The sequence below is a fragment of the Babylonia areolata genome, chromosome 12 (assembly GCF_041734735.1).
Source record: "Babylonia areolata isolate BAREFJ2019XMU chromosome 12, ASM4173473v1, whole genome shotgun sequence".
Taxonomy (NCBI): Eukaryota; Metazoa; Mollusca; class Gastropoda; order Neogastropoda; family Buccinidae; genus Babylonia; species Babylonia areolata.
In genome coordinates, this window is record NC_134887.1 from 41,035,680 (window position 1) to 41,089,744 (window position 54,065).

General features: G+C 43.2%; 3 protein-coding genes across 7 annotated transcripts in view; all 3 read left to right on the forward strand.

The window, feature by feature from the left end:
* The window catches only part of LOC143288209 (uncharacterized), a 15,978-nt gene extending 5,955 nt beyond the window's left edge, over positions 1–10,023 (forward strand). For all 4 annotated transcript variants that reach the window (XM_076596543.1, XM_076596540.1, XM_076596541.1 and 1 more), the window contains exons 4-7: positions 2,157–2,303; positions 4,156–4,259; positions 6,880–6,985; positions 8,635–10,023. In XM_076596543.1, coding sequence (XP_076452658.1) covers positions 2,157–2,303; positions 4,156–4,259; positions 6,880–6,985; positions 8,635–8,820 — 543 coding nt within the window. In that variant the 3' untranslated portion in view covers positions 8,821–10,023. The remainder of the gene's footprint in view (positions 1–2,156; positions 2,304–4,155; positions 4,260–6,879; positions 6,986–8,634) is intronic.
* A 6,175-nt stretch (positions 10,024–16,198) lies between these two features.
* LOC143288211 (uncharacterized) lies at positions 16,199–22,918 on the forward strand. Of its 2 annotated transcripts, none has more exons than XM_076596544.1 (4): positions 16,199–16,326; positions 18,222–18,556; positions 20,682–20,889; positions 21,930–22,918. In XM_076596544.1, exons 2-4 carry the CDS (start codon positions 18,310–18,312, stop codon positions 22,774–22,776), a joined length of 1,302 nt encoding a protein of 433 aa, XP_076452659.1. In that variant the 5' UTR covers positions 16,199–16,326; positions 18,222–18,309; the 3' UTR covers positions 22,777–22,918. The 2 variants fall into 2 exon arrangements, with proteins under 2 accessions (XP_076452659.1, XP_076452660.1); XM_076596545.1 differs by lacking the exon at positions 16,199–16,326 and adding an exon at positions 16,511–16,593.
* An 18,107-nt stretch (positions 22,919–41,025) lies between these two features.
* Positions 41,026–53,091, forward strand: LOC143288624 (translation initiation factor eIF2B subunit alpha-like). The gene is made up of 8 exons (XM_076597278.1): positions 41,026–41,167; positions 43,675–43,776; positions 45,379–45,518; positions 46,200–46,316; positions 47,907–48,019; positions 49,634–49,702; positions 51,194–51,395; positions 52,846–53,091. Exons 1-8 carry the CDS (start codon positions 41,140–41,142, stop codon positions 53,008–53,010), a joined length of 936 nt encoding a protein of 311 aa, XP_076453393.1. The 5' UTR covers positions 41,026–41,139; the 3' UTR covers positions 53,011–53,091.
* The last annotated feature ends 974 nt before the right edge of the window (positions 53,092–54,065 follow it).

The window sequence follows — 54,065 nt, forward strand, 5'->3', positions numbered from 1 at the left end:
TGATTATTGCATTGTGTGACTGTGATTACTGTATGTGGGAATTACTTAAAGTTGGTATTCATGCTTTTTTGTCTTCTGTGTAATACATTGAATGACTGTGATTTTTGTACATTGTTTATGTGTTTTACACACCACAAGTTAATTTCTCTTTGGAGATAAGTAAAGCATTCTGTATTGTGTAATGTAGGAAGGTGTGGCGTGGTGTTGTCTCCTGAAGTGTAGTGTATCATGTAGTATTCTATAGTGGGGTTTGGTGTAGTGTAGTTTGGTGTAGTGTGGTTGAGTGTTGATTTCTGTAAAGTAGTGCAGTGCTGTGTAGTTCAGTGTCGTTTAGAGTAGCACAGTTCAGTTTAGTGTAGTGCAGTGCAGTGCAGTGTAGTGTAGTGTAGTGTATCGCATTGCGTTGCAGTGTGGTGTTGTGCATTGGAGCGGACTGGAGTGACATGTGATATGGTGAAGTGTGTAGTGTTTTGTAATGTTGTGTAGTCGGATACTGTTCTGTATGGCTTAGTGCAGTGTCTGACTTGATCTGGAGTGGTATGGTGTGGTGTATGAGCGTGAGTGCATTCTCAGTAAACTGTACTGTGTTGTAGTGTAGAGCAATGTGTAAACTGACTTGGGGTAGTGCGCTGTGGTGTGTGTCTGTGATGTGCACTGTGTCTGCACTTGTATGGAATGGATTGTGAGTGTGATGGTGTGATCTTTCTAAGAATAGTCTGGGTCTTATTAAACACACGCTGATATAGACTTGAATGTCTGTTCGCAAACATGTTCACTCACATACAAAAGCACACACACACACACATGCACACGCACTCACGCACACACATGCACATGCATGCATGCACACACAGCACACACACACACAGACATGCGCATTCAAACACACACACTAACTCTCTCTCTCTCTCTCTCTCTCTCTCTCTCTCTCTCTGTCTGTCTGTCTGTCTGTCTGTCTGTCTGTCTGTCTGTCTCTCTCTCTCTCTCTCTCTCTCTCTCTCTCTCTCTCTCTCTCTCTCTTCCCTTTCCTGAAGAAAATGAACTTCATTTTGTGTTATGTTGCCCTGCCTTGAATGATCTTAGGCATCAGTTAATTCCACAACAATATTATCGTCATCCATCTTTGTTTCAGCGGTCCTTGCTTATGTCATCAACAAAGGAATCCACTGTAAAACAGTTCGCTATATATCTGTATAAAGCATTCAAAATCCACAGTGTGGTTTGTGAACTGTGCTTTTTTGTGTATGCATTGCTAAATTTAATAGTTAAACGTTTTGGTTTAAATAATCTTTAATTGTTCAACAATACACATGATTACAATGCAATCAATAACAAAAGAGCATCAACAAGCTTAAAGCTTATACTGTGCTCACAACGTTGCACTTCAATTTTAACATGACGGCTGATGAACCATATTATCAATTGCATCAAATAACATTCATAAACAGTAAGTAATGAAATAATGAAATAAAACAAATAAACAAACAATACATAATGTAGTAGAATAATGCTAATATCAATATTAACATGAGATTAAATTTATTATCACCAGAGGAATCAGCCTGATAGAAGAGAAACATGAAGAAAAAAAAATTAGAAGAATGGTGGGTAGGGTGGTGGGGGAGGGGGAACAGAGAGGAGAGGAGAAATTCTGACAGATCATTGGCCAATGCATTCAACTTTGAATATTTGGTCAGTCAGATAAAGTTAAACATTTTCTGTTCCAGATCGTCCTGAAATATGTGACAGCATCATAGTTTGATGTGTGTTCACTTTATTCCCTCATGAGGGGCCACAACCTCTGTTGAATGAACATGTTTGTTCATTCGTTCATTCTTCTCTCTCTCTCTCTCTCTCTCTCTCTCTCTCTCTCTCTCTCTCTCTCAAAGACTGTCAAGGAGTTCGCTCTATATCTGTATAGGGCACTCAAAAGGAGAAGTGTATTTGTTACATCATGAAGACTTTTGAATGTATGACTTCAGCATTTCACTGTATATCCCCCTTCAAAGGGGCTGTGGCCTATATGAATAAACCATCTGAATCTCTCTCTCTCTCTCTCTCTCTCTCTCTCTCTCTCTCTCTCTCCCTCCCCCCCGCCCTCCCCCCCTCTCTCACTCACTCTAACGCCGTGTGACACACATATCTCCCCTGTTCAGAAATCCAGCCACGAAGCAGCGCTGAGCGCGGAGCGGGAGAAGCAGGCCAGGCAGCAGGAGGAGATGCAGAGGCTGCAGACACAGCTGCAGGAGGCACTGGACCAGGGGCAGGTCACCAAGGCCCGGCTGGAGGACCTGCAGAAGGAGGTGGGTGCATTCTGCATTCACTCTGTCTGTTCTCTGTCTGTGTCCCTTCGCTTAGCTCCTCCTCCTCCTCCCTTACTCCTCTTCTTCCTCTTCTTCTTCTTCCTCCTCTCCTTCTTCCTCTTCCTCTTCTTCTTCTTCTTCTTCCTCTTCTTCTTTCGTGGGCTGCAACTCCCACGTTCAGTTGTATGTGGGTGTGAGTGTGAGTGTGTGTGTATGTGTGTGGGGGGGGTGTCTCTCTCTCTCTCTCTCTCTTTCTCACTCTGTGTGTGTGTGTGTGTGTGTCTCTCTCTTTCTCTCTGTCTGTGTCCCTTCGCTTAGCTTCTCCTCCCTTCTTCTTCTTCTTTGTTCGTGGGCTGCAACTCCTACGTTCAGTCGTATGTGGGTCTGCGTGTGTGTGTGTGTGTGTGTGGGGGGGGGGGGGGTGTCTCTCTCTCTCTCTCTCTCTTTCTCACTGTGTGTGTGTGTGTGTGTGTGTGTGTGTGTTCTATGAAATGTACTTTGTTTTAATCTAAGCCTTATTTACTTCATAGCTTTTATAATCTGATTCATCACTTAAGTGTGCTTTTTCATTCATATGAACACACTGGATGTTTTCCATTGTCAGATAGCGGTTGATGTGTTTTTTTAAGGCATGTTTATAGTCAACTGGATGATGTAAGGCGCTTTGAGCAGCATTGGTGCTGGATATCATGCCATAGAAAAACTATGTATTATTATTATTATGACCGTTTTTCCTAGCCATGTAGGCAGCCATACTCCGTTTTCAGGAGTGTGCAGGCTGGGTATGTTCTTGTTTCTGTAGCCCACCAAATGCTGACATGGATCACAGGATCTTTAACGTGCGTATTTGATCTTCTGTTTGTGTATACACACCCAGTGCCCCATGATGAAATGCCCAGTGCCCCATGATGAAATGCCCTGTGCCCCATGATGAAATGCCCAGTGCCCCATGATGAAATGTCCAGTGCCCCATGATGAAATGTCCTGTGCCCCATGATGAAATGTCCTGTGCCCCATGATGAAATGCCCAGTGCCCCATGATGAAATGCCCAGTGCCCCATGATGAAATGTCCTGTGCCCCATGATGAAATGCCCAGTGCCCCATGATGAAATGCCCAGTGCCCCATGATGAAATGCCCTGTGCCCCATGATGAAATGTCCTGTGCCCCATGATGAAATGCCCAGTGCCCCATGATGAAATGTCCTGTGCCCCATGATGAAATGCCCAGTGCCCCATGATGAAATGCCCAGTGCCCCATGATGAAATGTCCTGTGCCCCATGATGAAATGCCCAGTGCCCTGTGATGAAATGCCCAGTGCCCCATGATGAAATGCCCAGTGCCCTATGATGAAATGTCCTGTGCCCCATGATGAAATGCCCAGTGCCCTGTGATGAAATGCCCAGTGCCCCATGATGAAATGCCCAGTGCCCTATGATGAAATGCCCATGCACCATGATGAAATGAAATGCCCAGTGCCGTGTGATGAAGTTCCCAAGAAATGACCCATAATTATTTGGTCATGTGTGTGTTGTGTGTTGATACTGTGCGATGATTGCAGATGAAGGACATGATGATGATTTCCGATGAAGGACATGTGCGATGATTGCAGATGAAGGACATGTGCGATGATTGCAGATGAAGGACATGAATATGATTGCAGATGAAGGACATGATGATGATTGCAGATGAAGGACATGTGCGTTGATTGCAGATGAAGGACATGATGATGATTGCAGATGAAGGACGTGCAGTGATTGCAGATGAAGGACATGTAGATGATTGCAGATGAAGGACGTGCAGTGATTGCAGATGAAGGACATGTAGATGAAGGACATGTGCGGTGATTGCAGATGAAGGACATGATGGCTGCCAAGGACAAGGAGATCGCCGACAAGGACCTGACAATCAAAAGACTCCGGGCACAACTGGAGGAGAGTCAGAAAAGCAGTTCCCTGTAAGTTTTATGCAGCATTTCCAGCTCACTAAAGCTTCTCTCCTGAGTTCTTTTGCTGTCCTTTGCAAAAACACAGAGATATGCAGTGCTGGGTTGAAGGGCTGCACTCTGTCCAACAAGCATCGACGAAATGATTACGATGTTAAGACAGAGGGACATCTGTGTTCTTTGATATGATGTGATGTGTACACAGAGAGACAGCTATGGTCTGTGTGATGTACACACAGACAGCTGTTCTATGATGTGATGTGAACACAGACATATGCTCTATGATGTGATGTATACACTGACATTATATGTTCTAGGATATGATGTGTACACTGACAGATATGTTCTATGATGTGATGTGTACACACAGAGACAGCTGTGTTCTATGATGTGATGTGTACACAGAGAGACAGCTATGTTCTATGATGTGATGTGTACACACAGAGACAGCTATGTTCTATGATGTGATGTGTACACAGAGAGACAGCTATGTTCTATGATGTGATGTGTACACAGAGAGACAGCTATGTTCTGTGATGTGATGTGTACACACAGAGACAGCTATGTTCTATGATGTGATGTGTACACACAGAGACAGCTGTGTTCTATGATGTGATGTGTACACAGAGAGACAGCTATGTTCTGTGATGTGATGTGTACACACAGAGACAGCTATGTTCTGTGATGTGATGTGTACACAGAGAGACAGCTATGTTCTATGATGTGATGTGTACACAAAGAGCTATGTTCTATGATGTGATGTGTACACAGAGAGACAGCTATGTTCTGTGATGTGATGTGTACACAGAGAGACAGCTATGTTCTATGATGTGATGTGTACACAAAGAGCTATGTTCTATGATGTGATGTGTACACACAGAGACAGCTATGTTCTGTGATGTGATGTGTACACACAGAGACAGCTATGTTCTATGATGTGATGTGTACACACAGAGACAGCTGTTTTCTATGATGTGATGTGTACACACAGAGACAGCTATGTTCTATGATGTGATGTGTACACACAGAGACAGCTGTGTTCTATGATGTGATGTGTACACACAGAGACAGCTATGTTCTATGATGTGATGTGTACACACAGAGACAGCTGTTTTCTTTGATGTGATGTGTACACACAGAGACAGCTATGTTCTATGATGTGATGTGTACACACAGAGACATCTGTTTTCTTTGAAGTGATTTGTACACACAGAGACAGCTGTGTTCTATGATGTGATGTGTACACAGAGAGACAGCTATGTTCTGTGATGTGATGTGTACACACAGAGACAGCTGTGTTCTATGATGTGATGTGTACACAGAGAGACAGCTATGTTCTATGATGTGATGTGTACACACAGAGACAGCTGTTTTCTATGATGTGATGTGTACACAGAGAGACAGCTGTGTTCTGTGATGTGATGTGTACACACAGAGACAGCTATGTTCTATGATGTGATGTGTACACACAGAGACAGCTGTTTTCTATGATGTGATGTGTACACACAGAGACAGCTGTGTTCTATGATGTGATGTGTACACACAGAGACAGCTGTTTTCTATGATGTGATGTGTACACAGAGACAGCTGTTTTCTATGATGTGATGTGTACACACAGAGACAGCTGTTTTCTATGATGTGATTTGTACACACAGAGACAGCTAAGTTCTATGATGCAATATACACCCAGAGAAAAATAGGTATGTAGTATGATGTGATGTTTACACAGACAGGTTGGTACGATGATGTGATGTGTGTACGCAGACAAATAGTTGGGGGGGGGTTTCAAATGTGATGTGTGTAAACATTCCAGGAGATACAATAATGTGGTGTGTATTGACAGACAGGTAAATACAATGATGTGATGTACACACAGACAGGTAGGTACATTGATCTGATACATGTACACACACAGGTAAATACACTGATGTACACACAAACAGGTAGGTACATTGATGTGATACATGTACACACACAGGTAAATACAATGATGTACACACAAACAGGTAGGTACATTGATGTGATACATGTACACAGACAGGTAAATACAATGATGTACACACAAACAGGTACATTGATGTGATACATGTACACAGACAGGTAAATACACTGATTTACCAGCAGACAGGTAGGTACGTTTGATGTGATACATGCACACAGACAGGTATGTACATTGATGTGATACATGTCCACAGACAGGTAAATACAATGATGTACACACAGACAGGTAGGTACATTGATGTGATACATGTACACAGACAGGTAGGTACATTGATGTGATACATGTACACAGACAGGTAAATACACTGATGTACACACAAACAGGTAGGTACATTTGATGTGATACATTTACACAGACAGGTAAATACACTGATTTACCAGCAGACAGGTAGGTACGTTTGATGTGATACATGCACACAGACAGGTAAATACACTGATGTACACACAAACAGGTAGGTACATTGATGTGATACATTTACACAGACAGGTAAATACACTGATTTACCAGCAGACAGGTAGGTATGTTTGATGTGATACATGCACACAGACAGGTATGTGCATTGATGTGATGTGATACGTGTACACAGACAGGCATGTACATTGATGTGATGTGATGTGTGTATGCACACAGGGACAGACAGAGGCAGCTGGGAGAGTTGAACCTGGAGCTGAAGAGCCTGAGACAAGAGGCTGACAGTCTGCGCAACAACCTGAAGACTCTGGCCAGCACCAAACCTGTGAGTGCACCTGCGTCAAGTCTTGTCATGTACACCTGCGTCAAGTCTTGTCATGTGCACCTGTGTCTTGTCATGTGCACCTGCGTCAGGTCTTGTCATGTGCACCTGCGTCAAGTCATGTACACCTGCATCAGGTCTTGTCATGTACACCTGTGTCAAGTCTTGTCATGTGCACCTGCGTCAGGTCTTGTCATGTGCACCTGCGTCAAGTCTTGTCATGTGCACCTGCGTCATGTCTTGTCATGTACACCTGCGTCAGGTCTTGTCATGTACACCTGCGTCAAGTCTTGTCATGTACACCTGCGTCAGGTCTTGTCATGTACACCTGTGTCAAGTCTTGTCATGTTCACCTGTGTCTTGTCATGTACACCTGCGTCAAGTCTTGTCATGTGCACCTGCGTCAGGTCTTGTCATGTTCACCTGCGTCAAGTCTTGTCATGTACACCTGTGTCAAGTCTTGTCATGTACACCTGCGTCAAGTCTTGTCATGTACACCTGTGTCAAACTTGTCATGTTCACCTGTGTCTTGTCATGTACACCTGCGTCAATTCTTGTCATGTACACCTGTGTCTTGTCATGTACACCTGTGTCAAGTCTTGTCATGTACACCTGTGTCTTGTCATGTTCACCTGTGTCAAGTCTTGTCATGTTCACCTGTGTCTTGTCATGTACACCTGTGTCAAGTCTTGTCATGTACACCTGTCTTGTCATGTACACCTGTGTCTTGTCATGTACACCTGTGTCAAGTCTTGTCATGTGCACCTGCGTCAAGTCTTGTCATGTGCACCTGCGTCAAGTCTTGTCATGTGCACCTTTCGTCAAGTCTTGTCATGTACACCTGCGTCAAGTCTTATCATGTACACCTGCGTCAAGTCTTGTCATGTGCACCTGTGTCAGGTCTTGTCATGTACACCTGTGTCAGGTCTTGTCATGTACACCTGCATCAAGTCTTGTCATGTACACCTGTGTCAGGTCTTGTCATGTACACCTGTGTCAAGTCTTGTCATGTTCACCTGTGTCAGGTCTTGTCATGTACACCTGCGTCAAGTCTTGTCATGTGCACCTGCGTCAAGTCTTGTCATGTACACCTGCGTCAAGTCTTGTCATGTTCACCTGCGTCAAGTCTTGTCATGTACACCTGTGTCAAGTCTTTCAGTACCAGCGACCATGGTGAAGTGGTTAGTGTCGCAGACTGCCAGCTGGGAAGATGCTGGTTCAGTTAACATGTATTGTACTGTATTGTACTGACCTGTCATTTCTGGGGGTGGCAGAAAGAGTGCGGCCGGTGTGCTGCATTGTAGTGTATTTTAGTGTAGTGTATTTTAGTGTAGTGTATTGTAGTGTAGTGTAGTGTAGTGTAGTCTAGTGTACTGTATTGCATTGTACTGTATTGTACTGTATTGTACTGTATTGTACTGACCTGTGATATCTGGGGGTGGCAGAAAGAGTGCGGCCGGTGTGCTGTATTGTAGTGTAGTGTAGTGTAGTGTATTGCATTGTACTGTATTGTACTGACCTGTGATATCTGGGGGTTGCAGAAAGAGTGCGGCCGGTGTGCTGTATTGCAGTGTAATGTAGTGTAGTGTATTGTATTGTATTGTACTGTATTGTACTGTATTGTACTGACCTGTGATATGTGGGGGTGGCAGAAAAAAGAGTGCGGCCGGTGTGCGGAGGCTGTTAATCGAGCGGAGAAACTGGCTGTGACCCTCAAGGAGCGGGAGGTGACCATCGGTCAGCTCAAGACGCTGTGCAGCAGGTTCGAACAGCAGCTCAGTCAGCAGGACGTGCTGATGAAACACTGGGCTGACAGCAAGGGTCACAGGCTGCAGTGACCTCAGTGTGTGTGCGCGCGCGCGCGTGTGTGTGTGTGTGTGTATGTTTGCAAGTAAAGTTTCGGTGTGTGTTGTTTTTATGTGTGTGTGGGCACATGTGTGTGCAGATTATGTGTGTGCTCATGTGTGTGTGTGTGTGTGTGTGTGTGTGTGGAGAACTGCCCAGTTACACTTAGAGTGTAATTCATTTATGCTTGAACTGTTGCACTTAAAAATCAACAGCATGTTATGACCTGTGTGTCCAACGCTTATTTTTGATTGGGCGTTCAGAGCATTTAGTTAGGCGTGTCAAGATGTCATTGCTGTGTAGATCAGATTGGGCGTTCAGAGCATTTAGTTAGGCGTGTCAAGATGTCATTGCTGTGTAGATCAGATTGGGCGTTCAGAGCATTTAGTTAGGCGTGTCAAGATGTCATTGCTGTGTAGATTAGAATAGTTTTCCTCATGCTTAAATGTCATTTGATACATGAAATTTTATCATCATGGTTGAAAATTCAGATCTGGAAAAAAAATGAAATAGCGTACTATACTAGATGATGTTCAACACCACCACCCCCTTCCTCCCCTCCCTCACGCCCTTCCCTCCACCACCACCCCCCCTCCCCTCCCCTCCCCCCAGTCACACCTTTTCTCCAATCTGCCTGAAAAAAGACAGAGGAAAAATAGAATAAAGAAGGTGAACATAATTTACTGACAGCTACATAGCTGTTGCTGATTGATGTCTTATGTCAGTGTAATCGTGAAAGTCGTTATTCATTCCGACTCGGTCATCTCTACACATGTTAAGATATTGTGTGTATGAACATGATTAATTGGGTGCATTACACTTACAACTGAAGTATTATACTTGTTTGTGTGTGGAACTTTACATTTGAGTGTGGTTTGATGGTCAGCAGCTGGTGTGTGTGTGTGTGTGTGTATGTGAGTGGTTGTGTGTGTGTGTGTGTGTGTGTGTGTTTGTGCTTGAGTGTGTGTGTGTGTGAGTGTTTGTGTGTGTGTGTGTGTTTGTGCTTGTGTGTGTGAGTGTTTGTGTGTGTGTGTGGGTGTGTTTGTGCTTGTGTGTGTGAGTGTTTGTTTGTGTGTGTGTGTGTGTTCGTGCTTGTGTGTGTGAGTGTTTGTGTGTGTTTGTGCTTGTGTGTGTGAGTGTTTGTTTGTGTGTGTGTGTTTGTGCTTGTGTGTGTGAGTGTTTGTGTGTGTGTGTGTGTGTGTTTGTGCTTGTGTGTGTGAGTGTTTGTTTGTGTGTGTGTTTGTGCTTGTGTATGTGAGTGTTTGTTTGTGTGTGTGTGTGTGTGTGTGAGAGAGAGAGAGAGAGGGAGGGAGGGAGGGAGGGAGGGAGGAAGCTAGGTAGAAGAATTATCCCTGATCCCCTCTCATTTGAAAGCAGAATCACTGGTCTGCATCTCATCTCTGTCATTTCTGTGATGATTATTTGTCAGAGGGAGATGTATTTCTTTATTCTGTATCACTGGTCTGCATCTCATCTCTGTCATTTCTGTGATGATTATTTGTCAGAGGGAGATGTATTTCTTTATTCTGTATCACTGGTCTGCATCTCATCTCTGTCATTTCTGTGATGATTATTTGTCAGAGGGAGATGTATTTCTTTATTCTGTTACTCTTTGCAACAACAACATGTGCATTTGAAATAGTGAACCATTTATGCAAAAGCCATTGTATTACATGTATTACTGATTAACCGTCCAATCTGCATTGATTCTCAAAATGTTTGTCATGCCTTGTATATTGGTATGGGCAATGTGTGTGTGTGTGTGTGTGTGTGTGTGTGTGTGTGTGTGTGTGTGTGTGTGTGTGAGGGAGAGGGTTACATAGGAAATACCTGAAATCCTTTTTTTTTTTTCCAAGTCTTTCATGGCAGTCTCCAAAATTGTGACAAAAGATTCTTTAGAATTATTTTCTTATATATAAATACTTTAATTGTGTATTGTATACATGCTCAGGTGCCTAAGTATAATTATTTTTATGTATGTGTGAGTGGTTTTCTTCCTTTTTAGTTTTGAATGGAATTTTTTTTTTTCGCTTGTCATTTCCATCTCCATCTCATTGACTACACCTGTTGTCATCAGTATTATGATGCAATTTCTTCTGCAGAAATTATGATCCAAGCCACTTGACAATAAACTTTTTCCTTTTTTTTTTATCTGGAGTTGAAGCATGTATTTGGTTATTTACCACAGAAGTTTCCTATGAGTCATTTAATATCAGCATTGTTATTATCATTGTTGAGGTTTGTGTAGCAGTATGAAATTGTTTATTCTGTTTTATTCATACAGTGGCATGGATCGACAGACTCTGAAATCAAATTATTCCCAGAGACTTTTTGGTGTTTTTTTGTTTTTTTTATGTTACTGAGACATTCCCTGTAATGACTCCGATGAACGTTTGCTTTTTCAATAACATTTTGATTTTTATTTCTGATTGATTCAGCAGCCATTGTCACTTTCTTCCTCCCTGAGGGGTTTAACCTGCTGAAAGAACACCACAATATGTGATTGCAAAGGCTGTACACAGATATAAGGGGGAAAAAAGTTTGTTTCATCTTGTCAAATAAAAAAAAGAAAAAGAAAAAAAGAAGAAGAAGAAAAAAAGACAGACTTGTTGCTTGAGTCTGCCCATCACAAGGAAAGACAAGATGCAAAACCTTCAAGACTCACTTGTGCTTCGCGCATTGACTGTGAAGGAATCATGAGGAGAAAAAAAACCCAACAACAACAGAGATTTTTTTTTTTTTAATCGTTAAAAAATGTGCTGTATTAAATATGATATATGAAATAGGCTTGTGAGAAGAAAAAAAAGAAGAAGAAAAAAATTGTGAGCGGGATCAAACCATGCATGTTCAGTTCCAAAGCAAGAAGACTAATCCCCACTGTTGCGGTACATCTGAAAAAACCTTCTGGAGAGACGAAGAAATTCTCACTGGTTGTCAACATGAGGTGATGATGATGATGATGATATTGATACACTTATAGCGCCTATCCTTGGTCAGAGACCAAGCTTTTAAGTGCTTTACAAACATGAAGTCATTTGCACAATGGGCTGCTTACCTGGGTGGAGCCAACTGACAGCTGCAATTGGGCGCTCATCATTTGTTTCCAGTGTAATTCAGTCAGGTTTCAGACACATAGTGATACATGTTTGAACATTGTTTGGGTTGTATGCTTTACTTGTTCAACTCTGTCTACCTAAAAAGGCAAGCTGTGTGTGTGTGTGTGTGTGTGTGTGTGTGTGTGTGTGTGTGTGTGCACATGTGTGTGTGTGTTGTTGTTGTTTTTATCATCATTTGGATTGTATAGTTTATGAGTTGAACACTCTGTAGCTGTGTATACTTTACAATTTTAACTCTATATACTTTACAAACCTTTTTTTTCAGGTTGAGCGCTGTGATAAGTTTTAACATTGTTTGGGTAGTATGCTTTACAAGTTCAGCTCTGTACACTTAAAATGGTGAGCCATTTTTTTGGTGTGTTTTTTTTCTATCATCAGTTGGGTTGTATGATTTACATGTTGTGCTCTTTATACTTTACAAATTGAGCTCTTTATACTTTACAAGTTGAACTCTCTACAGTTTAGCACTCTATACTTTACAAGTTGAGTTCTCTACAGTTGTGCTCTTTATACTTTACAAGTTGAACTCTCTACAGTTTAGCACTCTATACTTTACAAGTTGAGTTCTCTGTACTTTACAAATTGAGCTCCCTGTACTTTACAAGATGAGCTCTCAACAGTTTAGCTCTCTATACTATTCAAGTTGAGCTCTCTATACTTTACAAATTGAGCTATTTATACTTTACAAGATGAGCTCTCTACAGTTGAGCCCTCTATACTTTACAAGTTGAGCTCCCTATACTTTACAAATTGAGCTCTCTATACTTTACAAGTTGAGCTCTCTATATTTTACAAATTGAGCTCTCTATACTTTACAAATTGAGCTCTCTATACTTTACAAGTTGAGCTCTCTATACTTTACAAATTGAGCTCTCTATACTTTACAAGTTGAGCTCTCTATATTTTACAAATTGAGCTCTTTATACTTTACAAATTGAGCACTGTACAGTTTAGCTCTATATACACTTTACAAGTTGAGCTCTCTGTAATTTACAAGGTCAGCTTGGTGATTTTTCTGGTTGAAAAACTTGTGCTGCTGTTGTTGCTTTTTTGTGGGGTTTTTGTTGTTGTTGTTGTTGTAATTGTGGTGATGGTGTTTTTAGTAAATGATTCTTTACATGTCAATGATATTGTTCAAGTCATCATTTTTAGAAACTGACACATTTACATTGGGTTTTGATAAATAACATATTTACATGTGACTTTAAAAAGATACATTTGAATTTGAATTTATGCTGTCTGAGTCATTGTTTTCTGATGGTTGTGATTAATCAGGGTGTGAGTCACGTGTTACAGTCAGGTATTGTTGGTTAAAACACTCCCGAAAACAGAGTATGGCTGCCTACATGGCGGAGTAGAAACGGTCATACACGTAAAAGCCCACTCGTGTACATATGAGTGAACATGGGAGTTGCAGCCCACGAACGCAGAAGAAGAAAAAGAAAAAGAAGTTGGTTAAAACATACCATACAAAACAAGGTATGTTTATTTCAGGAAACCATGTGGGGGTACATTTTGTATTTTGTATTTCTTTTTATCACAGCAGATTTCTCTGTGTGAAATTCGGGCTGCTCTCCCCAGGGAGTGTGCCTTCTCTACACTACAGCGCCACCCTTTTTTTTTTTCTTTTTTTATTTTATTATTTTTTCCTGCGTGCAGTTTTGTTTGTTTTTCCTATTGAAGTGGATTTTTCTACAGAATTTTGCCAGGAACAACCCTTTTGTTGCCGTGGGTTCTTTTACGTGCGCTAAGTGCATGCTGCACACGGGACCTCGGTTAATTGTCTCGTCCAAATGACTAGCGTCCAGACCACCACTCAAGGTCTAGGCGAGCAGGAGAAAGTATCGGCAGCTGAGCCATGATTTGAACCAGCACGCTCAGATTCTCTCACTTCCTAGGCGGACGTGTTACCTCTAGGCCATCACTCCACATATATGTAACACATTACAGATAGTTCCTCCATGGTAACAGACTCTCTATATATATATCTGATCCAGCTTTCATGTAGATCGTCCATTGAACAAATACCTGTAGGTCTGATCCATATGATTTGTTCATCTATGTTTTTGACCTATGTCTGACCTAACTTTCAAGTACGTCATCCATTGAATTATATACCTGTAGGTCTAATCAGTATTTATCTATCTATGTTATTGACATATATCTGACCAAACTTCATGTAGCCAGCCATCTTGCAGTGTCTCATGTATTCTGTCTGACTACACACAAAAATTAACAGCAAATATGTGCCAGTATGAATTTTAGTCTTTTGGGTTATTTGTTCACTTGTGTATGTCTGTGTGCATGTGTTCTGCTGAAGTTCAAATCATGTTTTACCATCCACTTTAATGTTTACTTTTTTAGTAGTAGTCAGGGTTTTTTTTGATAACTGAAAGCTGATGTTTTTATAACATATACTGTTGTGACACAGATCTCCCTGATATATACAAGGGTTCTGTTTTGAACTGAAATGTTGGAAAACACAATAAAAGGTTACCAGCCAAGACATTTGGTCTTCAAATCTCCCATTGTGTATGTGCGTGCGTGCCTGTGTGCGTGCATGTGTGTGTGTGTGTGTGTGTGCGTGCCTGTGTGTGTGTGTGTGTGTGTTATGTCTGCACCCAAACATTACTGTCAGCACATTTATTGTGCTTCCTTCTTTCTGAACAGTGATATGTAGCTTTGCAAATTTTGTTTTCTATTATTTTTTATTTATTCATTTTATTTTATTTTATTTTATTTTATATATTTTTTGCTATTTTATTTATTTATTTATTTTATTATTATTATTATTACTTTTTTTTCTTTTTTTTTCCTCGAGGCCTGACGAAGCGCATTGGATTACGCTGCTCGTCAGGCATCTGCTTGGCAGATGTGGTGTAGCGTATATGGAATTGCTCGAACACAGTGACTCCTTGAGCTACTGATACTGATACTGATAATTTTTTATTATTTGGACTAAAGCATTTTTTTTTTTTTTTTTTAAACGGATGTTTGTATGCAAATAAAATTTTCCTGGCCGGGTGGGTATCTATTTTGGTTAACAGTATCTTGATTTTTATCGCTTCCCGATACTGTAATTGTGTGCTTTATTAAGAATGGAAAACTGGAAGAAAGAAACATTCTTTTCAAGGGTTACTTAAAAAAAAAATATATATATATATATAAAAAAGAATTCAAGCCAGGTGTGGCTCTTCTTCCTTCTTAAAAAAGACAGGGACTCAAGCATGGCACACACACAGACACACTCACATTCACTATTGATAAATCATGTTGCAAGCAAGCGTGATGACATGCCTCTCCAGCCCCCATGACCCCACCCCCACCCCCCCCCCCACACACACATGCATGCACACACACACACACACACACACACACACACGTGCATGCATTAACGTCAAATTGATTGTTGCAGGTGACATGATGTGCACCCCATACTACCCTTTCTCACCCACTCCACATCTCACCCCACATCACACCCCACCCCACATTTTACCCCATCCCACAGCCCACAGTCCACATCCCACCCCACCACATCCCACCCCACCACACCCATATCTCACACCACACCCATATCTCACACCACCACACCACACCCCACCACACCCATATCTCACACCACCACACCACACCCCTCCACACCCATATCTCACCCCACCCCACCACACCCATATCTCACACCACCACACCACACCCATATCTCACACCACCCCACCACACCCCACCACACCCATATCTCACACCACCCCACCACACCCCTCCACACCCATATCTCACACCACCACACCACACCCCACCACACCCATATCTCACACCACCACACCTGTATCTCACATCACCCCACATCCCACCCCACCTCACCCCTCTACACCACACCCCTCCCCACCATCCCACACCACACCCCTCCCCACCACACCACACCCCTCCTCACCACACCACACCTCGCATTCCACTGCATTCCACACCACACCCCTCCCCTCCACACCACACCCCGTAACTCCGCCCTGCCCATGTTCCCCCCATCCCCTCACACCCTCACACCTCACGCCCCCCTCCCATCCCATTCTACCCCATCCTTCCACATCCCATCCCACATGATCCCACCTGTGTGCGTTGGCAAATTATTTACGAAATGCGATATTTTTATTCACACAGACACACAGCCACACGCACAGACACAGACACAGACACAGACACACACACACACTGAAAGTGAAGAATATGTGTGGAAGAGAGTGGTGAGACCGTCAGATCTTGGCCAGCGCTCGCTTTGTCCATGGGTTGCACAGCACAAGCTACTGAACTCATTTGCATAACAGCGCGAGCACTTGGGTCGACTTCGAGTTCAAGACAGAAGTTGGTTTTAACTCACTTGATCACGAGGTTTGTAACAAAGATTGTCATTGATTTGGCTCTCTGTCATGAATTACAATCTTGGCATAACCTAGCCAGCCCAGAAAATAAAATTGTTTACAAATGGCCGCTTTGATTTGAACGAACATATTGATTGTTTCGGTGTCTGCTTTGCGAGTTCAGGCACAGACGCCATCTTGAACATGGTAATGCGATCGTCTGTGTCGCGATCGTCTAAAGTTGTGCACGCAGGCCTGCACAACGAATGCCTTCTTTCATTATTACTTACCGAATAGTGTGAGATTTCTTCCGACTCTCGCTCTAAAACACCGTTAAGATTATTCAGCAGTTGATTTTTCGTTTGAAAATACTTTGCAAACACCAACCAACAAGGCCAATCTCGAGCTTGAGTGTGTTCAGTTTCTGACTAGTTCGACTGAGTTCAGCTGTTTTGAGAACGGGAAAGAGATGAGTTCAATTTACCTACCGCTGTTGCCGTGTGTTCATCAACCTTTTTCTATGTATTTATTGCAGTCGTTACCAAGTGGATTTTTGCAACATAGAACCCGTGCGTGTGAGCACGGTGTGAGTTTCGTTTTGTGTAGAAGGGCGTGTGTTAGTAACCAGTTTGTTTAATAAAATAAGCAGAATCACATACTCGAATGTGTACAGCCACTGTACGTGTGTATCTGTCTTTGACATGAATCTCATGAGAATGCCAACACGAATCATAAGAATTTACTGCAACATTTACATAGCAGTGAAAATACCCTTTTCTTTTGAGTTTTGTTTTGCTGAGGAAGTAGGCTATCAGTATCACTAGTAGTAGTATTGATCAGCCTCTGTCAACCATGTGGGATTTATTTCCAGACATAGAACAGACAACACGAGTCATAAGAATTTACTGCAACATTTACACAATAGTGAAAATACCCTTTTCTTTTGAGTTTTGTTTGCTGAGGAAGTAGCCTGTTGGTATCACTAGTATCAGTCTCAGTCAACCATGTGGGATTTATCAGGAGATCAAAATACGCACGTTAAAGATCCTGTAACCCATGTCATTGTTCGGTGGCTTATGGAGACACTAAAATACCCAGCATGCATGAACCATGACAGAGTCATCACTGCTACTGTTTGTCAAACAGTCATCATCATATTCAACATTATCATCAGTTATCACTGCTACTGTTTGTCAAACAGTCAACATCATATTCAGCATTATCATCAGTTATCACTGCTACTGTTTGTCAAACAGTCAACATCATATTCAGCATTATCATCGGTTATCACTGCTACTGTTTGTCAAACAGTCAACATCATATTCAGCATTATCATCGGTTATCACTGTTACTGTTTGTCAAACAGTCAACATCATATTCAGCATTATCATCAGTTATCACTGCTACTGTTTGTCAAACAGTCAACATCATATTCATAATTCAGCATTATCATCATGTATGTTTTTCATACTGATCAGTCCTTGCCCCTCCTCATTCTATCTGTCATTATGAACTTTTGATGCCTATATATACATTCCATTTATTAAGCATGCAGCATGATCAGAGAATGTCACTCGCACATATCCCCACATACAGGACATAACTGATCGGTTGTGTAAGAACAGGTGTCTGTATGCACTTCAAAGTGCAACAGTACATGTACGTGTGTGTGTGTGTGTGTGTGTGTGTGTGTATGAGTTCACTGTGTCCTAGAAATCCCAACCATTCTCTTGTACACACTGCAAGATGTTTTGTCTCAAGCTTCTTGTATGTTACAATATATGTCAACATTTTGATACACTTTTTATCGTGTGCACGGTGAAAGTTCATTGAACTTTTGAAGGATTGAAACACATTTCCTAGTTTTTGAAATACATTCAGAAAACAACAAATAAAAAAAATCCTTGTATGCTCTTTGGTTGTCAGAGAGGGGGACTGACCAGAAGACCCTGCCCACAGTCCTGACATGTAGCAGCACCTGTTCCTGCAGCCATCATCACAGAGCACAGACAGAATGTCCACACGCCCTGACATTCCCATGATCCCGGTGCCGGTCTTCCCCCAGAATGCCAGCGGCTACATGCCGCCTGGGGGGGACAGCTCTGGTATGATGGGCAAAGCGGTGGTGCCGGGCGGCCGAGGGATGCACGGAGCACAGCTGAGTGCCGCTCCCCTGACGGCCCAGGAGCCACTGCAGCTTCTGCCCGCTGACAGCCTGACCAAGGCCGCTGGGGAACAGCCCTCAGGGGACACCACTGAAGGTAAGGGGGACAACCCTTAGGGGGACAGACTCCACTGAAGGTCAGGAGGACAACCTCAGCAGACGCCACTGAAAGTAAGGGGGGAAAACCCTTAGGGACACCACTGCACAACAATCCACAGGGGGTATCACTGACGGTCCTCAGGGGACACCACTGAAGATAAGGGGGACAACCCTTAGGAACACCACTGCGCAACAACCAACAGGGGGTATCACTGAAGGTCCTCAGGGGACACCACTGAAGGTAAGGGGAACAATTCTCAGGGGACTCCGTGGAAGGTAAGGGGAACAACACTCAGGGGGCATCACTGAAGGTAAGGGGGACACCCTCAGGGAATACCTCTAAACGTAAGGGGTTAGCCCTTAAGGAATAACACTGAAAGTAAAGGGAACAGTCCTCAGGGGACACCATTGAAGGTAAGGGGAACAACCTTCAGGGGACACCACTGCACAACAGTCCACAGAGGGTATCACTGAAGGTCGTCAGGGGACACCACTGAAGATAAGGGGGACAACCCTCTAGGGAAACTACTGAAGGCCCCCAGGGGACGCCACTGAAGGGAAGGGGAAACAACACTGGGGGGATACCACTGAAGGGGAACAACACTCAGGGGGCACCACTGAAGGTAAGGGGGAACAACCCTCGGCTCTCAGGGACAGCACTGTAGGTCAGGGGAACAACACTCAGGAAGGGGATATCACTGACGGGGAATAGCCCTCTGGGGATGCCACACACACAGAACAACAACCAAAAACAGAAGAAAAAAAACAAAAAAACCCAGAAGATTTTTGACACTGATAGACTACCCCATTTGCTAAACATACAGTCATGACAAGTGAAAAATAAGACGTGAGATTCTGTCATTCACCAGAATAAACTTGAGCTTTCATGTAGGATAGAAAACACAACCTGTAATTTTGCGACCTGTTTGAAGACATAATTGGACACAAAACAGAAACGCCAAAGAACAGATAAACAGATAGAAAATGCAAAAAAAACTTAGCCGTATGAAGTGCACAGGAACAGGTGTCGAGATGGCTGCCGGAAAAAGAGGTCGCTAGCCAGGGGGACAAAGGGGAGGTTACCTACGTCCGGGAGGTTATCGACCATAGTACTTTCGTTTTCTTCGCATAGGCGGATAGTAGTTTGCACAGGACAGGAATGTCAGACCCCAGCTGGAGTCTGCACTAGTTGGGTCACCATTAAGTATGTGTAATTAAACCTGGTTTTTTACCCACTGTCTGACCTCATGTCAGCGCAGATCGAGTGTTCAACAAAGGTTTGCAGGTGGTGGTTTTTTTGTTGTTTTTTTTTAAGTATCCTATCATAAAATTATGATAAAGAGGGGCATTTTGAAATGTGAACAGATAAATATTCCTGGATACATAGATATGAAGACAGTGGTAAATGTGGGCTGCTTTGGGTGGAGATATTCACATTGCAGCACACTTTAAGGGGGTGGCTGTGTTTCAGGAAATGGAATCAGTGGCATGGAAATGATGCCATTTAAGCAGTGCAGTTGATGTGACAGGGAAAAAAAATAGAATAAAAATTCGATGTGTAGAAAAAACAATGTAATTTTGATCTATTGATGGAATTTACACAATAGTCATTTTGCATTAATTGTTTTGATATAGAGGTCTGTGGACCACAGCTGTGCTGATAAATGTAGCGCAAAGAAAATCGGGTCGGTGGGTTGAATCCACACTTTACTGAGAGCCCTTCGAATCAGCAGGACAAAGGTGAGGTTACCTACTTCCGGGAGGTTATCGGCTGTAGTTTCGTTTTCTCCGCATAGGCGGATAGTAGTTTGCACAGGACAGGAATGTCAGACCCCTGCCGGAGTCTGCACTAGTTGGGTCACATAAGTATGTTATTTAAACATAATTTTAGATAGAAAATTTCCTTTTCATTTTCGTTATGTGTAAGTCCTTTTGAATTTATATGTGTTTTGGTCATGTATGTGTGAATGAGTGAGTGAGTGTGTGCATTTGTATGTGTTTGAGATAGGGCACTCCTTATCTTCAGTGTCACTACTGTTTGTTGAGTGCATGAGTGTGTGTGTGCATTGTGCATGTGTCGATGGTATGATCTCAGCATAATCTCATTGTTGTGCTGTTTCCAGTGGTGGACCCGAACAGACTGAAGTTCTGGAACACGGAGGAGACCATGGAGCTCATCCAGCTGTACAAAAAGTACCTGCCCGAGTTCCACAAGTTCGGCCAGCGCAAGATGAACGTGTGGCAGAGGGTGACGGAGGAAATGGTTGCCAAGGGCTACGGGAACTTCTCCTGGGCGGAGTGCAGCGCCAAGTTCCGCAGCCTGCGAGACAGGTGAGTGAGTGCTGAGAACATAGGTATGTCAGTGACAGGTGAGTGCTGAGAACACAGTGACAGTGACAGGTGAATGCTGAGAACATGGTGTCTGTGACAGGTGAGTGCTGAGAACACAGTGACAGGTGAGTGCTGAGAACATAGTGTCAGTGACAGATGAGCACTGAAAACACAATGACAGTGACAGGTGAGCGCTGAGAACATATTTTCAGTGACAAGTCAGTGCTGAGAACATATTGTCAGTGACAAGTCAGTGCTGAGAACATATTGTCAGTGACAAGTCAGTGCTGAGAACAAAATGTCAGGTGAGATTGTCAGTGGCAGCTGGACAAGAAGCAACATCAGTTGAACAGAACTGCACTGAACTATCGATCCTGTTTCACACAGTGAAACATGGAACTTGTCGTTGAGTAATATGTGGGTAATATTTCTCAGTAACTATGTTTTTTTCATTATTTGTTAGTTTGCATGTTTTGGGTTTGTTTTTTTTTTATCTTATCTTTTGCCAGTCTCAAGCTGGTCATCTTGGTTCTGTGTCTTTCATTGGCAAACATTTTTAGAATATAAAAAATGGGACACATTTGACAGCTTTTTTTTTTTTTATCTTAAAAGCTATCATTAATATAATTATGGGGGGTTTTTTGGGTTTTTTTTTTTTCATACTTTACTGATACAATGCATTATTTCTTTCCATGTTCGGTCAATGCTTCTAAGGGGAGTGGTAAAGGTATAAGTTGTTGGGGTAAATGTATCCAGGGGTAAATGTATCCAGGAGTAGTGGTGGAGGTATAAGTTGTGGGGGTAAATGCTTTTAAGGGGAGTGGTAAAGGTATAAGTTGTTGGGGTAAATGCTTACAAGGAGAGTGGTAAAGGTATAAGTTGTTGGGGTAAATGCTTACAATGGGAGTGGTAAAGGTATAAGTTGTTGGGGTAAATGCTTACAACCGGGAGTGGTAAAGGTATAACTTGTTGGGGTGAATGCCTCCATGGGGAGTGGCCATTAATCTAACGTCTGTTCAGCAAAATGTGTGTGTGGGCAGCTACCGACGGACCAGCACAGGGGGCCGTGCCCAGACGTGGCAGTACTACGGCCTGATGAAGGAGGTGATGAAGATGGAGAAGATGATCCTGGAGCAGGAGCCAGCTGCGCGCAGTCAGAAAGGGACCATCACCTGTGAGGGCGATGTTGTCCACAATCCCTCGGTCGCCTTCCCCAACGCCCCTGTCACCATCCCCAACTCCGCCGTGCTCAACCCCACAGGTCCCGTCGCCTCCCTGCCCGGTCCCGTGATGTCCAACCCTCAGCACCCCACCACCTCCCACACCGAAGAGGGACAAGGGGAAGGAACCGGGGCTGACTTGGAGGGACTGGGCCGCAAAAGAGTTTCCACGGAAGCCAATGGGCCTGCCGCTAAAAAATCCAAAGACGCTGACCAAGACACGGAGGTGGTGATCGGGCGAAACTTTAACGGTGAGCCAGTGAAAGCCAAGACGAGAAAAACGCCGGGTCCCTTGGGCGTGCTGGGGAGCCTGCAGGCACTGGGCAAGAGCTTGAGTCTGCCGCAGTCCCAGCTGGTGGTGAGCGACGACGGTCAGATCGTGCAGACGACATCCGCCCCGACAGGTCTGTACATCAACGACAGTGGTCAGCTGTGCGGAGGCCAGACCACCCCGGCCCGACAGGCAGCGTCCATGCCGCAGTGGTTCAAGATGTTTGAGAAAAGGACGCGAGCGGAGAACACCCGGCGCCTGGAAGAGCTGAAGGAGATGCACAGGGAGGTTCTGGAAATGCAGCGGGAGAACCTGGAAGTAGCCCGGCAGAAAAACGAAATGCTGAAGAACCTCATGGAGTCCCTGGCTGAGTTCAAGGCCTTGCTGCTGAGGTGATGGTGGCGACAGGTGCTGCCAGTGTTGGCGTGTCATCGTTTTGTCACATGTGTCAGCGGGGGATTGCAGATCACCGGATACTGGCAATGTCAGCCGTCGTAGAATTCTGGATGTGTATCGAGTCTGGTGCCACTGCTGGTGAGTCATCATACTGTCACGTCAGCTGGGACTTCAGGTCATGGGATACTGGCAATATCAGCTGTCATAGAATTCTGGATGTGAATTGATTTTCAGGGATCACAGGTCACAGGATACTGGCAGTGTCAGCTGTCATAGAGTACTAGATGTATCGAGTCTGGTGCCACTATTGGTGAGTCATCATACTGTCACATGTCAGTGGGGACTTCAAATCATGGGATACTGGCAGTGTCAGCTGTCACAGAATTCTATATGTGTATCAAGTCTGTGACCCAGAGATACTGGTGGTCAAAAAATACTGGTTGCCCGAATTGACCTGATTCTAAGTACTGGTTGTTCTAGGAGTGATGTTCTTCTGGGATACTGGTCCCACACTGTCACTCACTCCCTGGATATTTGTATTTGCATTTTCTTTTTGTCACAACAGATCTCTCTGTGTGAAATTCGGGCTGCTCTCCCCAGGGAGAACGTGTCGCTACACTACAGCGCCACCCTTTTTTAAATAATTTTTTTCCTGCGTGCAGTTTTATTTCTTTTCCAAAGTGGATTTTTCTACAGAATTTTGCCAGGAACAACCCTTTTGTTGCCATGGGTTCTTTTACGTGTGCTAAGAGCATGCTGCACACGGGACCTCGGTTTATCGTCTCATCTGAATGACTAGCGTCCAGACCACGACTCAAGGTCTAGTGGAGGGGGAGAAAATATCGGCGGCCGAGCTTCCTGGGCGGACACGTTACCTCTATGCCATCGCTCCACATAAGTGTGTATATTAAGTGTGTACAAAAATGTTCCAGTCCCATGAGTTTTCAGTGCATCACCGTCTCTTCCTCCAGTGTGCTGTGGGTTCTAATTGGAAGACATGAAGTTGATGAACTAGTCGAGTGTCATCCACCTCTCAGAAACATGGGAATGCTACTCACATTTCCGAACAGTAACACTGCAGGTATAAGCTGTATGCATCTGTCAGGTGTGTTGGTAATAACCAGTGGTTCAACATTGCAGATACTGCTGTGTGAATCACTGAATGCCACATTGCATGGTGAACTCTGCATAATTGCACAATGTATGATTTTGTAATCTCTGAGAATAAACACCATTGATATGAACACATCTGTATGATTGTATTGCATGTTTTTATCACTTTTAATCATTTGTGAATTTACTTTTTTCTTATTGTTTTAGTGAATACTATGATTTCCAACCTGTAAGTGTAAGACACAACTTCCTTACATACATCTGAGCCCAGTGCCTGAATCTTATGGACTGTATGCACCCTATCCTAACAACAATGTGACTGTCATGTAGCACCAGTCACATGCTTAACACTTGACAGCAAACTCAGTATCTGACAATACATTTGATCGCATTAACTCACTCAGTACGGCCAGTCCTCTCTTCTCCTCTACACAGACCCCTCGGATGTCCAGTGGGTGTCTGGATGACCCAACCTTTAGCTTCCATCGTCAGAATTGTGGTATTCTTTGTGAACATTCACCTCTTCAGTATAAGAGCCTTCCGCTTGCACTATTTTGATGATGGTAATTGGGGTGAAACGCTGTTAACGTCGTCTCTTTCGCCGTTCGTATGGAGAGAGTTAAACACACATGATCACACTGAAAAACACTTGGGTTTTTTTGTTGTTGTTGTTGTTGTTGTTGTTTTGGTCTCACCACTTCAACATTCAGTTTGTCTTGATGTTCAATTGGAAACTGTTCATTTTTATTTTTCTCTAGTGTATCAAAGTAATACTGAATTCCATATGTGGCTCAGCTGAAAAGTGAATGAGATCAACCATGGGGTGAAAAAGTCAACAGGACAGCAGCATTTAAATTGGGACTAAATGAGTCTATAACTAGTGGGAAAATAAAGAAAACAGAAAAATGTACCAAGTGCCTCCATGAAAACCAGAAACATATCTGATCATGCACAACAGGGCGGCTGGGAGTGGAAGCACAGCTTAGTAACTGGACTGTGACTGAACACTTTGTACCCCTTCAGTGCAGCTGCACTGCTTAGTAACTGGACTGTGACTGAACACTTTGTACCCCTTCAGTGCAGCTGCACTGCTTAGTAACTGGACTGTGACTGAACACTTTGTACCCCTTCAGTGCAGCAGTACTGCTTTGTAACTGGACTGTGACTGAACACTTTGTACCACTTCAGTGCAGCTGCACTGCTTAGTAACTGGAATGTGACTTAACTTAACTTCTTCTTCTGCGTTCACTCGCATGCACACGAGTGGGCTTTTACATGTATGACCGTTTTTACCCCGCCATGTAGGCAGCCATACTCCGTTTTCAGGGGTGTGCATGCTGGGTATGTTCTTGTTTCCATAACCCACTGAACGCTGACATGGATTACGAATCTTTAACGTGCGTATTTGATCTTCTGCTTGCACATACACATGAAGGGGCTTCAGGCACTAGCAGGTCTGCACATATGTTGACCTGGGAGATCGTAAAAATCTCCACCCTTTACCCACCAGGCGCCATCACCGTGATTCGAACCCGGGACCCTCAGATTGAAAGTCCAATGCTTTAACCATTCGGCTATTGCACCCGTTGACTGTGACTGAACATTTTGTACCTCTTCAGTGCAGCTGCACTGCTTAGTAACTGGACTGTGACTTAACACTTTGTACCTATTTAGTACAGCTGCACTGCTTAGTAACTGGACTGTGACTGAACACTTTGTACCCCTTCAGTGCAGCTGCACTGCTTAATAACTGGACTGTGACTTAACACTTTGTACCCCTTCAGCGCAGCTGCACTGCTTAGTAACTGGACTGTGACTGAACACTTCGTACCTCTTCAGTGCAGCTGCACTGCTTAGTAACTGGACTGTGACTGAACACTTTGTACCTCTTCAGTGCAGCTGCACTGCTTAGTAACTAGACTGTGACTTTACACTTCAGTGCAGCTGCACTTCAGTTTCTGTGGACCAACACCACAAGAGCTGAGTGCACTGTCGACATCAAACATCATACACCAAGCTGAAAGCACTGATTAGGAATAAAGATGATTCAGAAAGGGAAACTGAATATGCCCACTGCAGAACAAAAATAGCCATCCTTAGTCAAAGTGAAGCATCTGGGTTGTTACATAGTACTCACCGTACCAAGAACAAAAATACCCACACTTTGTCTAAAAGAAGCAGCAAAGTTGTTGCAGACAGCACTTGAGGTACAGTGTGTTAAACATGTTGTGGGACAAAGGCATCACCACTGTTTCAGTTCAGCTGAAGGCTTCAAAATGGTACCGGTATATACTGTACTGGCAGCAAATTAAAAAAAAAAAAAAGGCTGCCCAACAGACTAATAGATCATGGGACAGAGTAAGAGAGCTTACAGCAGACAAAAACATTTGGATTCCAATCTAGGTTCTGAAAATGATGTCTCTGTTGAGGAAACATGGAGTTGATAGTCATTGTCTCTACTACTACTTGATAAAGAGCTCTCAGACTTTTTTGGAAGCTTCAGCACAAATAGCATGTAGGATTCATGTTAAAGTTTTCTTTAAATTCATGGGATATCTCATGCACTGTTTTGCCTTACAAGCTGGAAATGATGGCAGTTCAGGTTACGGATAATCCAGAAACCTCACAGTTTACACACATTCACCATGATAATCCTCAACTCTTTTATTTTGAAAATCCTTGCCTGTTTAAGCCCACCATTCGGCATTCTGTCTATTCTGTGTACCTGTCTACTTGTCAGTCTATTGTCTCTTAGATTTTGTTTCCTGATATCACTCATTTACCATAATATGGTAAGGTTCCGTTATGATGATGCGTACACAGCAAATTTTTAAGTCTAAAAGTAAGCCAACAGCCTTGTATGAGTTGTCTTCAAATAAACGGACCAGCTATCCAGAGAATATCTATTTTGTTGGAGATTAACAGAGCAAGTAATAGAAGAAACCAAACAATCCTGGCTTTAGTTTAAGGGCAAATGTGATGAAGGAAAAAATTATTTAGCTACTTCTGATCATTTCAGATTTAATGGTCTCTGGCTGACCATCTTGAGGAAACACACAGTGAACTTGAGTGAAGAATTTGAACAGACAAACCTACATGCAGAAAATGTTTTTTTTACAAATTATATTTTTTCAGTCACACATCTGCAATCATGTAATGCATTTCTCGCATCTGAATTCCAGCACTCTCTCTTCTAGACCCATGCCACACCATACACACACAATCACACATGCACACAGACACACGCATCTCTCTCTCTCTCTCTCTCACACACACACAAGACACATACTTATGCCCTCAATGTACTGCTGCTTCAGTGTTCATGGAGTGATGTGGATCAAACCACATGCTCACATGGTGAGTTGCTTTTTCTGCTTCTTGTTGACATGGCCTTGCTGTGTGTGTGTGTGTGTGTGTGTGTGTGCGAGTGCGTGCATGCATGTGTGTGTGTGTGTGTGGGTGTGTGTTCGTGCGTGTGCGCCCTCAAAGTGATACTTCTTCACCATTTCACTGGCTTCAAGTCACCTGGTTCAGGTTGCACACACTGACAGACTTCAGGCCCCGATTCAGGTCACACAGCTCAAATCACACACTTCAATTCACACTGTTCATACCACACACTTCAATTCACACTGTTCATACCACACACTTCAATTCACACCCTTCAAGTCGCACAGTTCATACCACATACTTCAATACGCACTGTTCATACCACACACTTCAATTCACACTGTTCAAATTACAGTTCATACCACACACTTCAATTCACACTGTTCATACCACACACTTCAGTTCACACTGTTCATACCACACACTTCAGTTCACACTGTTCATACCACACACTTCAATTCACACTGTTCATACCACACACCTCAATTCACACCCTTCAAGTCACACAGTTCATACCACACACTTCAATTCACACTGTTCAAATTACAGTTCATACCACACACTTCAATTCACACTGTTCATACCACACACTTCAGTTCACATGCTTTCACTTCAAGACTCGCACAGCACAGTTCACATTTCACACTGTCCCTTTCTTCTTCTTGCCGGTGGCGGCCACAGACTTCAATTCACATGCCTTAAGTAATACTGTACATATCACACACTTCAAGTTCACGTCACATGCTTCAAGTCACACGGATGATACCGCACAGCTTCAAATCACACTGTTCATATCACACACTTCAACTCTAACGCTTCAAGTTGGACTGTTCATACCACACAGTTCAACTCACACGCTTCAAGTTGGACTGTTCATACCACACACTTCAACTCACACGCTTCAAGTCGGACTGTTCATACCACACACTTCAACTCACACGCTTCAAGTTGGACTTTTCATACCACACACTTCAACTCACACGCTTCAAGTTGGACTTTTCATACCACACACTTCAACTCTCGCATACCACATGCTTCAAGTCACACTGTTCATATCACACACTTCAAATCACACTGTTCATACCACACACATCAGTTCACACTGTTCATACCACACACTTCACTTCACACTTCCTACCACACACATCACTTCACACTTCATACCACACACTCCAATTCACACGACGCTTCAACTTCCAAGACTCCCACACAGCACAGTTCACACACGTCACACAGTCGCTGCCACTTTCTTCTTCCTGCCAGCACTGCCACTGCCGGCGGCACCACTGCCAGGCGTGCCATCAAACCCACTGCCGCTGAGCACGGGGAAGCGGTCCTCCCCCACCACCTCCTCCCGGTCGAGGAGGAAGTTGAGGAGGGCGCAGGCCGCCAGCACCACAGAGGGGATCTTGTCCGGCAGCATCTCCAGCAGCTCCAGGCGCTGGAAGGTGTTCTTCAGGAGGCGTGTGGTGCGCTCAAGGGCCACCATGCTGGCCGCGTGCAGCCCGTTGAAGTAGAACATCTCGTCCGACATGGGCGCGTGCTGCGGGAAGGGCACCCACACGTGGTTACGGGCTGGGTAGTCCCGGCTGGCCAGCACCTGTTTGGAGGGAATGATTTTTAGGGTTTTTTTGTTTTTTTGTGCGGATGGTTTGGTTCTTCTTGGGGGGTTTGTATGTGTTGTGTTTGTGTTGTGTGTGTGTGTGTGTGTGTGTTCACACATGTGTGGTTTTGTGTTTGTGTGTGTAGTGTGTGTGTGTATGGGGATGACTGTTTATCAGACACAACACACAAGTTTCCCTTGGCAAGGTTATTACTCTACAGGCAGTGTGTGTATGTCACTGTGTGACAGTGTGTTTCACAGAGAGAGAGAGAGAGAGTGTGTGTGTGTGCAAAAGGGGCCCGATGTGAGCAGGAGGCCTCTCTCATGAAAGCTGAAGTTCCAAACAAAGTCAAATATGGGATCAGTATCATTATTTTGCAAATCTGCATACAGAGAAACCCAACAGGATATGGCACAGGTCACGCTTGTAGCAATACAACTTACACTGACAGGACAAAACTGCATTCAAAACCACACCAACAGGCTCACAAACACACAGTACTCGGCAGGCTCCAAGGACCTGACCAAAGCATCACAGCTTATGCGTAGGCCAGGAATACGCCTCCCTCACTTGCCACACCCCCTTGAGTGTTTCCGTGATTTAACTCACTCAGTATGGCCAGTCCTCTCTTCTCCTCTACACAGACCCCTCAGATGTCCAGTGGGTGTCTGAATAACCCGACCTTTAGCTTCTGTCGTCAGAACTGTGGTATTCTTTGTCAACATTCACCTCTTCAGTATAAGAGCCTCCCGCTTGCAATATTGTGATGATGGTAATTGGGATGAAACGCTGTTAACGTCGTCTCTTTCGCCGTTCGTATGGAGAGAGTTAAAGATTGATCAGTTGTACATGTTTTGGATTATAACATTCAGGCCACATAACGAGTTGCCATCATTTTAATCTGCCGTTGTTTATCCGCAAGACGTCACACAAACATAAAGGGGAATAACTGGAACAACCTTCCCCATCATATCTGTGCATCTGATTCTATTTCTGCTTTTCGCACATCATTAAAAACTCAAATTTTTTAAATCTATCTATAAGTACTCTCAGCTTCCTTGTTCTCCAACGCCACCCCTGTAAGCTCACTTTGGATGTATAAAGAGTGGGAAAGGGGCAGTGTGTGTGTGTAGGGGGGGGGGGGGGGGGGGGGTAAGGGGGGAGGGGGTGGCGGAGGGATTTTTGAGAAAGAGTAATCATGAATGATTTATGTAACTTGTAATATTTTTCTTTCATGTAAAGCGCCCTGAGCTCTTAGAGAGAAAGGGCGCTATATAAATGTACATTATTATTATTATCATTATTGACTCCATAATTAAAGCACACAGGAGGTTTATTGATCTTCTTCTGCATTCACTCGTATGCACACGAGTGGGCTTTTACGTGTATGACAGTTTTTACCCCGCCATGTAGGCAGCCATACTCTGAGCTCTTAGAGAGAAAGGGCGCTATATAAATGTACATTATTATTATTATCATTATTGACTCCATAATTAAAGCACACAGGAGGTTTATTGATCTTCTTCTGCATTCACTCGTATGCACACGAGTGGGCTTTTACGTGTATGACAGTTTTTACCCCGCCATGTAGGCAGCCATACTCCGTTTTCGGGGGTGTGCATGCTGGGTATGTTCTTGTTTCCATAACCCACTGAACGCTGACATGGATTACAGGATCTTTAACATGCGTATCTGATCTTCTGCTTGCATATACACACGAAGGGGGTTCAGGCAATAGCAGGTCTACACATATGTTGACCTGGGAGATCGTAAAAATCTCCACCCTTTACCCACCAGGCGCCGTCACCGTGATTCGAACCCGGGACCCTCAGACTGACAGTCCAACACTTTAACCACTCGGCTATTGCGCCCGTCTGTATATTGATCAATGTTCCTGTTTACAAACAAGGTAATTGTTACAACCCCTAAACAGCTGACATGTGAGTCAGACAGGAAGAGGACCCCTACCTGTGCGTAATCCGGCAGTTTGTCCAGCAATCCAGGGAGATCACTCTCGTGGAAGGCAGCATGCTCGGCAGTGGTGCCAGGCCAGCCGGCACTGACGTGCAGGAAACGACGGTTGGCGTCGCACACTGCCTGCAGCAGAATGGAGGGGCGACCATTGGGGTCGCGATAGGGGGCGCCGCGCTTCGCTGATCGCAGGCGAAGAGGCAGACGACAAGCCCCCAGACATCCCATCACACCTGGTTAGGACAACAGAAACAAAGACCTACGTGGTTCAGAAATCATTACCACCATCACTGTTAACTCAATCAAGTCTTGCTGGATGCGGATTTCTGACGCTGTTCCGTTCACTTGAAGTCATGTCGGATGCACTGTTCCGATTTCAGATTTTGATAATTTTTCAATGTTACTGACCTTACTTTAAGGGTGACAACTCATGATTTCCAGATAACTCAGACACTTTTCTCACAAGTTCCTTCCCTTAGACTGTTGTTTGTTCATTCTGTAGTAGTTTTAGATCGTTTTGTACTGACCGACCCTAACACAGAACCACAAGGTATTCAACATGGCGGCACCCAGGTGAAACCGATTCGTGCGGAACGTAAGAGTGGCTCAAGTCAAGCAATATCTTTTTTTTATGCTGTATGCATAAATAGTATCATTAGCACTTCAAACCAAGAGTACAGGAGCGTGACTGAACCAGTGAAGGAGGATTCAGAGCATGAAGAAGTGAATAACCTGTGTTCCAAAAAGTTTCTGTTTTCCTGCCAATGTGTATCATATTGGATTACCTATATCATCAAAACCATATGGTTCCTTCACTTAAGGAAAGCATTTTAATAAATTCATTGTTGTATCTGTCCACTGGTATGTGTTTTATGTTTGTAGGGTGAGTGCTTGATTTTTTTTTTCTTTTTAATTGCTTAAAACAGTGCGATTTAAGAGGAAAACCGGGTCATTTTGACCGACTTGATCGAGTTAATGAGAATGGTAGAGCTCCTTGGTCAACAAACAAAACAACGCAACCATCAGTTTCCACCCACGGAAAGATAACGACGATTAACACAACAAATGTCTCTGTTACCCAACAGATATATTTCCGGGTATCATGTTTACAGGTATTATTCTTCTTCTTCGTTCGTGGGCTGCAACTCCCACATCCATACATATGTACATGAGTGGGCTTTTACATGTATGACCATTTTTTTCCCCGCCATGTAGGCAGCTATACTCTGTTTTCAGGGGTATATTTACAAGTATGGTATCAATAATCATTCTACATGGTGTCATTTTGTCTCCATTCTAAAACAACACTTTATGCCCCCCAAAATCCACCATAATGTCCTCAAAGACCTTGCTTTTCTTTCTCTTTCAATTGCAATATTTTTTACTGCTGCAACAAACTTGTTAAGTGGAGGACATACATATAATTACCACAATATCTGCAACAACAACAACAGCAACAAGAAAAGTGTAATGCTGTGGAATGTAATTTTTCTGCACAGTGGAAGTATTTGATATGTCCTATAATTTTGCAAGATTATGTTGCAAGATATAGCAAATGTCTGCTGTGACATTTTGTGTTTGGTCTTTCAACACTTTGACTTGTTTTACTGATCATTCAACAACATTATGAATGTTTATTGAGGATATTGTACTCAACTGATGTTTCAACACAACAACAAGCATTTGCCATGTAAATGGTACTTTACTCTTTCCAACCTCGAACAGATGTTTAACATGCAAAGTTGCACATTAATCAATCTTTAAACAGTCAGAGTACCATTGAGAATTGTATTTGAATCTAGCTGCATACAAGATTGTTTATTCTCGGAACATGTACCGTAGGCTTCAAATAAACAAGATAGACTTTGCCACAGAATCTGTACATCATTCTGTCAACATGGAAAACAGTCATGACTACAGAAGGTGTATTTTATCAATATTTCACAACTTATCCTGGACGTTAAAACTGTACACCATTCTGTCAACATGCAAAATAGACATGACCATAGAAGTTGTACTTCACCTGTAATTTCACATCTTACCCTGTATATCTTACATTCTGCAATGTCCGCACATCAAGAACGTTTCATGAAGGAAGTTAGACATTCCCCTCTCAAGATACCAAAGGCTAAAGCAACAGGCTTAAATGAAAATAAACAAGACAGACTTTGCCATAGAATCTATACATCATTCTGTCAACAAGCAAAACAGTCATGACTACAGAAAGTAGTCATTTTATCGACGTTTCACATCTTAAAGTTTTCACCGAGTGGAGACTGGCATTGACAAAGACCAGAGGCCTAAAAGGACCCTGTTTAAGTTTTCACCCGGTGCTGACCAGCGTACCCTGGAAGTTGTAGTTCTGTTCGAAGGAGAGCAGACAACCCTTCACCTCCTCCTCCAGGGCAGGCCAGCGGATGGTCTGTGGCATCAGGTGCTCCACAATGGCCGTGCTGAACAGGTGCACCGCCCCGTGGAAGGTCCCAATGCTCCAGTCGAAGCGCTTGACGATCTGTTTCATGCTCTCCCGCCCCGCCAGCCACCACAGGACGCCCAGCAGCTTGGAGTAGGGGCTGACAGTGCGCCCCGCCACTTTGAAGCCCACCACTTCGCACAGTGACTGCAAACACACATAGCTCTTGTCATGGACGTGACACTTCAACACTTCACACAGTGACTGAAAACACACATAGCTCTTGTCATGGACGTGGCACTTCAACACTTCACACAGTGACTGAAAACACACATAGCTCTTGTCATGGACAGGACACTTCACCACTTCACACAGTGACTGAAAACAGATATGGTTCTTGTCATGAATATCATGCACACACGTCACTCTTGTCATAAACATGACACACACAGTTCATGTCATAAACATGACACATCACCACTTCATACAGTGACTGAAAACACAGCTACTGCCAAAAACAATACACATACATAGCTCTCGTCATAAATATCATACACACACCGCTCCGGTCATAAACACGACACACAGAGCACTTGTCATAAAAGTGACACATACAGCTTTTGTCAGGAGAGGTGAGTGATACCCACGACAGAACTCTTGTCTCTTGTGTCATGCTGACTGACCACATTCTTCTTCTTCTGCGTTCACTCGTATGCACACGAGTGGGCTTTTACATGTATGACCGTTTTTACCCCGCCATGTAGGCAGCCATACTCCGTTTTCGGGGGTGTGCATGCTGGGTATGTTCTCGTTTCCATAACCCACCGAACGCTGACATGGATTACAGGATCTTTAACGTGCGTATTTGATCTTCTGCTTGCATACACACACGAAGGGGGTTCAGGCACTAGCAGGTCTGCACATATGTTGACCTGGGAGATCGTAAAATTCTCCACCCTTTACCCACCAGGCGCCATCACCATGATTCGAACCCGGGACCCTCAGATTGACAGTCCAACGCTTTAACCACTCGGCTATTGTGCCCGTCAGCTGACTGACCTGAAAGGTGCTCCTCTCCATGTGGAACGAGGCCTTGAAGGAAGGGTCCCTGAAGTAGGGAATCTTTTCCAGCTCTCTCTGCATCATCTCTGTGTCTGTCAGACCCCTTCCCTCTCCCCCCGGTGCCGGTGCCGGTGCTGGTGCTGCTGCTGGTGCTGGTGCCGCAGCCCCAACCACCTCCACCCCCACCGCCGCCATCCCCACCCTCGCCGCCTGCTCCTCCGTCTTCACCACCTTGGACGTCTTCTTCTCCTGTGTCGGCTTTCGACGGCTGGCCGAAGGGCGGGGCCACGCCCTGGGTCGTGTCTTGGCTTCTCGTTTGGGTTTCTTCACTTTTTCTGAGGCTGTGGCTGTGGCTTTCTTTTTGCACAGCTTTTTGACTGGTGGACTGAAACAAGTCAATGCTTGTGTCATAATCCAAGGCTGCGGTGACGAAACTAAGCATGACATAAAAAAAATGGTTGAAGACAAAATTTGACAAAAAACAAGAACGCCAGAGAATTGACAGACAGACAGAAAATATGAAAAAACTTAGCCGTATGGAGAGCACAGGTACAGGAGTTATGATGGCTGCCAGAAAAAGAGGGCATTAGCAAAGGGGACAAAGGGGAGGTTACCTACTTCCGGGAGTACTTTCATTTTCTCCGCATAGGCGGATAGTAGTTTGCACAGGACAGGAATGTCAGACCCTTGCCGGAGTCTGCACTAGTTGGGACACGGTTAAGTATGTGTAATTAAACTGGATGTGTCTCTCCAACCGGAAGCAGGTGCACATTTATGAAACAAGCATTTCTTAGAGTCCGTATGATTACATGCATTCAAAATAGTGGAGTACCTGTCTTTGATTTACAGAAACTTTCATTTTCACACAGAGTTGAGGAAGGTAGCAAGAGTGATCGGAAGACAAGTTTGAAGGAATCCAAGGTTTACTTTCTTTCTTTAATAATTTGTGGGGGCATCTAATAAACAATCATCCTCTGACAGCAAAAAGGACAATGAAGGTTTCAGCTGCACGGACGGTGCAGGGCAACAGCAGTGCTGGCCTCACTCAGTGAGCTACGCAAATGTTAAGTAAGTGCATATGACACATTCTGTTTCTTGAAGGATGCCACTTGAAAACAAGACAAGAAAAAAAAGAAAAAAAAAGACAATTTTGTATTTGTATTTCTTTTTATCACAACAGATTTCTCTGTGTGAAATTCGGGCTGCTCTCCCCAGGGAGAGCGCGTCGCTACACTACAGCACCACCCATTTTTTTGACTCACTTGTGTAAACAAAGTGAGTCTGTGTTTTAACCCGGTGTTTGGTTGTCTCTGTGTGTGTGTGTGTGTGTGTGTGTGTCCGTCCGTGTGTCTGTGTGTCCATGGTAAACTTTAACATTGACATTTTCTCTGCAAATACTTTGTCAGTCGACACCAAATTTGGCATAAAAATAGGAAAAATTCAGTTCTTTCCAGTCATCTTGTTTAAAACAATATTGCACCTCTGGGATGGGCACAAAAAAATAAAAAAGAAGCCTAATTATATGCAAACTGCATTTACTGTTATATTTATATTTTTTGTATTCTCTAAACTTGGCACTTTGACCTCTTATTCTGACACAACAACAAGAGGAGTCATTATTATCATTTTTTGTTCAAACAGGAACTTCTTTTGCTAAGCATGGAAGTTTTATTTATTTTGCAAACGTTTTGGTGCAGATAGTAAAAAAGGGAAATGACTATGTAATTAATGCTAGGGGACTTAATTTATCACAAGTGAGTCTTGAAGGCCTTGCCTCTCTTGTTTGTATTTTTTCCTGCGTGCAGTTTTATTTGTTTTTCCTATCGCAGTGGATTTTTCTACAGAATTTTGCCAGGAACAACCCTTTTGTTGCCGTGGGTTCTTTTACATGCGCTAAGTGCATGCTGCACACGGGACCTTGGTTTATTGTCTCATCCGAATGACTAGCGTCCAGACCACCACTCAAGGTCTAATGGAGGGGGAGAAAATATCGGCAGCTGAGCCGTGATTTGAACCAGCGCGCTCAGATTCTCTCGCTTCCTAGGCGGATGCGTTACCTCTAGGCCATCACTCCACTAAACAATACGTTGAGTTCATGTGGTCAGCCAACTGCTTCCTCCTTTTTTTTTTTCAATTTCTTTTTTTTTAAGCAGATATGGTGTAGTGTATATATGGATCAGTCCACACACTTTGACGCCTTGATTCTTGAAAAAATGAAACCTGAAAACTTCAGTGCTTGTAGCTTTTAGAGACGTTCGATTGGCTAAGAGCGGACCAGGCAAGATGTGTCGTCTTTTCATTGTTAGCTGCGCGAAATTTGGCCACGCAGAACAAACTGATAGGCCTAGTTTGCATCAGTTTGACATGGTACAGTATATGACACCAAACTGAAAACTTATGTCTGGCACTATACTTCACAACCTGCATCCCACACAGACTGACCCGTTGTCATCCCGTCCCACTGCCTTCCGTTTCTTTTTGACAGGCGTGGGTGCTGCTTTCCTGCGTGTGGCCCGCCGACAGCTGGCACCCCCATACTTCACTGCAATGTGTCCCGCGATGCTGGCCGTCGTCCAGGCTTTTTTGGACAGGTATTCTGCCTCTTTGAAGATCAGCTCAGTGTGGGGGATGGTGGGGGGCTCATCTGACAGCTCACCCAGCAGGATTCCTATCGCTTCTGCCAGCAGGGAGCACGCTTCTTTGTTCACTGGCATAGCTGTCAGTTTGATTATCTGTCAACAAATTGATTCACAATGGATAAGAGAAATATTAATCGAGAAAGAGAAAGGGATAGACAAACACAAAATATGACAATGACTAATTCTCTAATTTCAAGGTTATGTTAGCACAGGCGTGCTATTCATTCCTTGTTCTATATAGGGTCTACACTACATAAAGACAACATCCCCAAATCAAAATGCATAATAATTCAAAATGATATCACTCCAAATATCAAATGACCTACTTATAGACTTACTGCAGGTTTTTGACGTGTCACAGCATACACGCACAGTGACTCATTATCAGCCACACTTGAAGAGCACACAGAATGATCTGAAACAGATCAAATTACATGCCACCACCATTAATCAATATATGCCCCAACTGTGGCATCTTGTTTCATCCATCCAGATTTACCTTGGTGGTGTGCTCCATAATGTTTCACAGGGCCTACCTTATGAATGCTTCCTTTTGAAATCATTCATGTGACAGTTCACAGGGCCTGCCTTATGAATGCTTCCTTTTGAAATCATTCATGTGACAGTTTATGTATCATCAGATAGCCTACAAATGGTACAATAGCTTCACATGTTTTACTAGGTTGTTTTCCTTTTTTATTTTATTATTATTATTACTACTACTACTTTTTTATATTATAGTTATTATTTATTTATTTATTTATGTACGCTTATAGTTGACTTCATCAAGTTTTTGCGCCTTATACAAAATGGTACAACAGCTTCACATGTTTTACTAGGTTGTTTTCCTTTTTTATTTTATTATTATTATTACTACTACTACTTTTTTATATTATAGTTATTATTTATTTATTTATTTATTTACGCTTATAGTTGACTTCATCAAGTTTTTGCGCCTTATACATATTATTAGTAGTGGTAGTCGTTGTTTTTTTTTATGTATTTATCTATTATTTATTCACCCCCTTTTTTTTTCTCAAGGCCTGACTAAGCGCGTTGGGTTACGCTGCTGGTCAGGCATCTGCTTGGCAGATGTGGTGTAGCGTATATGGATTTGTCCGAACGCAGTGACGCCTCCTTGAGCTACTGAAACTGAAACTGAAACTGTTTTCCTTTTTGCTCCAGACCTTAGCAACAAATTCATAAGGATTGAATCTACCATTACCTCAAGCGGGTTTTTTTTTTTCTGAATATTCAGATTTAACACCTAATGACAAAATTGTAAACATATCTTTTATTTTCCTCACACATTACCTGCTTGTTTCCATGGCAAATTTATGACAGTTCACTTTCAGTTTCAGTAGCTCAAGGAGGCGTCACTGCGTTCGGACAAAACCATATACGCTACATCACATCTGCCAAGCAGATGCCTGACCAGCAGCGTAACCCAACGCGCTTAGTCAGGCCTTGAGAAAAAAAACGAAAAAAAAGGGGGAATAAATAATAGATAAGCTTACATAAATAAATAAATAAATAATAATTATAATATAGAAAAAGGTAGTAGTAATAATAATAATAAAATAATTATAAAAAAAAGAAAAAAAAAAGACAACAATGATGATAAATAAGCAAATAAATGTAAAACATGAAGACACACATACACCCACACATGCATAACAGATGTTATGACAAGCGTTGGGGAAAACATGAAAAACTAGCATGAACAGTGTCACCCTCTGCCATCATCATCATCGGCACTGGAGCCACCTAGATTATGATTTCACAAAGCTCCAGTCATGCTGAGCCAAACCCTGGGGACAATCTTTCAATCCTTCACTCTTAACAATAAAGTGTGGAGCAGGACATTCCCACTGGTTAGTTCGTCCACCAAGAGTAGTTTCACAACTTGGACCAGTGCACATACCCATTCCACTTATTATTTGAATGTTTATGGTTCTCACATACAAAAATCCTGAGATTTCATGTCCCCAAACCCAAATGGCAGTGAACAGAGAGTGAAATGATGTCACTGGATAGCCTGTGAGACATCACCATGATCAGTAAGATATCACACACAAGTCATATCACCCAGCTGGCAAAGCGATATTAAAAAACATAAAAAATAGCCTGCATTTCTGCCTGCCCCGAAGGGTGAGTAGGGGGTTGGCTATCTGCATGACCTCTACACCCAGTCCTTTGATCTTTTTGCAAGGAATGTTGGCATTTGGAGAGAAAAGATTGTAACTGATGACATTTTTTCCTTATTTTTGTCATTGCACTTTGCCACTTTACGATTTTTTTCCCCCTTAGATTGTAACTGAAAGCCATTTTTTTCCCTTAATTTTGTCATTGTACTTTGCCACTTAAACCCCCACCCCCACACCCCCTCCACATCTATGTTATAGTACTTTGGACGGGGTCATGTTGACGTGACCATATGTCGTTGTGACCACATGTCGTAGTGTCGTTGTGACCACGTGTCGTAGTGTCGTTGTGACCAATTGCTGTTGTAACCACGTGTCGTTATGACCATGTGTCGTTGTGACCATGTGTCATTGTGACCACATGTCGTAGTGTCGTTGTGTCTTGTGACCACATGTCGTTGTGACCAATTGTCGTTGTGACCACGTGTCGTTATGACCATGTGTCGTTATGACGTGTCCTTGTGACCAAGTGTCATTGTGGGACACATGGAAGCAGATGCTGAGAGCGTAGGGAGGGTGCGGTTCCCAAGGAACATGTCTGTGTGTTTATATATTTATTTCTTGCAACGTGTGAGTGTGTACAGCAGAACAGACAGGTGACATGACAGATCCTGACTCAGTGACAGAACCACAAATGCAGAGAGAGAGAGAGAGAGAGAGAGAGAGATTTGTGAGTGATATTTTTAAACAATATTAAAAAAAAACCCAACAAAACCCACAGAGCAGACCTATGCATCCACACCCATTAACACTAGAAGAAAAAAAGTACCGCTGTCCACACAGTCATCACACGAAATAAACAGGGAGGAGAGATATGTTAACTATTGCAGTATCAGGTCTGCCACTCTTTGGCAAAATATCAAAAATCATGGTTACAACGGCATGAGATCAAAAGGATGAGATCACAGCGACACATGGTCACAACAACACTTGGTCACAACGACACTTGGTCACAATGACACTTGGACACTTGGTCACAACGACACTTGGCCACAACGACACGTGGCCACAGTGACACTTGGCCACAACGACACGTGGCCACAGTGACACTTGGCCACAACGACACGTGGCCACAATGACACACGGTCACAATGAAACTTGGTCATAATGACACTTGGTCACAACAAGACTTAACACTTGGTCGCAACCACACTTGGTCACAATGACACGTGGTCACAACAGTATGTAGCCCTTTGGACTGGATGTTTGCATGATAAATCATGCTCTGTAAATCACATGTCATTATAATGCTGTCGTATATTTTTTTCATACCTGTTTGCCTCTCTGTTACCCTCCCACTTGGCGTGTGTGTGTGTGTGTGTGTGTGTGGTGTGCCTGTGTGTGTGTGTGGTGGTGGTGGTGGTGGTCGTGGTGGTGGTGTGTGTGTGTGTGTGCATCCTATAGTGTGTAAACAAAAATTCCATGCTGATGCGGGTCAAGATTAGAAGAAAATCAAAACTTTCACTATGCTTAAATATGACTTTACTTCCAAATAAACCATATATATATATATATATATATATATATATATATATACTCAGACCAATGCTGGAATATGTTGCACTCCACCAAGAAACTATTCAGTTTTCCTTTTTGTATCCCCGCATCTCCACTTGGCTTCTATTCTCAAAACGAGTCAATGACAGATGTGGATTTTTCATTCATTCCAGCAGACCATACTAGTACCTCCGAATATTGTTTATCCGGTCGTATCTACTTACCTTGTGTCTGGATCGAAAAAATGGCTAATCAATACAACTTGAATTTCAATGGGTGGCAATTTCCACGATTGTCTCCATTCGGTCAGTTCTGCAAGTAGTAAGGGCAATAACTCCCAATGATTGGCTGACGAAATATTGAAAGCTCACGCTTGTTCACAAAGCATCTGTTTGAGCACCAGTCAAAGCTTGCTGGTTCAGGTTGCAGAATTTGTTCATTTTTGGGTTGATATTTCTCATAAATTGATCATGCAGGCTGACGCAGCAGATAAAGAAGGTATTTTTACATAGTTTTTTTGTTTTTGCTTTTTTTTGTGTGTGAGAAAACTGGTATTAGACCAGGTCAACAACAACAGGATACATTCGAATCGAATACAATGACACACTCGTGTGCTTGAGCATGTCACTTTTGACGATGGTGACTTGAAGTCTTGATACTGATACTGACTAATATGGCATGTGTAAAACTTTAAAATTTCATTAATTTTCCATTTTTAAGAACAAGTGGAAAATATTCATGTATAATAAGAAAAACGCCAGTTTTACAAGTCATGTCATGTCACCCACCGTGGGCTCCACGTGTGATCCGGAAAATAAAAACAGAAAAATTGTCAAGTATGGAGTAGTGAATTGCGACGTGTTTCTAAATAAAAATTTCTAATTAAAATGCAAAGATAGTCATACTCATTATCATTTAGTTTGACAAAGCCATAGTTTCTAAATACCAGAGATTGTTATTGTTAAGAATTTTTTTGAAAGAAAGTTTACAGTTTTCAAACTGACAAAGTGTAATATTTACTATGCAGACCTGTCATTTTACTGATGTTTTAGAAGAAACTTAGATTTAGAAAAGGATTTGGGAATTTTGGTGGATAAAAATTTAACTTTTGAACAGCATGTTAATACTAAATAAAAAAAAAAAAAAAAAAAAAGCAAATAGAATTGCAGATATGATCACCCATTTTATCCAGTTTAAAAAAAAAAGAAAGATGATGTCATGGTGCCATTATTCATATCAACTGGTATAATCCCCTTACCTTAGAAAACATAATGACTTGATTGAAAATGTACAGAGAAGATTTACCAAACATTGAAACAAATTATAGGGACAGGTAGTATGTCCTATGAAGAGATACTAACTAGTTTGAAACTCCCAAGCCTGGTTAAGGGGTGATATGATTGTGACATATAAGATTCCACATGGACATTATGATAAGTGGAGTGATGGCCCAGAGGTAACGCGCCCGCCTAGGAAGCGAGAGAATCTGAGCGCGCTGGTTCGAATCACGGCTCAGCCGCCGATATTTTCTCCCCCTCCACGAGACCTTGAGTGGTGGTCTGGATGCTAGTCATTCGGATGAGACGATAAACCGAGGTCCCGTGTGCAGCCTGCAGTTAGCGCACGTAAAAGAACCCACGGCAACAAAAGGGTTGTTCCTGGCAAAATTCTGTAGAAAAATCCACTTCGATAGGAAACAAACAAAACTGCACGCAGGAAAAAATACCAAAAGAAAAGGGTGGCGCTTAGTGTAGCGACGCGCTCTCCCTGGGGAGAGCAGCCCGAATTTCACACAGAGAAATCTGTTGTGATAAAAAGAGAAATACAAATACAAATACCACTACACAAAATCTTTTCATTCTAAAGGACAGTAATCACACCAAAGGACACCCACTAAAGCTAATGAAGGCATTCAACAAATCAGACCTTTTTCCACACTTTTTTACTAACAGGGTTGTTAACTTCTGGAATAATCTGCCCAGTAACATTGTCACTGCAGGAACACTTAACAGTTTTAAGAATTTATTGGATAAACGCTGGAAGGATTATAGATTCCAAGTTACTTCTCCATAGGAAGCTAGCCATAACATTAGTGATTGCGCACTCTTATAAAAGTTATATAAAAAGTTTGGGTGTTTTTTTTTTTTATAAAAAGAATGAAAAAAGTCCTAATTGATCAGGGAAAAGGGTGAAAAGTCTAAAAGCTGTGACACTTGATATGATATGATACTTAGGCTGTGGACTTGATGACAAGGTCTTACTGTTCTCCTCCATTCTGAATAGTAATCCTGGCTTCAAAAAGGTCCATGATGATGATCTACAGACACCTGCAATGTTGAAATAGAAATCTGAACAAATTTCCATAACTTAACCATGAAGTGGATGCCCCTGTCCAAGTCCTATTTAACTGGAAGCACACTGTTCTCTTGGTAGGACTAGCAAATGGCCTCTGCCCCAAAACACCCATGTCTGTTGGGGTTCGAACTTGTGTCCTCTCAGTTTTCAGTTATGACAGCTGGTGTAAATTATAGCTTGTTGGCCTTCCGGTCTCTTCAAAAGTGACAACTCATATTGTACAAGACTGTCATTATGATTAAATATCAAATGTTATCAATCATTCAGTGGCCAGTCATGCATGAGGAACTCATGCCTTGACCTCACCAAGTGGAAGGCAAAGCAGTGACCAGTTTCTACATTATCACCTGCTGAACAGGGAAAACAGAATTGAAAAAGAAAGTATAACTTGAAATGAATGTGGTTTCTTCACTGACAGTGACACTCAGTAACTCACAGTGAACACAGGGGACTGGTCAAGAGCTGTCCGGATAAATAGAGTCCAGTGACTGGTGTCGCCTTATGCTGCTCTTGGGCAGAGAAAACTTCCTGAGACATTGAGAGATTAGTTTTCTAAATTAAGGAAGCTCCCTTGCATTGCTGAATGTATGGGGAAAAAATGTAAGAAAAACCCCCAGATATCACAAACACAAGTGCTGATCATGTTTCAGAGATCCTGCGTTATTATCGTCAGATCCGGGAGGATGATCCTGATCGTTCCTGTCCTTTGGCTGCCATGACAGCGATGGTGCAGTTCGTGGAGAATAATAAAAGTATGTCCTCTAGTATTAGATACCCTCTCCTCTCTGACTATTCTGAGCTCCCCTCTCTCTTGCTCTCTTTCTTTGTCTTTCCTCTGTGTTTATCTCATTCCAGATGATGGAACGCTATAGTGTTCCTGATGTAAGGTAGTGTTCTGGACAACAGAATGCTGTAGCGGTTTTGACAATTAAAATTTTTTCCGATTTTTCCTCATGGGGTAGCATAAAAATTGCAGCTACACCGGGCGTTGTGAACATGTTGAGGGTCGAATGGAAAGTTTCCTTGTGAGGTTCTGTAACTATGCACTCACTGGCCAGCCATTGACCTTGGTATCCCACATGACAAGCTAATCTGCATATGTATCGAAAATGGTGTTGCAGGCGATACAAGTGGGAATTTTGGGAGCAAACTAGATCACAACAGTGGCTTTTTACTGCTGCTGAAGTGATTAAATGCTTCAAACTGAAGGTTTCGTCATTGACGAGGATGATAAAGACATTGAATAAAGTATCTGCAGTGAAGAAAGCTACCAGCAAGAAGATACTGACAGTGACTCAGCTTCAGAAGGCTGTTAAGATAGTGATGGGGTGGGTGTATACACGATGTGAGAAGAGGGGTCAGTGGGTCAAGTACAATGAGTTACAGTAAGTTACTTTGTGTTTTGTATTTTTTGTGATTTTTTTTCTTAACCCTAACAAATGGGTCGTATGCAGGGGAAAGCAAGGGAGAAAACTACTCGTCCAGAGTGAGTTAAAGAACTGAATGTGTTCATTCTCCACACCACCCCCAAACCCCCTTGCCTTCTGTTCAGTGATACAATATCTTTTTAACTTTAAGTGATGATATTAACTCATGCTTGCAAACTGTGTCGCACACGGCACATGACACTATGCATTACTTGCATTATTTCTAAATCAAACCCATGCAGTGTGTTGTATTATTTGTAAACTAATTAGTATCTGATCATATAGGACTTGGGACCCACCTGTTCAGCAGGCTGTCCTAGATATTTTTAATCCCATAAATTTATAATCATCATCCGACAGGCGCAGTAGCTGAGTGGTTGAAGCATTGGTCTTTCAATCTGAGGGTCCTGGGTTCAAATCTTGGTGACGGCACCTGGTGGGTAAAGGGTGGAGATTTTTCCGATCTCCCAGGTCAACATATGTGCAGACCTGCTAGTGCCTGAACCCCCTTCATGTGTATACACAAGCAGAAGATCAAATACGCACGTTAAAGATCCTGTGATCCATGTCAGCGTTCGGTGGGTTATGGAAACAAGAACATACCCAGCAAGCACACCCCGGAAAGCGTAGTATAGTTGACTACAAGGTGGGGTGAAAACGGTCATACACGTTAAAGCCCACTCGTGTACATATGGGTGAACGTGGGAGTTGCAGCCCACAAACACAGAAGATGATAGTCATTATCCCTCTCTGAAATGCAATAGGAAAATTGGCTACTGGAGTGGACATGCTTATAGATAAGAATAAGATGTACACTAGTGTTAACAGTTTCTTTAATCAAGTGAACGTATACATTGTGTGTGTGTGTGTCCATGGACACTCTGTACCACAGTATAGACAATAAAGTTTGTGTATTGTATTGGACAGTGGAGACAATTTCGGAGTTCCATCACCGCATTGAGCTGTGCAGCAAAGTGCTGATAGAGGCCGAGTCCAAGCACTCCTCCATCGACTGTGCCTACAAGCTCTTCAGACGCTACATCACCCTCACCAACATGCACGAAGTCGTGAGTTCTTCATCTCCGTCTTCAGTTGCAACATGTGACCGAGCCTAATTTCATGACTGAAGCCTTATTTTTTTCTCTTTTTTGTTGTTGTAATAAATCTTACAGGGTTAAGTCAGCATTTTATGGCCACCTGGGGAGTGGGTTCAAATGGAGTGTATCTCTAAAGCTTGGCACAAGAAGGCAGGTTTTATATATATATATATATATATATATATATATATATAATATCATGAAGCTCTTTTATTTTTGGTCATAGTGATAAATTTTGTTCATCAATAAAGTCATTTTCTTTTGGTCATAAATGAAGGCATTTTGTCAGTTATAAATGAAATCGGTTTATGTTTTTGGTCCTAAATGAAGCCATTTCATTTTTGGTCATAGTTAGTCATTTCATGTTCAGATTGCTTGCTTCTCATTGTAATGAGTGTTGCAGAAATCTTTCTGAATTCATTCAGCACAGGTACATCCTTCAGTTCAGTGTTAATTGTTCTGTAACTAAAGATTGATGACACAGAGAGCAATTTCTTGGTGGTTTTAGGAACTGAAATATTCAAGCACCACAATGGTTCTGATCATTTACAGTTGTTTGCTGGTGGTTTGGCTGGTGGGGTTTGGTTCACAATAGGTCCAAAGGACAGGCAGAGAAAGGTGTTCTTGAGAGTTGTGTGTTGTCTGTGGCAGGACTTTGAGCGGAGTCGCCAGAACATGATTCAGCTGGGACACTCCTGGGTCAACAAAATGGCCAACGCTCGTCAGACCATCGCCAAACTGGCCGAGCCCTTCATCACCAACAACACGGTCAGTGAGGGGCACAGGGGGCATCTGTTTACATGGGGCACAGGGGGGTGTCTGTTTTACATGGGGCACAGGGGGATGTCTGTTTTACATGGGGCACAGGGGGATGTCTGCTTTACATGGGGCACAGGGGGATGTCTGTTTTACATGGGGCACAGGGGGATGTCTGTTTTACATGGGGCACAGGGGGATGTCTGCTTTACATGGGGCATTGGGGGATGTCTGCTTTACATGGGGCATTGGGGGGTGTCTGCTTTACATGGGGCACAGAGAGATGTCTGTTTTACATGGGGCACAGGGGGATGTCTGTTTTACATGGGGCTCAGGGGGGTGTCTGTTTTACGTGGGGCACAACAGGGGGATGTCTGTTTTACATGGTGCACAGGGGGATGTCTGCTTTACATGGGGCACAGGGGGATGTCTGCTTTACATGGGGCATTGGGGGATGTCTGCTTTACATGGGGCATTGGGGGATGTCTGCTTTACATGGGGCATTGGGGGGTGTCTGTTTTACATGGGGCACAACAGGGGGATGTCTGTTTTACATGGGGCACAACAGGGCGATGTCTGCTTTACATGAGGCACAGGGGGATGTCTGCTTTACATAGGGCACAGGGGGATGTCTGCTTTACATGAGGCACAGGGGGATGTCTGCTTTACATGAGGCACAGGGGGATGTCTGCTTTACATGAGGCACAGGGGGATGTCTGTTTTACATGGGGCATAAGGGGATGTCTGTTTTAGAGACTTTCAACATGGGGAACAGTGGGACATCTGTTCACATGACGCATAGGGGGATGTCTGTTTTGGTGTTTACATGGGTAACAGTAGGTCATCTGTTAACATATGGAATAGCTGGACATCTGTTTACATGGGGTATAGGGGGACATCTGTTTTACATGGGTCATAGAGGGATGTCTATTTAACAGTGGGTTATCTGTTAACATGGGAAATAGGGGGGACATCTGTTTATGTGGGGCAAAGGGGGACGTCTGTTTACATGAGGAAAAGGGGTGCGTTTGTTTATATTGGAGGATGGAGGGATAAGGGTGATGACTGTTTACATGGATCATGGGGGGACATCTATTGTACATGGGGCATAGGGGGACGTCTGTTAACATGGGGAACAGTGGGACTTCTGTTAACATGGGGAACAGTGGGACATCTTAACATGGGGAACAGCGGGACATCTGTTAACATGGGGAACAGTGTGACATCTGTTAACATGGGGAACAGTGGGACTTCTGTTAATATGGGGAACAGTGGGACTTCTGTTAACATGGGGAACAGTGGGTCATCTGTTACCATGGGTAACTGTGGGACTTCTGTTAACATGGGGAACTGTGGGACTTCTGTTAACATGGGGGAACTGTGGGACTTCTGTTAACATGGGGAACAGTGGGTCATCTGTTAACATGGGGAACAGTGGGACTTCTGTTAACATGGGGCAAATATACGTTCACATGAGTATAGGGAATGAAGGAAATAAGGGAATGTCTGTTCACATGGGAGGGTGGAGGGATTAGAGGGAACCCACAGTAATCCCTGTGTCATGTCATGAGTGGTGACAACTTGTCGCTATTTTGTGTCCAGATCCTGCTGACCCACAGTTATTCCCGCGTGGTGATGGAGGTGTTCCGGAAGGCCGTGGAGAAGGGGCGCAGCTTCAAAGTGTTTGTGTGCGAGTCGCAGCCTGACAAATCTGGGTAATGGGCCTCCTGTCTCTTCTTTGCTGTGTGGTGTCGTCCTTGGTGCGTAGTGTGTTGTGTTGTATTTCTCTTTGTCACGACACATTTCTCTGTGTGAAATGGAATGTGTTGTGTTGTATTACTCTTTGTCACGACACATTTCTCTGTGTGAAATGGAATGTGTTGTGTCGTATTACTCTTTGTCACGACACATTTCTCTGTGTGAAATGGAATGTGTTGTGTCGTATTACTCTTTGTCACGACACATTTCTCTGTGTGAAATGGAATGTGTTGTGTCGTATTACTCTTTGTCACGACACATTTCTCTGTGTGAAATGGAATGTGTTGTGTCGTATTACTCTTTGTCACGACACATTTCTCTGTGTGAAATCCGGGCTGCTCTCCCCATGGAGAGAGTGTCGCTGCTGTGGGAGTGTCTACTGTTTTTTTTGTTTTTTTGTTTTTTCTGCCTGCAGTTTTATTGCACTGTATTGTGGTGTTGTGTTTAACTGTTGTAGTGTGTGTTGTGTTGTACTTCAGAGAGTGTCGCTGCAGTGAGAGTGCCTCCCATTTTTTTTGGTTTTTTTTCTGCCTGCAGTTTTATTGCACTGTGTTGTGTTGTAGTAACTTGTACTGCATTGTCATATTGTACTCTTGTATCGTTCTGTGTTGAGTTGTTTGGTTGTGTTATGTTACGTTGTGTTGTGTTGTACTGTGTTGCTGTATGTTACACTGTGTTGTATTGTTCTATGTTGTGTAGCATTGTGTTAGATTATGGTGCATTGTATTGTCCTGTGTCATGTTGATTTGTTTTGTGAACTTGCATTTTGTATTGTTGTGCTATTGTGCTGTATTATATCATGTTTTTATAGTATTCACTATGACTGTTGTATGACTTTTATATTATGACAGATTTCTTTGTGCAAAGTTGTTGCTGCCTTGCCAGGGATTGGAATGGGGAGTGGGGGATGGGGGGGATGGATTAGGAGGTGCATTGCACAGTGCTGTCCGTCATTATTTTGTGTCTGGATTGCCTGTGTAAACACAGTCAAGTCTTTGTCATCTCCCTGTGTCAGTTGTCTGTGTGTCTGTTCTTTAATGTCTGTGGTAATGGTAGTTTTTTCTCAGAAAGTGCAGTTCCCTAAGTCCAGGCAGCCCACACACGGCTGCAGCACTAAGAGCCAGTGCAATCTTGCCTTGTAACATTGAGAGTCAAAGTCCTTCACAAAAGACCAGGCTGTAAATGAATTCCCATTGCAATGGAGAAACCTTGAATCGTACACTTCTACAGTTCTCACTTTGCTGTTGGCCAGCTGTAATCTTATATAGTTACAATTTAACCCTTTCACCGCCAGCTCACATTTATGCACAGGCGTGGTAGAGGACCCATGTCACTGAAAGGTGATTCATTGGTCTGTTATCCATGAACCTACTGCTCTTAATGTTCGGTGGTAGGACAGGCTATATTTTCTATACATCGCAGGGGGAATTCCCAGCTATTCTTAGCCACTGTCTTTTCTGTGTTTATACCACAAGATAATTTTGTACTCTTAATTGTCTGGCTGTGAAAGGGTTAAAGTAAAGTTGTAGGAATCGGAACAGACCGGTGACCCACAGCACTGCGTGTTTCAGGCTGCGTACTGCCAAGGAGCTGAGAGAGATGGGCGTGGACTGCACCGTCATTCTGGACTCTGCTGTGGGGTGAGTCTCCTCCTCTGGTCCCTGTGTCTGTATTGTTTTGTATTGAATTGTATTGTGTTACTCTTTTGTTACTTAAACAGATGTCGCTGTGATGTGAAATTTGGCCTGCTTTCCCCCCCCCCCCCCCCGAGGAGAGCGTGTCGCGACAGCAAGCAGTGCCACCCGTGTTTCTTTTTCTTCCGTCTGCAAGAGTATTTGTTTTCCTATCAATGTGGATTTTTCTACAGTATTTTGCCAGGGACAACCTTTCTTTGTTACAGCAGTTTCTCCGTGTGAAATTCAGTTGGGCTGCTCTCCCAGGGGAGGTAACACATTGCCACAATGCAGCACCACCCATTTTTTATTCCTTTTTTGTTTTTTTTGTTTAAACTGTCTGTAAGAATATTTTACTATCAGAATAGATTTCTCTATAGAATTCAGCCAGGGACAACCCCTTTAGTGCTGTGGGTTCTTTTACATGTGCAAAGCGTGTGGTGCAGATGGGACCTCGGTTAATTGCCTCATCCAAATAGTTAACACCCAGACACCTCAAGGTCCAGTGGAGGGGTGAGCAAAGATTTCGGGTACAGAGATAACAGTACAGATTGACTTGGACAGACTTGTTCAAAATCATTTTCATAAAAGCAAAGTCATACAGATAACAGTACAGATTGACTTAGACTTGTCCAAAATCATTTTCATATGAGCAAAGTCATACAGATAACAGTACAGATTGACGTAGACAGACTTGTCCAAAATCATTTTCATAAAAGCAAAGTCATACAGATAACAGTACAGATTGACTTAGACAGACTTGTCCAAAATCATTTTCATAAAAGCAAAGTCATACAGATAACAGTACAGATTGACTTGGACAGACTTGTTCAAAATCATTTTCATAAAAGCAAAGTCATACAGATAACAGTACAGATTGACTTAGACTTGTTCAAAATCATTTTCATAAAAGCAAAGTCATACATCTGATGCACAGTTTTTTCTTTCCATTGGGTATCTAAGTAATTCAGAATTTTACATGATTTATGTACATATGCATACATATGTATGTATGTATGTATGTGTGTGTGTGTGTGTGTGTTCTTGATTTGTGTGTTGGGAGGGGGTTGGGTGGGCAAGTATGTATTTATGTTTGAAAATATGCTCATATTTATGCATGCATACATGTGTTTATGATTTTGCGTATAGTTTGCTAGGTACATTTTGACGTGTATATATGTGCAAGTTTGATGTTATATGTTATGTATGTGTTTTGTGAAACACCTTTTAAGTTATAGAGTGCTTTAGAAGTATCCACTTAATTATTGTCATAATTAAGAAATAGTAAAGATAGGTAACTCTGTCCATTCACAAGGTAATCAACTTAAATCAGTACTGCTTATGCTACCAATTAAGCTAGCACACAGGTACACTGGAACAAACTCAGACACATCCTCAAAAAGGAAGAGCCGGGCCTGTCCTTATACCAATCTTTTATTTTATGTGACCTGTGGTCAGGTACATCATGGAGAGTGTAGTCATGGTGGTGGTCGGAGCAGAAAACCTGCTGAAGAACGGTGGCATCTTCAACAAGATCGGCACGCTCAGCATCGCCATCGCCGCCAAGAAGTACCACCGCCCTTTGTACGTGTTTGCCGAGAGCCTCAAGTACATGGAGTACTTCCCCTTGAACCAGGACAGCATCCCTTCCGACCTCAAGGTACACCTGGTGTGGGGAGAAACTGGGGAGGGGAGGGAAGGAAGGAAGGGGCAGGTGGGTAGGGGTACAAAGGGTGTGTGTGTGTGTGTGTGGGGGGGGGGTGTCAGTGGGTTGATTGCTTATAGGTGCGGCAGGTAAGTGCATCCAGGTATCCCTTCAGGAAAGAATGTGACGAATATTCTTTTCAGATGGCAAATCTTGATCGGAGATCATCTGATTGTCTTTGTGTGTAAAACCTGTTTTCATCGCAAAGCAGGTCAGTGTCTGAGTCAGCTAGTGGGGCTGCATTCATTGTGAGGATGAACAGCACATTGTTATCAGTACAGTGAGTTCACATTGTTTTGAGACGGCAGCATTGTTGACATGGTTCCATGGTATTGTGGTGGTGATTCCGTGGTATTGTTCACCTGATGCAGTGGTTACCTTATGTGGTGAGAGTGACCCCTTGATGTGGTGAGAGTGACCCCTTGATGTGGTGGTGACCCCATGTGTAGATCCTCTGTTGTGATCACATAAAGTGACCCCATGTGGTTTTGACCCGTACATGTATGGTTGTGATCTGATGTCATGTTGATTGCCCCATGATGTCGTGATGTTGTGTGGCGACCCCGTTGTGCGTGATCCTACGATGTGGTACCCAACAATGCGGTGACCCCACAATGTGTGACAATACAATGTGCTGACCCTAACAATGTGCTGACCCTATGACTTGTGACCAGAGATGCCAGCCTCTGTCAAGTGTTTGTAGAAACATTCAGGAAATTTCAAAGGAACATTTTTAATTTGGTAGGAACAGTCGGACTCCGAGCCGCATCAGCAAATGTACATTTTATCTACAAGGTATACATACACTTGGGCCTACCAGCAGCACAGTGTAAATGCTACCATTAAGCTGATTGGTCCACTCAATGCTCTTTCAATGTAAGCACACACACAATTAGCTGAGCATCATCACGTGAGACCAAAGTTACTAGTGACTTTCCTGGCCTTGTGATTGATAGATCAAGAGCGTTTGGGTAATGTTAAGACAGGAAAGCTTGTGACCATGCTGTGTAGCTGAAAATGAAATCGTCGGAACAATTTTGACAATGGCGTAAGGTCGGAACACATTGCGATCGAGCATTACAAAATAAGGAGAAATTGTCAAAGTTGGCCTCTCTGTGTGACCCTTCATTGTGGTGAACCTATGATATGTGGATTGAACAATGTGGTGACAACATGTTGTGGTAAGGAACCTCCCCATAACCAGCTGTCTATGCAGTGGTAATTTTCAGTTCAGGAAAGATGGTAGCGGTAAGAAACCTCCCCTAAACCCGAAGAAAGTAGCGATAAGTAACCTCCCCTAAACCCGAAGAAAGTAGCGGTAAGTAACCTCCCCTAAACCCGAAGAAAGTAGCGGTAAGTAACCTCCCCTTTTAACCAGCTGTCTATGTAGTATGGTGATTTTCAGTTCAAGAAAGCGGACGTGGAGGAGGCGGAGGAGGATGGACTGATGGAGGATGAACATCCGCTGATCGACTACACGCCGCCCAAATACATCAACCGGCTGATCTCGGACATCGGCGTTCTGCCTTCCCACGCCATCGGAGACGAGATGATGAGTGTCTATCACTGACCCGCTGCCACCCCTCGATTGACAATTCAGTGTGTGGCGTGTAGCGTGTGTGTGTGTGTGTGTGTGTGTCACTGAAAGGAGTGGGGGTGGGGTTTGGGGAGGGGATGCATGTCAGGTGGCTGTGGTTGTGATTGTTGGAGAGTGTGTGTGTGTGTGTGTGTGTGAGTGAGTGAGTGTGTGTGTGTGTGTGTGTGAGTGAGAGTGTGTGTGTGTGTGTGTGAGTGTGTGTGTGTGTGTAGTGCTGGAGAGGGGTGAAGACGGGGCTTTTGTGGACAGAATACCTGTCAGGTGGCTGTGGTTAAATACTTTGTGGGAGAATCTGATCGTGTGTGTTGGTGTGAGTATCGGTGTGCCCGTGTGTGGTACTGGAGGGGTGGAAATGGGGGTTGGTGATACATATATGTCAGGTGGGTGTGATTAGATACTTTGTAGGAGAATCTGATTGTGTGTGGAGTGGGGTGGTACATGACAAGGTGTAAAAAGTGCGTTTGTTGTTTCCCTCTGGTCTATTTGAAAAGTCACCTGTTTTTGGGGGGTTCTTTTTTTTGTGTGTGTGCTCTGAATGGAAGATGTGGCTTGTGTGTTTGCATGACTACCAGTTAATATTCAAGTATAGTTGTGAATGAGAGACGTTGCTGCTCTTTTTGTGTGTGAAAACCACAGTATACAGGTTAGGTTGTCAATAAACTTTCTTTTCACACATTACCCCAAGTGTGTATTGTTGAATGCGTTCATTCTCTGGATCAATTTGTGTATTGTTAAATGCGTTCATTCTCTGGATCAATTTGTGTATTGTTAAATGCGTTCATTCTCTGGATCAATTCGTGTATTGTTAAATGCGTTCATTCTCTGGATCTATTTGTGTATTGTTAAATACATTCATTCTCTGGATCTATTTGAATTAAGCTCCATCTGTTCTACACTTCAACAGATCATCATCTTGTCCAGGAACAAGCAAAACATACCAGTCTAAAGACTGAAATACATGAGACTGTAATTGACCTCTTGTGTATGGTAATGTGAAGAACACCCAAGACAGAAAAAAGGGAGTGCCT

Excerpts from the sequence above, each read along its gene's own strand:
- LOC143288211 (XM_076596544.1), top strand. The coding sequence starts at position 18,310 with ATGTCCACACGCCCTGACATTCCCATGATCCCGGTGCCGGTCTTCCCC. Across the intron at positions 18,557-20,681 it reads CTCAGGGGACACCACTGAAG|TGGTGGACCCGAACAGACTG; the intron begins GTAAGGGGGACA and ends TGCTGTTTCCAG. Across the intron at positions 20,890-21,929 it reads TTCCGCAGCCTGCGAGACAG|CTACCGACGGACCAGCACAG; the intron begins GTGAGTGAGTGC and ends GTGTGTGGGCAG.
- LOC143288624 (XM_076597278.1), top strand. The coding sequence starts at position 41,140 with ATGCAGGCTGACGCAGCAGATAAAGAAG. Across the intron at positions 45,519-46,199 it reads TCACCAACATGCACGAAGTC|GACTTTGAGCGGAGTCGCCA; the intron begins GTGAGTTCTTCA and ends TGTCTGTGGCAG. Across the intron at positions 51,396-52,845 it reads GCATCCCTTCCGACCTCAAG|TTCAAGAAAGCGGACGTGGA; the intron begins GTACACCTGGTG and ends GGTGATTTTCAG.